Here is a 72,089-nt window from a genome sequence, read left to right on the forward strand (position 1 = left end):
TCTAGGCCAAGTCTTTACTGCCTCAATCTTTTGTGTATCCACCCGGATGCCTTCACCCGAAATAACATGCCCAAGGAAAGCTATAGAGTTCAACCAGAATTCACATTTAGAAAATTTTGCATATAACTTCCCTTCTTGTAGAACTTTGAGCATAGTACGCAGATGATCTGCATGCTCAGCCTCTGAATGAGAATACACCAATATATCGTCGATAAATACAACTATGAACAGATCTAAAAAAGTCCTGAACACATAGTTCATCAAATCCATGAATACTGCTGGGTCATTGGTCAGACCGAACGACATAACCCGAAACTCAAAGTGCCCATATCTAGTCCTAAATGCGGTCTTCGAACTATCTTCATCCTTAACCCTTACTTGATGGTACCCGGACCTCAAGTTTATCTTTGAAAAGCATTTGGCACCTTCCAACTGATCAAATAAATCATCAATTCTCGGGAGCGGGTACTTATTCTTGATTGTCACCTTATTCAGCTGCTTATAATCAATACACATTCGTAAGGAACCATCTTTCTTTCTCATAAACAACACAGGTGCTCCCTATGTTGACGTACTAGGTCTGATAACGCCTTTTTCAAGTAAGTCCTTTAATTGTTTTTTCAACTCTTTTAGCTCTGCGGGGGCCATTCAATAGGGAGGAATAGATATTATGTGAGTATCCGGTAGTAGGTTAATAGCAAACTCAATTTCTTGCTCTGGCGGGAGACCTGGAAGCTCATCGGGAAAAACATCGGGAAACTCATTCACCATAGGGATGAACTGAATGGTTGGTGACTCTACTTTCATATCCTGAACCCAAACTAAGTGATAAATACAACCCTTATTGATCATATTCCTTGCCTTGAGATAGGAAATGAATCTTCCTCTCGGAGATGCCGTATTACCTTTCCACTCCAAAATAGGTCCCCTTGGAAATTGAAATCGGACTATCTTTGATCTATAATCAGCGTTGGCATGACAGGAAGCCAACGAATCTATACCCATTATAACATCAAATTCTACAATATCCAACTCGATTAGGTCCGCTACGGTAGATCGACTATGAACTGCTACTATGCAACCCCTATATACTCGATTAGCTATCACTATGTCCCCAACATGTGTAGACACCTCAAAAGGTTTAACCGATTCAGGTTTTATTCCAAACTTACTAGCAACTAACAGAGTAACGTATGATAAGGTGGAACCTTGGTCAATCAGCACATATACATCATATGAGGAGACTGATAATATACCTGTAACAACATCAGGCAATGACTCCTGGTCCTGTCGTCTTGCCAACACATAAATGCGGTTCTGAGGATTGCTCGAGTTGGATGTTCCGCCTCTGCCTCTACCATGACTCATTGCTGCTTGTGGACCTTGCCCAGGGGGGCATACTAATGATAATGAACCCGCTACAAATCCTGATGGCTGAGGTATGCTTGCATCACCTCTCATCGGACAATCCCTCATAACGGTGACCGGATAACCACAAGTATAACAAACATCTAACCCCATACAACACTGCACGATATGTTGCTTACCATATTGAGCACATCGTGGCAAGGGTGGCCTCGTCTGATTTGACTCACCCCTATAGTGAGAATCTGAGGCCCTGAAGTTCTGACCAGACCCTGAATATAAGGAATGATCAAATCTCTTACCTCCAAACTGAGAGGGTTTGCTAGCCGATAGTTGGGTTGGATACCTCGGGTACTGCTGCCTCTGACCACCTCAAAACTCACCATAAGGCCCCGAAGACCTCGCTCTCTTATTTTGGGCCCTATCATGCTCACGATCGGCCCTCTGTTTCTGTTTACGCTCCTTTACACCCTGAGAGTATACATGAATACGAGAAATATCCATGTCTGGTTGAAGTGAGACCGACATACCATTGTTAAGCAAGTGAGGCTCTAATCCCATCACGAACTGGTGAACCTGATTGTCAATCTTAGATACAATAGTGGGAGCATACCTAGCCAATGAATCAAACTGAAGACTGTACTCCCGAACACTCATGTTACCCTGCCGAAGGGTCAAGATTCTATCAACCCTAGCCCGTCTAAGCTCTGGTGGCAGATAATGACAAAGAAAGGCCTCTGTAAACTCCCACCATATCGGTGGAGGGGCATCCTCACCTCTGGACAATTCCTAAGACTCGTACCAATTAACTGCAACATCTCGGAGTCTATAGGAAGCTAGATCAACTGACTCAGTCGTAGTGGCCTTCATTACCCGTAACATCCTCTGCACTCTATTAATAAATACATGAGGGTCCTTATTCAGATCTGCCCCAGTGAATACCGAAGGGTCTAAATTAATGAAGTCGTGAACCCTCGCACTGACGGACCTATCTGCATGACCAATACCTATTTCCTGACGCCGAGCCTATGCGGGGTAATAATCGAGTTAATAGCTGAATAGCATCTCTCATCTCCTGACCCGGTGCATCCGGCGGAGGTGCTGAATATACAAGGGCAGGCGCTGGAGCTAGTGCCCCTTGGAGCTCTTCTGGAAAGGGCGAGTATATGACGTCTGAGATGGAACCTCACCATGAGACTCTCCCCAAGCCCTGGTAACTCGTGGTGCTCGACTACTAGTCTCACCAGCCATAGACTTTCCCTTCTAGGCGGTCGTACTCTTTGGAGGAATTGCTGAAAATATAGCATATTGTTAGGAACATAAATTCTGGTATCTCACGATCTAAAATAAAAAGAGAGGATAACATCCTATATGTCTTGTAGCCTCCTATTTATAAGTGTGGTGCATGACATACCCATAAACAAGACTCTACTAGATACGATCTGTATACAACCCTAGGACAGAACTGCTTTGATACCACTTTTGTCACGACCCAAACCGATGTGACGCGACGGGTGCCTGAATCCTACCTGTCAAACACCCCTAAGCATGCGTCTAAGATATGAACCTGAATAACATTTTCTAAATTACAAAAATAACCTACATGAAAGAAATCTTCCAAAAAGGCGTATGTACATATACATGCAAAATACAGTGGGCAAGCTGGTAAGGTTGCTGTAGACAACTATACATCCAAAACTGAAAGCCGACAAGGCCACATACAACCCAACTAGACATACTGTCTACAAACCTCTAATAGAAATATAACTGTATAAAGACGGGACTGAGCCATATCATATCGTACCAAAATCAAAAGCAGCTATAGATCAAGTGGAGCACGCCAACTCTCGCTGATCAAGGATCCTAAGAAGGGGGACCGTCAGCTTGCCTACCTGCACCTGCGGGCATGAAACGCAGACCCCGTAAAATGGGGCGTCAGTACAAAAAATGTACTGAGTATGTAAGGCTTGAAAATTTGTACGTAAAAGACATAGATGAAACATGGAATAAAAAAACACATCTTTAAATCTGAATAACTTTGTAAATTCTGAAACATTTATAATGTCATACACATGCGTATAAATGTCGTGCCATGCATAGGTATGGGTGTACATAATATCGTCAAGCCATTGAGGGCATCCCATTATATCGTCTCGGCCACTGTGGGCAACATCATCAATATATACCAGCTGATTAGGTGGTGTGCGCATATAATGCTGTAACCTTTTCCCATATTCCATATACATATATTTACATATATATACGTATATAATGCCATTTGGTAATGGGTCACTGCAGATGTATAAATGGGTAAAATGCATGAGAAATACATAAAAATCTCAATATTCCTACCGGATAAACTTTTTTAACTGCGTATTATTCTGAGACCCATGAACAAAAGATAATAATAATTCTCATGGGGAATAAAGAATATAGACACCCCTAGTATCTCTATGAATAGAGTAATTTATGGAAACTGTACGTTTGCTTATTTCTTCAGTATAATTTGGACTATGCCAAAAGAAAGAAGGGATGACCTTAACATACATGGAGTATGGAAAACTCTGTATATTTTTCCGTTGGAGAACCTTCGTTAATGGAACTTAGAACTCAAAAAAATTGGATTTCTGCTTTCTGAATCCTTGAACGAAATTGTTCTTGCTTCTTTGAAATTTTCAAACGAAATTTGGCTATGGATTTCTTGAAATGTTGGACGAAATGGTTTCTGCTTCTAACATTTTTTCATTTAAATCAAAGACAGAATGTTGTTTGCTCTTTTACAAGGAATTGATTACCCAGTTTCATGGATAATGCTTACAAGTCTTATTTTGATAAGACTTAAATTTAAGTCATGTTTTGGTTATATTCCATAAGTAGCCATCTAGCAAAAGCGATCAAGAGTCATTTTTTAGCTATTGTAGCTTTATGCCGGAGGGGGGGAGGGGGTATAATTTATAATTTTTATTCACTTATTAGTTAACTGGGTAATGTCCTGTTACCGAGTAATTAATCAATTACCCGTATAATTTAAAAATTATCTCAAATTACTTTAATTCTACTTATTTTTAATATACTTTATACATCGTACTGCCGTGGTCATATGGTACCTTGCATGGTACTAGTTTATAATTATCGAGTATTATCGCTTGACCCGTATTTTATCCCAAATTGGCCACTTTCAACGAAACTTGTTCTCTTTAATTCGCGTAACCCTTTATCCTCCATAACACTTATTTATCGCTTTTTATAACTAGCGTAAATACGTTAACGTCAAGATGATTTGATCCCCGAGTCTACGTCAATTAACTGAAGACGAAACTTTCAACATATAAAAATGTGAGGTGTAACAACATTCTCCTTATATAGTCTTAATTAAGTCGTTGAACATCAGAAAACTATCACTTGTAGTCATTTGATTTATTTACTTTTCACCCGTAGACATTTGATTTGAAAAGGAAAAGCAAAGGTAAAATAATAACAACAGACTTAGTGTAATTTTACGATTAAGATTTTAACGAGGGTAGTGTGTACTTAGCCTTACCTCCTACTTTCTGAAGGTATAAGAGTTGTTTCCAATAAACCATCGGCTCAGGAAAAGCAAAGTCACATCGTAGTCAAAAAGAAATACAATAACAAATAAACAAAAAAAAAGAAAACAGAAGCACGAAACAGTATCAACAACAACAACATAATAAGAAAATGCAAGCAACAAAACAACATGTAATAATACAAATCTAAGTATAAGGAAGCACGAGAGTGTTATACATACTACAGGGAAGACAATGATGTCACGACCCAAAAACTGTTACGCCCCGCAGTATTATGTCGATGTTATGCTCCGCAGTAATATATTACGATGATGTTAACCCCAACAGTGTTACATTACGCAGATGTCACGCTTCGCAGTATTAAGTTACGACGATGTTGCACCCTGAAATATTGTATGTTAAATTTGTCATAAGGTAATTGACATCAGTCCAAGTAAAAAAGTATTTGGAGATTAAAAGAATTATGCTATTCACAAGCGATTGGTAAATTCATGAAGATGAAAGGGGGAGCAAGTCAAAGAAAATGAATTTTGTCCAAGTTTGACATTTTGGGGTAAAATACGGCCCGAACTAAAATGTCTGGTATTTATGGACTAGTGTCATACGAGGTACCACATGACTATAATAGTAAGGTGTATAAGGTATGTGAAAAGTGAGTAATATTTTAAGTAAGTGAGAATAATTCTCAATTTTGCGGATAATTGATTAATTATCGGATAACGAGACATTACCTAATTAATTGGGGATATATTTGGATAAGATTAAACTCCACCCTACCCCATGTGGCAGGAGATGAGGGAGCACTTAAGTGACTTGTCTTTAGTCAAGCCAGCTAGTGGGCACATGGACAACAAATCTTAAGGAATTTTACGCGTGAGAAGCGATTATCTTAGCCATCTTTATCTTGTCTTTCAAGACTATCCCATTCATTTTATAACAAAGTGTCAAGATTTAAATCTTATCCTAGATCTTATTCTTTAGTTGTAGTCAGTTATTCCATGTCAAATTTTGAATCTTAATTTCATAAACAGTGATTCCAAGAGCAGTATTCTAGATATTGAGGCAACTACTGTATGAGGTTCTTTACTAAACTATTCATCCATTATCTTATCTGACAAGGGCAAAATTAACTATTTTTGTTCCTTATAGCAACCCTTTTCCATTTTCAACACATAGAGCACCACCCCCACCATCGAGCTGCGGGCTTAATCCCACTAAATAATGAAGTATAGGTAGGTTTACTGTGGATTATGACCAACCAATATTATGCAGCTTAGCTTGCTTCTTAATACTAATCCTGCATTAATCAATGAGTGTTAAAGGAATTTTCAAGAGAATCGATTCAGGTATGTTAAGGCTATCCCTTCTTTCTTTTGGCATGATCCATACGATACGAACGAAACGTGCAAATGCACAAATTCCATAAATGACTCTATTCATAGAAGTATTAGAGATATCTATGTTCTTGAATTTTCATGTGTTATAATATTTCATCATCTGTTCATGGGTCTCAGAAAAATAGGAAAGTTGAAACGAGCTTACCTTATGATATTACTCAAAGACAAAATGGTCTTATGACATTTCGAAAGATTTTATTAACGTACTTTTCATACATTGCATTCATGTACATTGACCCATGACCAGATGGTGTTATATACGTCTTTGTATATATATATATATATATATATATATATATATATATGAGAAAGGTTATGACGTTATATATGCACCACCTGATCAGCAGGTATACATTGATGATTTTGCCCACAGTGGCCAAGATGATATGATGGGATACCCTCAGAGGCTGATGATGTTATGAAACATGTACCTATGCACGACATGACATTCATACGCATATGCATGATACTATAATTATTTCATGATTTACAAAGTTATTAAGACTTACAGGTTGAGTCACGTACTCCATATTTCTTCCATGACTGTTATGTACTTATTTATGTGCCTTACATACTCGGTACATTTTTTATATTGACGTCCCTTTTGCCTGGGGATGCTGAGTTTCATGCCCGCAGGTCCCAATAGACAGGCCGAGAGCCCTCCAAGTAAGCTATCAGCTCAGTGGAAGATGTTGGTGCACTCCATTTGCTTCAGAATTGCTTGTTTGGTTAGTATGATTTAGACGTATATTGTTTGGTATGGCGGGACTCTATCCTAACCTTTATGATATTTATGTACTCTAGAAGGCTTGTAGACATATGTCGTGTACGTGAAAGATTGTACGGCCTTGTCGGCCTATGTTTTGAGTTTATAAATGATTATGTTGGCCTACTAGACCCGTATGTCACATGTATATAATGATGTAATAAGAAAGATACGTTACGTTGATACTTAGTTAAGTAAGGTGCCGGGTGCCCAATGCGGCCCATCGGTTTGGGTCGTGACAAAAGGGGTATCATAGCAGTTCTGTCCTAGGGAGTCTATGAGTCGTGTCTAGTGGAGTCTTGTTTATGCGTGTGTTGTGCACCACACTTATAAGCAGGAGTCTACATGACATTTAGGATTGTCACTCTTTCTTCTTACTCTAGACGTGTGGTAGAGCTCACTTATTAGAATTCAAATTCCGAATTTCTATTTTATTCATAATAAGACAATACCTACGTTCAAAATGATGATTGATAAGAGATATAGTTGCAGAAGTGTTGAATTAGAGGAACTCGATTTTTCATCATTTCTATGATGGATAAATGTGAAGTCTTCAGCTGAACATGTGTGTACCTTACGTGTAAGCTTCTTGATAAGGAGCCTTAAGGCAAGAATATCTATCCACCTTTATGGTGAAAGGCAATAAGAGATTCAGAAGATAGATACAAGCTTCAACAAGTAAAAGGAGTAAGGTGAGAAGGGTACGAGGTACCCGGTTAATGAAGATTATCTGTATTTTTAGTTTCGGCAGAAAAATATAAGCATTAAGAGTTACCTTCAACAGTAACAAAGGTATGTACAATTGGCCGTACCCATCTCAGTTATGTCCTATGGGGGCTAACAGGTGTAGTTTAAGAAAAAAATAGAACATCAAGACCTGGCTGGGATTAGAGTAAACCAGAATGGTGAGTGGATTGTTTGTGTTAGTTGACATTTCCAAAGAATATTGCAAGTGTGCTAGTAGATCTCCTCGTGAGACACCTAAATAGTGCACCCTAAAATATTAAAGCTAGATATGAGCACTGGAAGCCTTGAAGGAATAAATATTTTCTTAGTGTGGCTCCCGCCCCCAGTAAAGAAAGAATGTTAGGCAATTGAAAGAGCCAAGGGATGGAGCAAGGGGAGCCAAAAGCAAGAGAATATTTTGTTCGAGTTTTCAGAGTAAAGCAGTAGACATAGATAATTAGCAAGAGATAAGAAGAGAGTTAATGAAGCATTATGAGTAAGATGTGATACATAGATGATAACGGTAGGTAAAAAAATGATGATAGTATTACAGAGTTTACGGTCAAGTGAAGGAAAAAACAAAAGTTGTCAGGCCTTGAGACAATAAAAGAATATAGGCCGTAAAGTCATATCCTCATTTCGAGAAATAAGTTCGCAACTCTAGCGCAATTACCAAGAGGAGAAGTTAAACCCCAGAGTAATAGAAATTAATATGGACTGGTGAACAAGATAAACTAAATATGAATTAGGGACCGAGTGATTTGATAATAGTCAGCATCATTAGAATTTTAGATCACGCTCCGGCAATAATAGGATGGACAACAGAAGAATATTCATGAGAAATTCAGAGAATGGTCCTTCAAGAAGACGCTTCCCTAAAGCAAGCAATGTTAGCAAAGTTAAGCTTAAGGGACTGTATGTACCAGTTACATTAAGTGTCACCCTCGCGAGTAAGGGAATTTGTCATCCTTGATACAAAAGGATTGCTGCAAGGCGAGTAAGGATCATTGATGTTGAGAAACGATTCCAAAGATGAAGAGGTAAAACATCTATAGGTAGATCCTCGTGGCATCAACTCTTAGTACACCCTAAAAGGGGGAATATGGATTGATGTGACATTAAGTCAGGATTAAGCGGTTCTAGTGACTATGAAATGGTAAAGGAAGAATGCTATAAATGAAAGAGGAATGAGATGGCACTTATCCAAATCTTACAGAAACAATACGATTCAAGAATATTGTGCAAGCACGACATCAAGGAGAGGAAGTAAAGGTTCCTGCCCCTGTTATTAATAAATAAGGAGCCAGTGCGAGACATAAGTTAAGACAAAGGAAATAACCCAAGAAATATTATGAGGAATATTGATATGAGAATGGTCCAACGAGTAGTTAGTAATTGGTCAGGGAGATCCCAATTATGGCTAAACAGGAGGTTACAGATGAGTCATCAGATCGTGTGAGATAAATATAGTAGAACCCAACATAGAGAATTCAGCCTCGAAGAATATCATTATAATACTTGAGGTATATTCAAACAAAAGTTAGGGTAGTTAAAGGTACCGTATGAGAGTTACGGGAATAAAAGAAAGTGCCACTAGGAAGGCAATCAAAATATCAGTTCAGGAGCAACCATACAAGCACAAGAGCATGGAAGTAAGCAACTACAGATGATTATAGGCAAGTAAATGACATCAAAAAGGTCCATAATAAGCTCACAACTTCGAGGGTCAAGGGTTCTCCCTAAGTATTACAATGAAAAACTAGTTGAGGAGATAAGAAAGAAGGCTTTAACCTAAGCACAACGACCTAAAGAGGAAATGGTCGTGTAACAACAATCTCGCAACGACATTGTAAGCATTCCAAAAGAAAATGGTACCTACCGTGGCTAATGAACGGGAAGTAAGAATTAAAAGTAATATTCGAGATCATATGAGTTGTATGAAAACTCTGGCAAGTGTGGGCACTAAGATAAGCTAAGTATGAACGCAACAAGGGGGCAGAAAGACCAGGAAAAGTAATAGCTTACGTTGGAAGAAAGCTAAGATGGAACGAAAGAATTATTCGATCAATGATCCAGAATTAGTACGTTACGGATACATTTAAGATTTTGGAGCATTATCCAGGCAGCATATCTGTTGACAATCATACAGCCATAGAAGACTCCAGCATAAGTTAAAAGAAAGAATTGAGCCCAGGGTATAGACAAAGGATTGAATTGTTAGGAGATTGTATCATGGATATTTCATAACGCCCATGAAAGACTAAGGTAATAACTAATACTATGAGCCACATATCGGAAAATAGCTTAAGCCTATATAAAGGCTTATCAGAAGGAAGAGGAACTAAAGAATTACATCACCCAAGTAAATCAGGAGTTTGATTATTGGACCTAGAAAAATTATAAGTGCTTGAGAACATGACAGAATCACTCTTAATATCAGATGTTCCAGAGAAATAACACAACAACCATAATCTATAATGGCTCTATAAGGAATCCAGTTAGAAGAAGTACCAGCATCATAAGAAGTCAGTACGAAGCTCCCACTGGATTATGTATGTACCAGGGGTGCAAGTATTATAATAGAGCTTCAAGTTATGGACGTGAATTACACCTAGGTAGAAGAGAGGTCATAAAAGAGATAGAAAATACGATGCAAGATTTTAAGGTAAGTAAGGTAAAGGTGAACAACGTATGAGATACTCAAAGACAGAAGATCGTGAATAGTCCATACTTCAGATAGAAGGCTATAAGCACGGGGATCAAATAACCCAGAATGATAGCGGCATCGTCGGCGACATGTCTTCTAGCCTATGGTTTCTAAGTACCGAGATATCTAGTTAAGAGAATAGAGAAAAGTTGGAGATGATGTGATATCTCGCTTGACGTTCCAGAATAACATAAGGAAATTTATGGTGCAAGCAAGTTGAAGGAAAGCTTATAAATGGATATGTATAGGTCGCAAGCTAAAGTATGGTAGAACGACAAAGTTTTAAGAAAACATGAGTAACGATGAGGAAAGGCAAGTGACAAGGTGACGAGAATGGATAAATCTTTAGGATTAAGACCATGAAAACAAGAAGACCAGACCTCAGCAACAATGAATTAAAGTAAGAGTTATGGCAGTAAATTCATACGGATGGCTAAACGGACCTATGCGATGAGATATAACAATATTCGTGAATTCAACAAAGTACCAAGCGAAGAACTTCAATATACTCATATATTACCAAAGGGACATCTTATAAAGCTCTACATATGAAGCCTAGAGATTGGACACACTTACAAGGTCAAAATTGTACAGGCTGCATGATGAAAGGTAGCAACAGTTACGAGATTAGAAGGATTCCGACTACAAGTTGTGGTGTGAGAAGGAGGCCTAAGGGGGGAATACCCTGGACTTTGGACTTATTCATAGAACAGTCACCTAGATAGCAAGGGAAGTTCTAAAATATTCGGAAGATATAAGTTATGAAAATGATAATTGAATCAGTCAACATTTGAGGACTAATGTTTTAAAGGGGAGGATAATGTTACGCTCCGCAATATTACGTCGATGTTATGCTTTGCAGTAATATATTACGATAATGTTACCCCCAGTAGTATTATATTACGGTGATGTCACGCTTCGCAATATTAAGTTACGATGATATTGCACCCTGAAGTATTGTACGTTAAATTTGTCATAAGGTAATTGACATCAGTCCAAGTAAAAGATTATTTGGAGATTATAAGAATTATGCTATTTCACAAGCGACTGGTAAATTCATGAAGTTGAAAGGGGGAGCAAGTCAAAGAAAATGAATTTTGTCCAAGTTTGGCATTTGGAGTAAAATATGGCCCGAGCTAAAATACCTGGTATTTATGGATTAGTGTTATACGAAGTACCACATGACCATAATAGTAAGGTGTATCAGATATGTGAAAGTTGAGTAATATTTTAAGTAAGTGAGAATAATTCTCAATTTTGCAGGTAATTAATTAATTACCGGGTAACAAGACATTACCTAATTAATTGGGGATATATTTGGATAAGATTAAACCCCACCCCACCCCACGTGGCAGCAGATGAAGGAGCACTTAAGTTACTTGTCTTTAGACAAGCTAGATAGTGGGCACATGGACAACAAATCTTAAGGAATTTTACAAGTAAGAAGTGATTATCTTAGCCATCTTTATCTTGTCTTTCAAGACTATCCCATTCATTTTATAACAAAGTGTCAAGATTTAGATCGTATCTTAGATCTTATTCTTTAGTTGTAGTCGGTTATACCATGTCAAATTTTGAATCTTAATCACATACGCAGTGATTCCAAGAGTAGTATTCTAGATATTGAGGCAACTACTGTATCAGGTTCTCTACTAAACTATTCATCCATTATCTTATCTGACAAGGGCAAAATTAACTATTATTTGGCCTTATAGTAACCCTTTTCCATTTTCAACACATAGAGCACCACCCCCACCATCAAGCCTCGGGCTTAATCCTACTAAATAATAAAGTATAGGTAGGTTTACTGTGGATTATGACCAACCAATATTATGCAGCTTAGTTTGCTTCTTAATACTAATCCTACATTAATCAATGAGTGTTAAAGGAATTATCAAGAGAATCGATTCAGGTATGTTAAGGCTATCCCTTCTTTCTTTTGGCATGATCCATACAATACGAACGAAATGTATAAATGCACAAATTCCATAAATGACTCTATTCATAGAAGTATTAGAGATATCTATGTTCTTGAATTTCCATGTGTTATAATATTTCATCATCTAATCATGGGTCTCAGAAAAATACGAAAGTTGAAACGAGCTTACCTTATGATATTACTCAAAGGCAAAATGGTCTTATGACATTTCGAAAGGTTTTTATTAACGTACTTTTCATGCATTTCATTCATGTACATTGACCCGTGACCAAATAGCGTTATATACACATATATATGTATGCATAAATATGTATATGTGATATGGAAAAGGTTATGGTATTATATACGCACCATCATCTGATCTACTGGTATACATTGATGATTTTGCCCACATTAGCCAAGATGATATGATGGCATGCCCTCAGAGATTGATGATGTTATGAAATACGTACCTATACACGACATGACATTCATACGCATATACATGATGCTATAATTATTTCATGATTTACAAAGTTATTCAGACTTACAAGTTGAGTCATGTACTCCATGTTTCTTTCATGTCTATTATGTACTTATTTATGTGCCTTACATACTCTGTAAATTTTTCGTACTGCCGTCCCTTTTTCCTGGGGACATTGCGTTTCATGCCTGTAGGTCCCGATAAATAGGCTGAGAGCCCTCCAAGTAGGCTATCAGCTTAGCGAAAGATGTTGGTGCGCTCCATTTGCTTCGGAGTTTCTTGTTTGGTTAGTATGATTCAGACGTGTATTGTTTGGTATGGTGGGACTCTGTCCCGACCTTTATGACATTTATAAACTCTTAGAGGCTTGTAGACATATGTCGTGTACGTGAAAGATTGTACGGCCTTGTCGGCCTATGTTTTGAGTTTATAAATGATTATGTTGGCCTATTAGGCCCGTATGTCACGTGTATATGATGATGTAATAAGAAAGATACGGTACGTTGGTACTCGGTTGAGTAAGGTATCGGGTGCCCATCGCGGCCCATCGGTTTGGGTCGTGACAAAAACCATAAATCGTGATGGCACCTAACTCAACCCGCTAAGTAAGCTAGCAAACAGAAAAACACAATTCAATTGATATTATAAGAGAAAAGAGAATAGATAACTGAACATTTTCAAGTTTACCCAAGATCTGGTAGTACGAATCACGAGCTTCTAAGATTTGTAATTTCAAAACTAATACAAATAAATACATGTTCTGTTTGAAGGTTACACAAATAGATTAGCAACAATCTAACCTACCAAGGACAAGTGGCAGCTATATCCAAACGCACGAACATCTTTCGAATCAGCGCCCGACGTCACCAGCAGCTCCGCTCCAAAATCTGCACACAATGTGTAGAAGTGTGGTATCACTACAACCGACCCTATGTACTGGTAAGTATTTTGTCTAACCTCGTTGAAGTAGTAACGAGTCTTTTAGTTAAATGATGCTTATTTTTATAACCTGTACAATAGATTAGCAGTAAAACATTTCAAAGTATAACAGATAAAGGTATCATATACAACTCAGCGAGATAGTCAACAATTTCTAAAAGGAATCACAGTAGTAGATTTACAATCTTTCCTAGTATAACAAATATATCTAAGATATCACGTCAAACGACACGGTAACACCCTTCGTGCTTCTATCTCTGCCTCACCATATATATATATATATATATATATATATATATATATATTAGCACGGCGACACCCTTCGTGCGTTCAACTCATCCTCCCAAATGTACGAGTAACAGAACCAACCAGATAGAAATATCGATAACTGGAATTACAAAGTAGGAAATACGCAAGTGCAACAATGGACAAGGATACACATGTGGGCAACAGTAAGAGACTAAGTGAAAAGCACGTGAGTAATAACAACAATTGAAAAATAACGAATATCAACTTCAATTAACTAGCATATTGGAGGCCTAAGTACAAATATAATAAATAAGACTGGAATACATGATTTTTACTAGTTGATAGGTAAGGGCATGGATGGCTAACATGGTGGAAGGCTTATACCAAAGTGCAACAGAATAGACACAACATGAGTATAATTATAAAAATAGGAAATATGCATGGTGTTTGCAAGTTAAGCAAGTAGAAGGTATGAGCAACACAACAACAATTGAAATAGATATCAATGAAAGAACAATAGCAACAAGTCACATTAGATCTATAATTATGACAATAACAGTTCAAGGTAAAGACAGGAACGTACACACGAAAGACTGATATCAAACATAATGCATGTCCCTCATCCTCTCCTGCACGCAAACACCCATCGTGCCATGACCTCACGATAACACACAATCATAATAATATAAATAAAATGACACCGCATCACCCTTCGTGCTTTTACTCTCAATAACATGGCACGACATCACCCTTCGTGCTTTTACTTTAAATAACATGGCATTGCATCAACTTTTGTGCTTTTACTCTCAATAACATGATACGACATCACCCTTCGTGCTTTATACTCTTCCTCACATGATAATGAATATAAAATGGCAAGACAGGAAGTATAAATAACATCTAGGGGAGTGTTCAATGAATATTCCAAACAAATTCTCAATCACTGCTTTACAAGTCAACAATGATTCAATGAACCCTAAAGGGCCATATAATTCAAGTACTTCCACAAATCACATCATTTATCAACAATACAAGTATGGAATGTAGCATCTCAAACTATCGGCCGTAGCAATGTAGAAATGATTTTGCATAGGGATGACCGAACTAGACACATCCATGTATTCTCAGAATTCTATCAAATTTGATCAAGTTATATTAGTCTAAGTCTTGATTACTAACATATTATACTACGTTCTTAGTATCGATAAATTTAGTGAGGCATGAAGAAAGGAAGTTATGTAATTCTACAAGGCACAATTATATCACAACCTATCCCCGAGCATGATTAACCCGGGCACATACATATACGCTCGTCATCTCATATACGTATCACTGCCGCATGCAGCAAACAATGACAAATAAGAGGAAAAATTCTCCCAACAAAGTTAGGCAAAATACTTACCTTGATTCGACAAACTCAACACTCAACTTAGCCTTTTCCTATACAAATTCGCCTCCGCTCGACTCAACCTAGTCAATGATGACTTGAATACATCACACAATGCAAGAGAAAACAACTTCAATTAATAAAGCTGTGATCTTTATTCAATTTCTAAAAAGTCAACAAAAGTCAAACCCCGGGCCTGCCCGGTCAAAACCCGGGTCCAAAGGTAGGTCTTGACTACCCATAGCTTCACGAGTCCAAATATATGTTTTATTTTTAAATACGAGTCCTATTCGACTCTCAAATCCTAAATTTTGATTATTCAAAACTTTGACAAAATCCCCAAATTTTTCCATAGATTTCTCATGAATTTGATGTTAAATCTTATATAAAATCATGAAATATAGTTGAAAATTGATTAAAGATACTTACCCAATGTTTTGGTATGAAAATCCCGTCTCAAAATCACCTCACCTCAAAGCTAGGGTTCAAAAATATGAAAATGAAGCAAAAACGGAATTCTCAGCACTTAACAGGCTACAGATGTCGCATTTGCGAACAAAACTTCGCATTTAAGAATGAACAGTGTTTTTACAATTGCCATAAATGGTTGGAAATTGCGGATGAACAGTGTTTTCGCAATTGTCATAAAAGGTTCGCAATTGCGAATGAACAGTGTCGCACCAGAAACCAGCAAAATCCAAACTTCTCCGAAATGATCCGAAACCACCCCAAAACTCATCTGGAACCTCCCGGGTACAAACCATGTATGAATTTCAATCATAAAACACGCTAAAAACCTGCTCGTGCATTCAAAACACTGAAAAGAGGTCGTCTTAACCCGATATTGACCATGGTCAAGCTCCCTCGGGACTCCAAACCAAATGTGCACACCAGTCTAAAAACATTATACGAACTGGCTCGCGTGATTAAATTGCTAAAATAACACCTAAAACTACGAATTGGACACCAAATCAAATGAAACTTTCAAGAAAGCTTTGAAATCTCTATTTTTACCACGGACGTCCGAATTACGTCAAACCGACTCCGTTTCCCACCAAATTTCACAGATAAGTCAAAAATATTATATTGGACCTATACTAGGCTCTGGAACCAAAATACGGACCCCAGATCAACAATGCCAAACATTCAATCAATTCTTAAAGACATTAGATTTTTTAGACTTTTAATTTTCAATAAAAATTTATAACTCAAGCTAGGGACCTCGAAATTCGATTCTGGGTATACGCTCAGATACCATATTTCAATCCGGACCCACCGGGGCTGTCAAAATATGGGTCCGGGTCTATTTACTCAATGTTGACCGAAGTCAACTAAAAGTAACTTTTTAGGCAAAAATTCTTGTTTTTATCATTTTTTAGCATATAAGCCTCCCGGGTCAATACCCGAATTGTACACACAAATCAAGAAAGTCTAGAATGAGGCTCTAAAGGCATTGAGATACATAGTTTGGTTTTAGATTACTGAGCGAAATGCATATACTCAAAATGACTAGTCAGGTCGGTACATCCTCCACCACTTAAACACACGTTTGTACTCAAATGTGCTAGGAGTCGTTCTAAAGCTATTAAATCATGGTGTAACCTTACTATGCATAACCGGGGGTAATCCCACGTCACCCTGTTCCACATAAGCCCGCCAACACAACAAAATTAGAGATCCTTATAACCTTGGTCCTGAAATCTTAGAACTCAATCTCTATCATCCAGAATTTATTGCAAGACCCGAATCCCACATCTACACATTCTATAAGTCTGAACAAGCTGTATCAAGACACAACCATAGCCCAAGATTTAATCACATGATATACCCCATCACTTCGACACTCACAGTAGGAACTGTTGACAACCATTACAGCCCAAAACAAATCCAAAACAAATTCGGTGCCGGTACAAACCTCATATCGATTAGAACCTCGTTCAAAACCTTTATACCCTACTGATGATGAAAGAAACACGCATAACCGCTTAACCACTCATCTCTCTCAACTCTCCTCTTCAGAGAACAAACGGAAAACCCTAGAGCTGCCCCCATTTTCCCACCGCATCTGCTCAGCGGCGCCACCCCCAAACCAACCCAAATTAACACCACGCAACCCCCATAACCCCCTCATACCTAATCCATCACTATTTTTCCTCGAATCTGTCTAGAACTCCTCGAATCTTAAATCCGAGTTCGAGCCCTAAAAATCTAAAATCATTTTTTCATCGAACCCAGTGGCATGCATGATCATAGGGTGTTGTTCTTTCTAGTTTTAAAGTTTGACTTCAACAAAAACTGATGTCGTTCAGTTGTTCTTGACAAAGAACAAATGATCGACATTAGTTTTTTGAAGTCATTTGTCTCCAATAGGTTTCAAGTTTTGATTTGGTAAGTCCCCTTCATCCTTTTGTCTTTTCTTTCTTTTACTATCTTATTCTTCTTCTCCTCCCCTTTTCTTTAGTTAGTTTTTTTCCTTTCTACTAATCTGGCTGAAACTCGACCAATCCTCTGAGTTCAAATTGTCTTCTGTTCATTGCTTTTTTTTCTTTTGTGAAAGTCTGTTCTCTGATTTCCTTAGTCCGTTAAGTTTTGTTATTTAAAGTTCTGATTTCATCTTTTGTTTGGTCACCTAGTTAATTTAATTAGGTTTATTTTGATAACTTAGTTAATTTCCTGCTTACTTGTGTTTAATAATCGTTCAATTAGTGTAGGTTTGGTTTCGAAATCATTTAAGCATTTTTCCTCTGTTTGTGTACTGATTTGATTTAGTTTCATTTTGCTGTTTGGGCTTTGAAACCATTTTAGACCTTCCCCAAGGGGTTGATTTAGGTCACTGGGTCAAAATTGAACCCATATTTGGTTTAACTATTTGGTCAATTTGACCCATGACCCATGACCCATGAGATTTTCGGAGTAATTAACAAGGCTTAAAAGGGTAATTTAGGAACTCTAGGTGAGGGGAATCTCAGTAACTGAATTAGGAAGCTGCTACGAAGGTGTCATTAGGACCCAAAATGAAAACTGATTTTTTAAGCTAAGGGTATTAGAGCAAGAATGAAAATATCAAAAGGGTAGACGTGCAAATCTGAATCCCTTTTATGCTACCCTAAAAACTTGCCTATAAAGGCACTTTTTCTTCAAGCTCAAGAGAGACCTTTTAGAGACCAAAACAATAATGAAAATTGAAACGGCTGGAATCTATAGAAAACTCTGAAAAACACTGAAAATCCTGGTAGTTCTTCGTTGAAAAAATTGATAAAATTCTGCTTTGTTTTTGGATTTCTAATTCTCCTATTAGTTAGAACTCTTGAAGAATTCTATAATCATATTGTTGGGGTTGAGAAATGGTTTGAATCTAGTTTGAAGTTGGGTTTTGGTTTGCTGGGAATCACTCTTCCATTGCTTGCTTTGAGCTGGTTTTGCTTGTTTTGTTTCCTGTTGCTGGGTTACTGCTGTTTGCTGCTCCCTCATTCTCTTGACTTTTCTTTCGGTATTTTCCAGGTATTTTTGGAACCATGGACTTCACTTAGTTGTAATATGAAGTTTGGACTTGGAAATATGAAGGGCTGATGTTATTCGTTGTTTAATCTTACTTCTTCTCTTTTCAATCTCATGTATAGCTGTAATATTTAGCTCTAGAAATGTTCTGATTAGTACATGGATCATGAAAAGATGTCATAGCATGAGATTGAAGCTTTAAGCGTTTAGATTCTCATGTTTAAGTTATCGGTTCTATTTGAAAGTGGCTATAAGTGAAAGAATTGTTTTGGGTTATATTTGCAGTAACATTTAGGCCAGGTTTGAATTATTTGTTATTGTATGAATGTTATGTGGTTAGGCCTGATGTGTTAAAATCATGGTTGCTTAATATCAATCTTCCCGGGTTTCTGTTAATTCAAGATTTAGGTAAGGTTTAAATTTCCTTGTCTTTATTTCAAATTAGTTTAGGGCTTTGAAAGTTAAAGTTGCATACTATTAGTTTTCTCGAAGAATTGGACTCTCAAGGGTTTCAATATCAGTTTCGTTGTTTGTTCATGCAACCGTCCCATGAGTAGTTAAAGGTTTGATTTTAAAAAACTGATTGCATAAATACATTGGTGAATCGCTGCAAAGCCATTTTGGGTCCCTATTAGCATCTTTGACCTTCTGATGTTTTCGGATGCTTGGAGACTCGAACTCGAGCCTCACCTTCCTCAACCCCTTAGTTCTTAAATAACTTGGGCTTTTTCTTTGGGCCTTGGACCTTGAGGCTGCGCAGACATAATTGTATAGCCTCATCATGGCTAGGCTCGCCTTTTGGACTTCCCTCTTAATACTGTTGTTGGCCCAAACCAAGGTTTAAATAATCAAGTCCTGCCCCCCTTTAAAACAATTTCCCTTAAATTAGTCTGAGAATTTTTTTTTAAAAGAGAATTTGAAACCCCTTAGTAGTTAATTAATTAGATATTGTTAATCAATTGAGGTGTGCCATACTAGCCAAATGTACAATTTATGGCCCTCACTTGATTAATCTTAATCCTTTAGAAATCGAGGTGTGATATTTAGAGAATTTTTCATGGCCCTCGCAAATTTAAAAAGTGCGTAGTTGCTTTAGGCGCGCTATTTTTAAACTACTTTCCTAAACTCGGGTGTGCATTTCATGTGACTCAAATTCAAATCTCAACAACATTAAATAAAATATGTCGCAGACTGCGAGTGCATTTCATGTGGTGTGGTCCAAAGACTTGTTTTAGATGACGTTGAAATTTTCCTTAAAAATAATTAAAAGCGGTTAATAAGTTAAAATATACCGTAGGCTAAAACATGTATTAAAATCAGATAAATGGGCTAATTATAACAGTTGAGCGACCGTGCTAAAACCACGGAATTCGGGAATACCTAACACTTTCTTTCGGGTTAACATAATTCCTTACCCAGATTTCTATGTTCGCGGATTGCAAAACAGAGTCAATCTTTCCTCGATTCGGGATTTGAAACCGGTGACTTGGGACACCATAAATCATCCCAAGTGGCGACTCTGAATTTTAAATGAAAATAAATCTCATTTTGATTGTCACTTTAAGTTGGAAAAAACTCCCTTATGCCCCTTCCGGGGGTGGTAAAAAGGAGGTGTGACAAATATAACTATGGGAAAAATCATTAGGAACAAACAATACTGAGAAGGACAAGCACAACTATGGTGCAATAAGTAAATCAACATCACAAAGGCCACCTCGCCCATAGTGCCATGAAGTCTAAACTGAATCACAATATACGTGCGAAGAATCATGTAACCCTCACAACCCGCCATAGTATAAGGGAGAAATATATAATATAAACTAAGGCGTGAATGACATCCATTCCACCTGATGATATACACATGGCAACAACTGCACAAAACAAACAGGTCCGACCCGATACACAATACACATTCTCATTAGGCTCAAAATAATCCCAAAACCAAATTCTGATCTTTCTCAAACATGTAATAACCTTCCCAAATTCTATAGCAACCTTTCCATAGCACCTACCGTCAATCATCCAATCCTCTACATTTTTTATCAACTTGCAATACAAGAATAGTCTGTCAACAAGAACATTCAGTCTCTGAGCCTCATGAATACCAGAATTTTCATACCCAATCTCAACACTACTACTCAATGGCTAACACGTAACTCATACTTCGTCATCTCACGGAAAAACACCCATAAGTCAAAAGACATGGTGCCTTCCAACAGACGAACTCTACTCCGATGGGAACACATAGTGCCAGCAAACCTTAAACACCCGAAATCGTCCGTGCCATCAAGAACTCATATCCTTCCCTCCAAAACTATATGCAACCTTATACCTTCAAATTTCAACCCCACACGGGGCATCGCCTCTAACATGCTACTCACAACATTACGAAAATCTCATAGCCAACTCTGAACCAGAAGAAAATTGAACACCTCATCAACCGAGAATCTTTCATTTAACCCAATCCAGGAAAACAACACCACACATAATATAACCTCTATACCTGTAGAAAACATCAACTCTGGTAGTGGTCATAACCATGATAAATTTTTTGGAACACATTAACACATAATCGAGGAATAAGAACCAATCGCCTCTAACTCAACTGAGTTACACAGACTGCCAACCCAAAAGTAACTCAATCTGATATGCCCGCCCTAGGAGAACCTCCTAGGAACCCGAAGCCATTTCTCGCATCACCCCAACATTGACTTGTAGGACTTTCTTGACACATAAAATACCGCAGATTCGATTACCATTCCCTACCGATTTCAAGCTTGCGTGTAGACAAATTCAATAAGTCCTTAAAGGCTACATAAGACCTGGAACTCTCCAAAACCTTCTCGATAACCACTCATCTTACTATGATCTTCAATACACAACTAATACACTTCGGGCAACCCAATCTTCAATGGCACGACATCACCCTTCATGTTTTTACTCTCAATAACATGGCACGACACCACCCTTCGTGCTTTTATTGTCGGTAACATGGCATCGCATCACCCTTCGTGCTTTTACTCTCAATAACATGGCACGACATCACCCTTCATGCTTTTACTCTCAATAACATGGCCCAACATCATCCTTCGTGCTTTACACTCTTCCTCACATGATAATGAATATAAAATGGCAAGGCAGGAAGTATAAATAACATCGAGGAGAGTGTTCAACGAATATTCCAAACAAATTCTCAATCACTGCTTTACAAGTCAACAATGATTCAATGAACCCTCAAGGGACATATAATTCAAGTACTTCCACAAATAACACCATTTATCAACAACACAAGTATGGAATCTAGCATCTCAATCTATCGGTCGTAGCAATGTAGAAATGATTTTGCATAGGGATGACCGAACTAGACACGTCCATGTATTCTCACAATTCTATCAAATTTGATCAAGTTATATTAGGCTAAGTCTTGATTACTAAAATATTATACTACGTTCTTAGTATCGGTAAATTTACTGAGGCATGAAGCAAGGAAGTTATGTAAATCTAGAAGACACAATTATATCACAACCTACCCCCGACCATTATTAACCCCGGCACATACATATACTCTCGTCACCTCATATATGTATCAGCCCCACATGTAGAAAACAATAACAAATAGGAGAAAATATTCCCTCAACAAAGTTAGGCAAAACACTTACCTCAATTCGGCTAACTCAACACTCAACTTAGCCTTTTCCTCTACAAATTTGCCTCCGCTCGACTCAATCTAGCCAATAACGACTTGAATACATCACACAATGCAAGTGAAAATAACTTCAATTAATAAAGCTTTAATCTTTGCTCAATTTCTAAAAAGTCAACAAAAGTCAAACCCCGGGCCCACACGGGCAAAACCCGGGTCCAAGGATAGGTCTTGGCTACCCATAGCCTCATGAGTCCAAATATGTGTTTTGTTTTCAAATCCAAGTCCTATTCGACTCTCAAATCCTAAATTTTTATTTTTCAAAACATTGACAAATTCCCAAATTTTCCATAGATTCTCATGAATTTGATGTTAAATCTAGTATAAAATCATGAAATATAGTTGGAAATTGATTAAAGATACTTACACAATGTTTTGGTATGAAAATCTCTTCTCAAAATCACCTCACCTCGAAGCTAGGGTTCAAAAATATGAAAATGAAGCAATGTCATGACCCAAATTCTCCCTCCGTGAACTGTCGTGATGGCACCTAGTCTCTATGACTAGGTAAGCCTAACAAATTACGGAAAGAGGAAACAAAATACGAAACTGGCAAGTTACGGGTAAAAACATAATAAAAGAATCTAAAAATGCCGCTCGGCATATACAATACATACTCTCAATTCTGAATCAAACTCCCAAAACCCAGAATCTCATGAAATCACAAGCTATAGAAAACTACATAGTGTTCTAACTCCAGAATGTCTAATCAAAAGTAAGTACAGGAAGTCTAAAGCTAAATGGGAGAATAGAGAAGGACTTCTAGGTCTGCAGACGCGGCAGATGTACCTTGAAGTCTCTGATATTGCCCGCCTCACTGATAGAACGACTGAGCTAAAGAAACTGGATCTGCACTTGAAAAACATGTGCAGGAAAGGGCATGAGTACACCACATCGGTACCCAGTAAGTGCCAAGCCTAACCTCGGTCGAGTACTGACGAGGAAGGTTAGGGCCCTACTGGTTATATATATATAACAAGGTAAACCAGTATGAAGTGCAACAATATAATTTAAAATACTAACAGTCAATAAAGAGTAAAATCACAGACAGAATATACTCAGTACACAAAGATAGCAACAGGGGATCTCCCAGGATATCGTTCCGTAGTCCCAAACATAAATGTGCAGAGGATCTCCCGGGATGTCGTCCCGTAGTCCGAATCATAAATATGCAGGGGAATCTCCCGAAACACCAATCCGTAGTCTTAAAGTAAATATCCAGTACAGGAGAATCTCCCGAGTGTTGTCCCGTAATTCCAAATGTAAACGTGTAGGGGGATCTCCCAGAATACCGATCCATAGTCCTAAAGTAAACATGCAGGGGGATCTCCCGGGATATCCTCCCATAGTTACAAAGTAAAAACACAACAGTCTCAAGAAAGAATCTACAGTTCTATACGAGAATAAACAAGAATTCTACTCTAAACATGCTGCACAGAATACAAGTAAGCAGTTAAAGCAGGTAAGACAATTAGATCACATAAGCGTACTTTTCCTAAACTAAACAAGAGGCATCAAGTACAAGTATTGCTCAATTATAGGAAAACATAGATATTTACTTAATGAAAACGAGATTTTTCAATAATTAGCACATGTACGTATTCGTCACCTCACGTACATGGCACTCATATTAAAACAGTGCCAAAATCCTAAGGGAATTTCCCCCCACAAGGTTAGGCAAGCCACTTACCTCGAACCAGCTCAAAATCAACCCGAAACCACGCTCTTACCACGAGTATCCAACTCCAAGTGGCCCAAAGCTAATCAAATAAATTTCATAATGTAAATATAACTACAAACAAAGAATTTAGCTAAAGGAATCGAAGCTAAAGTAAGAAAATCGAAAAATGCCCAAAAATCCTCCCTGGGCCCACATCTTGGAATAGGGTAACAATTATGGATTATGAACACCCATTCACTCACGAGTCTAACCATACCAAAATCTCGATCAAAATTCCAAAATTAGGCCTAAGAACTTTTCTCAAAATTTTCCCAATTTTTCACCCCAAATCCGAAATTAGATGATGAAATCAAGCATAGATTAGTGGGATATAATCATAGAGGAGTTAGGAATCATTACCCAATGACTTCCTTTGAAAATATCTTAATATTTCGCCCTCTACCGAGCTCCCAATTCAATTTTGTGATATGAACTCAAAACCCTCGTTTTTGAAATTTAAAATCTGCCCAGGTACGCCCTTCTTCGCGAACGCAGTCAAAGCCTCGCGTTCGCGAAGCACAAAAATCCACTGGTCAAATTTCCTCTTTCGCGAACGCGTAGCTTCACCTGCCAAATCCTTCGCGAACACATTGTCCTCTACGCGAACGCGTAGAAGAAATCCTTGGGGTCCAGCTATTCCATCTTTCCTCTTCGCGAACGCGTTCAACTCCTCGCATTCGCGATCCTTCCACTGGCCACACCTTTGTGAACGTGAGGTCCCCTTCGTGAACGCGAAGAACAAATCTCTGCAACAAAAATACCAGAAAATCTGCTATCTTTCCAAAGTTCAAAATGATCTGTTAACCACCTGAAACTCACCCGAGGCCCCCAGGACCTCAACCAAACAAGACAACCAATCCTAAAACATCATACGAACTTAGTCCAACCCTCGGATAACATCAAACAATGATAAAATCACGATTCACCCTCTAATCCAAGCCTAATGAACTAGAAATCTCAAGAATTCTACAACCAATGCTGAAACCAACCAAACCATGTCCGATTGACCCCAAATTTTTCAAACAAGTCACATTCAACACTATGGAGCTATTCCAACTTTTGGAATCGGTTTCCGGGATCAATATCAAAATCTCACTATCAATCCAGAAACTTCAAAAATTTAACTTTCGGCATTTCAAGCCTAAATAAGCTATTGACCTCCAAAATACAATCTGAACACGCCCCGAAGCCCAAAATCACTCAACGGAGCTAATGGAATTGATGGAATTCTGTTCCGATGCCGTCTTCATATTGCTCCAACTACGGTCCAAATTCTAAACCTTAAGCTCTCATTTAGGGACTAAATGTCCCAAAACACTCCAAAATTCAAAACGAATCTTCCCGACAACTCACAATAGCAGAAACAAATACATGGAAAGTAGTTAATGGGGGATCATGACATTAATTCTAAAAATAACCGGCCGGGTCGTTACATCCTCCCCCTTTTAAAACATTCGTTTGTCATCGAATGAGTATAGATGTCATGCCCCGAACCTGGGGGGCGAGACCGGCACTTGGTGCCTTATCTATACTTGCGTACCAACTTGCGACTAAGGGACTCTAAACATATAATATCATACTTAGGCCATGGGATACATTGCAAGACGACTTGCAAACACTGACTAAACATCAATATAGAGCTGGGCCGACAAGTATGTCATAACTACTACAACTGGCAAACCAATTAAAATGTACATACAAGGACTACAAGTCCAATATACTACACTAACTAACAGGATATGTCTACAAGCCTCTACTGATGGATACTGTGATCGGAGTAGGGCCCCGACCTACTCATAACATATATACATATATACACAAGATGTACATAAAGCTCTAGACCCAGCAACTCCGAAGGGCATAAAACTTACCGATTAAGCTAAACTCGGGCAACACCTAATGAGGAGGTCTACCCGTCTATCTGTCTGAACCTGCATGCATGAAATGTAGCACCCCCAGAAAAGGGACGAATATAGCAATATTCGTAAGTTCGAAAAAAATTACCGAGAAAAAAAACTTCAAGTATACCTATAGATGCCTAGAAGGACATCTTGTCAAGCTCTATATATGTTTACAAAGTTAGGCCTAGAGATTGGCTAAAAGCTGGAGGGAAAAGGAGAGAAGAGTGGCATAGGAGCACTTACAAACTCAGAGTTATATAGGCTGCATGACAGGAGGTAGCAACAGTTATGAGATTGGAAAGATTTCGACCACAAGTCGTGGTATGATAAAGAGGATTAAAGGGGGGAATACCCTAGACTTTGGATTTATTCAAAGAATAGTTGCATAAACAGAAAAGGAGAATATTAAAGTATTCGCAAGAGCTATGGGTTATGAGAATGATAAGTGCATCAGCCAACATTCGAGGACGAATGTTCCAAATGGGGAATGATGTTACGCCCACAATATTACGTCGATATTATGTCCCGCAATATTATATTACGATGATGTTACGTCCTGCAGTATTATATTACAATGATGTTAAGCCTTGCAGTATTACATTACGATGATGATTATGCTTCGCAACATTAAATTACGACGATGTTGCACCCTGTAGTATTGTACGTTGAATTTATCGTAGGGTAATTGACATCAGTCCAAGGAAAAGATTATTTGGCTTATATGAGTTATGTTATTTCAAACAAGTGATGAGTAAATTTGTGAAGGTGAGCGGGGAAACAAGTCAAAGAAAATGATTTTTTGTCGAAGTTTGACATTTTGAGATAAAATTCGGCCCGAGCTAAAATACTTGGTATTTATGGACTAGTGTCATACAAGGTACCACATGACGATGATAGTAAGGTGTATAAGGTGTGTATAAAGTGAGTAGTATTTTAAGTAATTTGAGATAATTCTTAATTATGTAATTAATTAATTAATTATTGGTTAGTGGGCGATTAACAAGTTAATTAAGGAATTAAGTGGATAAATTTTGGATAAGAATTAAACCTTAAAGTGGCAGCCCAAGGTTGTCTTGATCAAGACAAGAAATGGATCTTAAGTCATGTAAAAAGGTGGCACATTTTAAGAAGAATTTGGTGACTAAGTCATCCAAGTGGGGCCCACTCTATTTGATAAAGACTCCAACATAATCATTAAAATGCATGTATTACATTTGCAATTCTAAGAGAATTGCAATTCTATATGGATTGAAGGAAACAATACAGATTTGCAATTCTAAGAGGTTTGCAACGAAGTTATACTGTGTAATCGCGATGGGATTTTGCGATTCTAAGAGAGCACGGTACAATCTTTCTCAAGAATATCACACGAATTTTCCCCTACTTCGATTCGTCGTTACGTGTTTCATCGAGATTGGCGTGTGTTAGGAGGATTGTCAAGAGAATCGGCTCAAGTATGTTAAGGCTAAGCCCTTCCTTCATTTTTGCATGATTTCGTCATTACACAAGTTTGATAACAAGGCATAAAGAAAAATTCATATCCCGTAATTTACGTATATTTTTCTAGTTTTGTAAGTTACAATATTCTCCTTATCGGTACTTCATATTCAATTGAGTATTTCCCTCTTTTAGTCAAGAGAGAAGAGAGATTATATATACAGTATTAACAGTATTTTCATTACTATCGAGCTAAAATCGATGGGCAGGCTTGGGCAACTTCTGATCAGATGGTAAGTTAAATATCGAGCCTACTGTGGCCGAGCGCCTATGAGCGAGCCTACTACAGCAGAGCAGTTATATATATAGGGTCGGACAATAATTTTACTTACTATATTGAGGGAGTTGAGTCAGTATCAGTAGGAAGCATATATTCAAATTATCTTTGACTTCTAGATACTTGCAGTTATTATATTATCAGTTCAGTTTCAGCTTTCAGTATATTGCCTTACATACTCGGTACATTATTTCGTACTAACGTCCCTTTTCTGGGGCACTACATTTCATGCGTGCAGGTTCAGACAGACAGACGGGTAGACCTCCTCATTAGGTATTGCTTGAGTTCAGCTTGATCGGTAAGCTCCATGCCTTTCGGAGTTGCTGGGTCTAGAGCTTTATGTACATCTTGTGTACATATGTATATATGTTATGAGTAGGTCGGTCCTGCTCCGATCACAGTATCCATCAGTAGAGGCTACTAGACATATCCTGTCAGTTAGTGCAGTATGTTGGGCTTGTAGGCCTTGTATGTATATTTTGATTGGTTTGCCAGCTGTAGTAGTTATGACGGTCTTGTCGGTCCAGCTCTATATTGATGTTTAGTCAGCGTTTGCAAGTCGTCTTGCAATGTGGCCCATGGCCTAAGTGTGACATTATATGTTTAGAGTCCCTTAGTCGCAAGTTGGTACGCAAGAATAAGTGAGGTACCAGGTGTCGGTCTCTCCCCCCAGGCTCTGGGCATGACAATAGAGACATACCTGAAGTGGTGAAAAGATGAGGGTAACGGCCGGACATATCCTGCTCGGTCTCCCAAGTCGCCTTCTCGACTGGCCGATCCCGCCACTGAACCTTCACTGGTGCAATGTTCTTTGACCTCAACTTTCGAACCTGCCTGTCTAATATTGCCACTGGTTCCTCAACATAAGATAGATCCTTGTCCAACTGGACTGAACTGATATCCAACACGTGTGACAGATCACCATGGTACTTCTGGAGCATCGAAACATGAAATACCGGATGAACTCCTGCCAAGCTGGGAGGTAAGGCAAGCTCATAAGCAACCTCCCCAATGCGTCGCAATACCTCAAATGGACCAATAAACCTTAGACTCAATTTCCCCTTCTTCCCAAATCTCATAACTCCCTTCATAGGCAAAACCCGAAGCAAAACCCGCTCTCCAACCATATAGGAAACATCACAAACCTTCTCGGTCCGCATAACTCTTCTGTCTGGACTGGGCTATGCGAAGTTTATCCTGAATCACCTTAACCTTCTCCAAAGCGTCTTGAACCAAGTCTGTTCCCAATAATTTAGCCTCGCCTGGCTCGAACCAACCCATCGGGGATCTACACCGCCTACCATATAAAGCCTCATACACTACCATCTAAATGTTGGACTGATAACTGTTGTTGTAGGCAAACTCCGCCAGTGGCAAAAACTAATCCCAAGAACCTCCAAACTCCATTACACACGCAAATCGCATATCCTCAAGAATCTGAATAGTGCACTCGGACTGTCCATCCCTTTAGGGGTCAATTGTTATGCTCAACTCCACCCGAGTACCCAACTCATGCTGTACGACCCTCTAGAACCGTGATGTGAACTGAGTACCTCTATCTAAAATAATAGAAACTGGATTACTATGCAAACGAACAATCTCCCGGATATAAATCTCCGCCAACCGCTCCGAAGAATAGGTAGTACACATAGGAATGAAGGCGCGGACTTGGTCAGTCGATCCACAATCACCCAAATGGCATTGAACTTCCTCAAAGTCCATGGGAATCCAACTACAAAGTCCATGGTGATTCACTACCACTTCCACTCCGGAATCTTTATCTGCTGAAGCAAATCACGCAGTCTCTGGTGCTCATGCTGCACCTGCTGACAATTGAGGCACCGATCTACAAACCCAACTATATCTTTCTTCATTCGGCTCCACCAATAGTGCTGTCTCAAATCTTGGTACATCTTTGCGGCACCCGGATGGATGGAATACCGCGAACTGTGGGCCTCTTCTAGAATCAACTCCCGAAGACCATTAACATTGGGTACACATATCCAACCCTGCATCCTCAGTACCCCGTCATCACCAATGGTCACATATCTGAATCACCATGCAGAACCTTGTCCTTGAGGACAAACAAATGAGGGTCATCAAATTGACGCTCTCTGATACGATCCAAAAAGGAAGACCGAGAAATCACACAAGCTAGAACCCGACTGGGCTCCGAAAGATCCAATCTCACAAACTGGCTGGCTAAGGCCTGAACATCCATCACCATGGGCCTCTCCGCTGCTGGTAGGTAAGCCAAACTCCCCAAACTCTTCGTCCAGTGACTCAAAGTAGCGGTTACCATATTGGCCTTGCACGGGTGATACAAGATAGTGATATCATAGTCCTTCAGTAGCTCTAACCACCTCCTCTGGCGCAAATTAAGGTCCTTCTACTTGAACAAATGCTGCAAACTCCGGTGATTAGTATAGATCTCACAAGTCACACCATACAAATAATGACGCCAGATCTTCAAGGTGTGGTCAATAGCAGCTAACTCGAGATCATGGACAGGATAATTATTCTTATGTACCTTCAAATGTCTGGACGCGTAGGCAATTACCCTACCATCCTGCATCAATACCGCTCCAAGGCCAATCATCGAGGCATCATAATAGACAGTATAAGACCCTGAACTTGTAGGAAATATCAATAATAGGGCTATAGTCAAAGCTGTCTTGAGCTTCTGGAAGCTCTCCTCACACTCATCCGTCCACTGGAACGAAGCACCCTTCTGGGTCAGCCTGGTCATAGGTGCTGCAATAGATGAAAATTCCTCAACAAATCAATGGTAATAACCCGCCATGCAAAGAAAACTACAGATCTTTGTAGCTGAGGATGGTCTGGGCCAACTCTGCACTGCTTACACCTTTTTCGAATCCACCTTGATCCCTTCACTCGATACCACGTGACCCAAGAATGCCACGAAATCCAACCAAAACTCACATTTCGAGAACTTTGCATATAATTTCTTTTCTCTCAAGGTCTGAAGCATTGTCCTCAGGTGTTGCTCATGATCTTCCCGACGCCAAGAGTATACCAGAATATCATCAATAAAGACAATGACGAACGATTCAAGATATGGCCGGAACATGTTGTGCATCAAATGCATAAATGTTGTTGGGGTATTGGTCAGCCCAAATGACATAATAAGGAACTCGTAATGACCATACCGAGTCCTGAAAGCAGTCTTCGGGATATCTAGCTCCTGAATCTCCAACTGATGATAACCTGAATGCAAGTCAATCTTAGAAAACACTCGTGCACCTTGTAACTGGTCAAACAGATCATCAATACGAGGCAAAGGATACTGGTTCTTCATTGTAACTTTGTTCAACTGGTGATAATCAATGCACATACGCATATAACCATCATTTTTCTTCACAAACAAGACAGGAGCACCCCAAGGTGATACACTGGTCTGAATAAAACCCTTGTCAAGCAATTCCTGCAAATGCTCCTTCAACTCCTTCAACTCAAGATGAGCCATACGATAAGGAGGAATAGAAATGGGCTGAGTGTCCGGCAACAAGTCAATGCCGAAATCAATATCTCTGTCGGGTGGCATACCTGGAAGATCATCTGGAAACACATCAGGAAAAGCCCTCACTACTAGGACTGAATCAACTGTAGGGGTATCAATACTGATATCTCTCACATAAGCTAGATATGCGTCACAGACCTTCTCAACCATTGCTAAGCTTTAAGAAAGGAAATAACTTTACTACGAGTGTGATCTAAAGTACCCATCCACTTTACTCACGATACACCTGGCATAGCCAGCATCACAGTTTTGGTGTGACAATCAAGAATAGCATAATAGGGCGACAACTAGTCCATGCCCGAGATAATATCGAAATCTACCATGCTGAGCAATAATAAATAGGCTCTGGTCTCAAAACCACTAAGAGCAATCAAACATGACCAATAAATACGGTTAAGAGAATCTCCCAGAGGAGTGGAAATATAAATAGGGAACTCAAAGAATCCCGAGATACGCCAAATGCGGGGCAAAATAAGAGGACACATAAGAATAAGTGGAGCCTGGAGCGAATAAAACCGATGCATCTCTATGACAAACCAGGACACTACATGTGATGACAGAATTAGAGGCGACAGCCTCAGTACGGGCAGGAAGGGAATAATATCTGGCCTGGCCTCCCCCTCTAGGGTGACCTCTACCTCCCCGACCTATACCTCTAGCTGGCTGGGCAGGTGGGGTGGTAACCGGTCCTGTAATCATAGCCTGAGGGACTGGTGGAGCACGCTGTGGCTGAAAAGTCTGTGGAGGTACACTCCTTCTAAGTTTAGGGCAATCCATCACCATATGGCGTGCGTTGCCACACTCAAAACAAGCTCTGGGAGGATATGGCGGCTGTGACTGGGACGAGCCAAGTCTGCTAGACTGACCACTGGAAGCACCCCCTATAGGAGGCGCACTAGATACTGGAGGTGCATAATACGACTCTTGAGGTCTAGGAGGAGCAAGAATACCACTGGCTGCTGGAAGAGCTGAATGAACGGGGCGACTCATATAACTCCTACCATGACGAACTGCAGCTGGGGCATAGGCACTAGAATAATGGCCCGACTCTTGAAACCTCTGCCTCCCTATCCTCTCTATCCCAAACATGCATACCCTATACTTTCCTAGAAATGCTTACCACCTATTGATAAGAAATATCTATCTCCAACTCCTGAGCCATGCTAGACCTGATGCTGGGAATGAGCCCCTAAAAAAACAGCGGACTCTCTCACGAACTATAGAAACCAAGGTCGGTGCCTACCTAGCCAAGTCGGTGAAACGGACAGCATACTCTGACACAGTCATAGTACCTTGGCGCAAATGTTCAAACTCTGCGCGCCATGCGTCCCTAAGGCTCTAAGGAACATACTCCCTCAAAAACATATCTGAATTCTGGGTCCATGTAAGGGAAGCTACCTCAGCTGGACTGTTAAACTCAAAAGTATGCCACCACTGATAGGCTGCTCCATGAAGTTGGAAGGCAGTGAAAGAAACCCCACTCGATCCTGATATACCCATAGTGCAGAGGATACGGTAGCACTCCACCATAAATCCCAGAGCATCATCTGATGATAGACCACTGATATAGGAGGCTTGTACTTCTTGAACCTTTCAAGCCTCCGCTGCTCATCCTCTGAAGCTGCTACCCTTTCCTCGGACTGAACTGGGGCTACAGGCGGTATCGGTATAACCTCTAGGATTTGATCAACCTGAACCCGCTGCTCTAGGGTGCAGGCGGCAGGAGTCTTCGCTCCTCCCCCAGCCTGGGATGTGGCTGCAGCAAGGGAAATCAACCCTACCTAAGCTATAGTAGTGTACATGCTCACGAACTTTGCAAGGGTCTCCTAAAGAGCTGGAATAGTAGCAACAGAAGGCGTATCAGGTCCCTGGGCTCCGGCTGGAGCTGCTATTGGCTCCTATGTGGTAGCTCGCATGGGTGCTCTGGCTGAACCACGTGCGCGTCGTTGGCCTCTACCCCAGTCCCGACTTCTAGCGGCTCTATTAGGGGGCGCGGGTACGTGGTCATTTCCGGTAGCACGTGTCTTCACCATCTGTGATGGAATAAAAGTCAGAGACTTAGAGTTTTGATATCAAAAATGTCGCACGACAAGGAAATCAAATGAAGTGGAATTTTCCTAATAGTAATATAGCCTCTCGTAGATAAGTACAGACGTCTCCGTACCGATCTGTGAAACTCTAATAAATCGGCTTGTGATTCATGTCTCCTATGAACCTAGTACTCTGATACCAACTTGTCACGACCCAAGTTCTCCCTCCGTGAACTATCGTGATGGCACCTAGTCTCTACGACTAGGTAAGCCTAACAAATTGCGAAAAGAGGAAATGAAATACGAAACTGGCAAGTTACGGGTATAAACATAATAAAAGAGTCTAAAATTTCGCTCAGCATATACAATACATACTCTCAATACAGAATCAAACTCTCAAAACCCAAAATCTCATGAAATCACAAGCTATAGAAAACTACATAGTGTTCTAACTCCAAAATATCTAATCAAAAGTAAGTACAGGAAGTCTAAAGCTAAAGGGGAGAATAGAGAGGGACTTCTAGGTCTGCGAACGCGGTAGATGTACCTTGAAGTCTCTGATATAGCCTGTCTCACTGACAGAATGGTTGAGCAGCAGAACCTGGATCTGCACACAAAAAACATGTGTAGGAAAGGGCATGAGTACACCATAGTGGTACCCAGTAAATGCCAAGCCTAACCTCGATCGAGTAGTGATGAGGAAGGTCAGGGTCGTACTAGTTATATATTGTTTACCGTGAAAATGGTAACAACAATTAAATTTGTAAATTGGATTCTAAAAATACGTGATATATTTTTATGCTAGTTGTTAGAGCAGATAGTGCTAAGAATATGAAGTTTAATGACAAATTACAAGCTAAAATGAGGCAATAATCAAACCGAGGGGCTTGTTGTCATGGTTTCGGATTGGTTGATGTATGGCCTCGAGGTCGGTATCCTGGATCGATCTCGAGCTATAGCGGGTAGTAAGGAGTGGGATAATCAGTAGAATATGATCAAGCAAGGCTCTTTATGGTCAATACCAAACAATAAATGAAGAACAAGTATGAAAACTATAGACGTTAAGAGTGGTCTCGAGCCAATAAGAACGAGGAAGTTAGAGAGAAAAGAGAGAGAGATATTATTGATCTTGTGGAGAAATAGTTGGAGCAACATCAGATAGGGGATTACAAAGTGATGGGGATCCCCTTTATATAGGAGGGAAATCAAGTATAGTACAAAACGTGTTAACCGTGAGGGTGTGGAGATAGGATGGCTGGACGTGACATCTTGAAATAGGCCCTGGGTAGGTCAGCTTTGTCAAATTAAGCCGTATGCCTTGGGAACTCCCCTCTTGCCTGTTGTAGCCCGCTATAGTTGTCGGAATGTGATGTCCTCTGGACTGACCTGATGACCCCCGAGGGTGAGTCTCAACCTTGGCTCCGAGCTTAGAGGGTCATGACCACGAGATGACCCTATAACGGGGAAATCGGGCCCCTGGATTCGCCGTATATAGATAGTCTCCGCATATCTTAGAGTGGAGGTGATAAGAAGCGATAAGAAATGGTCCTAAACTCCTTCTTCCTTTGGTGTTTTTGCGAACGACTACGAGATGTCAAGGTGCACTACGTGCACCGTCCCTGCAGGTTTCAGCATTGACTGCGGCGGTTGGCTTCCTTCAATGTAGCCATGGTGCTTTTATAAATACTTACCTCTTCTTTTCTAGATTCTATTTCATGCCAAAAAAACCCCTAGTAAGGTCTGTTTTTACCTTGTTCTTTCTCTTTTTCAGGAATGTAACCCCCCTTCTCTTCTTCCCTCAAATTTTCTCAAGGATGGCAAAAATTTCCACTTCTGCTTCCCAGGAAGTTGCGGGCTCATCTTCTTCATTTTTCTCTTAAGGCGAAGTGACCACTTCCCCCCCGTGTCGAGGAGTGCATCCCAAGATCCTTTGTGATGACCTCCGATTTTAGGGTCGAGAGACCTTCCTCGAAATCAGGACACCGCAAGCTTGTAACTCGGTATATCAGCTCTATATCGGACGTTGAAAGAGTGAGGGCCAACTATTTCTGGGGGAATACCGTGCTTGTGGAGATTTCCACTCGGGAGGAAGATATTACGGCTCATAGAGCCTGCTTTCTGAGTGTGTATACCTACCCATTCACCTTGGGGCCGGTGGGGCCATCCTCTCCCCCTATTGACCCTGTGATTCTCGACTTCTGCCGGAGTTATCAGGTAATTCTGGGTCAAGTTCATCCTTCATTCTGGCGTGTGGTTCATATGATCAGGCATTACTCGAGCATGATAGAGGGAATGCCCATTACCCTGAACCATCTAATTCGGATGTATAGTACCCATCTTCTTCGAAGGGGGGGGGGGGCTTAATCAAGCTTCGTTGTCGAGCCCCGAAATCCCTTTTTGCCTGCACAGTTCGAAGACGATGGGAGGTTAAGCTAATTCATCCGAGTGAGGACGTCTGACCTGATCTCGGTGGAGAAGATGTCATTCCCTGAGAAGTGGAACGCTGGGCGTAAGTAAACATGGTGTCTTTGCCCCTTCTTGGCGATTTCTCCTTATGTGTCTGACTCTACCTTTTTTGTCTTTTCAGCTATAGCGATCTACCCTGGTGCAGTGTCGGATCTCCAGGGCTGGGATGATCGTTTGTAATCAGTCTGCCCATATATCGATTGAGCGTGACAAGATTTATTCCCGAGCTCGGTGGGAAGCCAAAGACCATGGTGAGACTCGAGCCTTGATGCACCCGTGCATTTTGACGTAGTTTAGTAGCTTTCTTGTTTAGTAGCTTTCTCCATTCTATGCATTTAACCTCTGCATCTATGTAGGTCTGGGAAGAATCCTACTAATGAGGGAGGCACCATCCGTTAGAGGGGACATTCTGGTACTTGGCGAGGAGAAGAAAAGGCAGGAGAGTCTATCTGTTGGACCACCGAAGCCCAAGAGGGTCAAGGTGGAATATTCCAAGGTTGACCCAGCGGTTCCATCCTCCAGGGTGATGGGAATTCCCCGTGCTGAAAGACGGGGAGAGAGCAGCTTCTTGGCAGCCTCCGAAGAGTGTTTGGTCTCGATTGATCCTCGGCACGTGGGGGTGGATGCTTCCAGGCAGGAGTCTAATACTGGCACGACCCAGCTTTACGGCGGTGAGGCAATGGATGGGGTATCGAGCACTGCCCACGAATTGGCAGGTGGCCGCAGTTCTTCTCGAGTTGGGATGCCCTTGGCTGGCAGTTCAGAGAGGCCTCAATTTGGGACCCAGGGTGAACAAGGGACGGAGATTTTGGCTGACCCCGTTAGCCCGTTGATTGTTGCTGATTCTCCTCAGGGGGAGATCCTTCGATATCATGGAGTGCTAGACGGGCCTCGCAAGGAGACTTTTGCGGCAGGAGCATTGATCGAAGGCGGAGATGCACTTGGGAGGCCGACGATCATTCTTGAGGGTATTTCCGAGGTCGATGCTTCGATCATGTTTGGCGAGATGGGCAGACTTTGTGAGCGGGTAACTTCTGCTAGCCTTGTTCGCCACTTTGGGCTGCTTCGACCTTCATTATCCTAACTTTTTATATGGTTTCAGGCCAAAGTGCTTTATAACAGGCTATCGCCCAGTACCAGGATGAGGTGAGCCGTCGCAAACGCGAGAAGGCCTATTTTACCGAGCAGGTTATTCATCCCCTGTTTTTACTTATCATTTGAGCCCTTGTGAGATTTCATTGTTTTTAACTTTTCAAGCCTCAATTTGTGTAGTTTGAGAAGAAGAACGCCCTGCTGAAAGGGGATCTTCGAGCCAGAGATGCTGAAATCTCCGAGCTTAGTCGGCATGTGAGCGAGGTGGCTTCCGTGATGGACAGCCTTAGGTTGAGAGTTACCTTGATTGAGCGTCAGCTTTAGGATGCGAAAGAGGATAGTGGCAAGTATAAGAGCCTCCATTCAGAGCTGGTGGCTGCATTGGTTCAGATCAAAGCTGAGGCCGAGGCGCTTGTATCTTTGCATGGGGAAGGAGTAGTCGTCGCAGATTCTTACGTTATGAGGACGTTTGAGGGAGCTGGCCCGACTTTACTTCGAGCCACGGATCGTGCCTGGCCAAGTTCTCGAAGGCAAACCATTGAGGGCGCGTTGGAAGGCAGCTCAAGTGGTGTTAAAATGGGGGTGGATCCCTGGAGAGAGAGGACGCCATTGATAAGGGTTCGTCGGGGGACTCGTAATCGCTTGGGTGCAGCCTTTGGGGAGCTGTTGAGGCTGCCAACTCGGCAATAGATTAGGATCTCTGTTGTTTCTTCTTGTCGATCTCCCTGCTTGTACATAGTACTTTTATTTTGGCATATGTATAAAGAGAATTATGCGGCTTTGTTTCCCTTATTCCCCTTTCTGCTCTGAATTCAACAAGGATTGGCAAAAGAACCTTAGACCCGCAATATAGCTCTGTGGCATATTTAAACCTACTCGGGAGTTATCATGCGGCTGGTTGATGCAGCCGTCAGTATGGACTACCGTGAGAGTCCTTGCACTTTTGGCCAACCATTTTGTGTTGGGTCTCCGGGCTGAGTTTTGTCTCGAGCCTACTCGACCTTCAATCTCCTGTGCCTGCATGTTTAGGTGATGATGGTTCTTATCCCTTGCCTTTGGGCATCCGTATTTTGCTTGTTTTCGGGTTCAGTCTCCGAGTTGAGTTGCGACTCGAGCTTCAATTGACCCTTAAGCTTTCTTATGCCTGCATAGGCGGATGAGGATAGCTCTTGTGCCTTAGGTCAAAGCGACCTTTTGAGTGTGTGGCCCGAAGGCTTGTTTGGCCGGCGTCAATGGATCTTACGCTTTTGCCCGTGGGCATTTGAAGTTAACTATTTTAGATCCGATCTCCGAATCGGGTTACGACTTGAGCTCATTTTAATCCTCAAGTTTCAATTTTCAAGATGGCAACAGTGGCTCTTACGTTGTTTGGTCGTAGAGAACTTTTTGTGTGCGGCCCGTAGGCTCGTTTGGCTAGCGACAATGGCTCTTACGCTTTTTCCCCTGGGCATTTTGTAGGCTTTATTTTCCTCTCGTTAAGGTTCGATTTCAAGTCGTTAGCGGCGATGTTCGAGCACCTCGGAAGGTTCTTAGCTCGTAGGCTGAGTAGCTCGAGGCCTAGTATTTTGGAGCTAACATGGTCGACGCTCGTTTTCCAGTTGAGGGAAGCCTATTTTAACCAGTTCTTTTCGAGGTATATTCAAAGTAATGGCCTGCAATTTTGTTTAGCGACAGTCGGGCATCCCTGAGTTGCGTTAATTTGGCTGGAGCAGTCGTTTTGACCGTAGTCATATGTATTTGGCCGGAGTCATTTTTGATCCCGAGTGATAGTTTAGGCATCTACACTGAGGGTATGCCCTTTCGGGATTATTACAAATGCGACGTATAGCCTAAACTTCAGGATTGAGTTTTACGCCTGTAGTAAGGTCTTACAAAATTTTCATGCCTGTTGAGTTTTTACAGTTTGTCATGCCTGTTGAGGTCTTACAATTTTTGTTCTATGTAAAATAGACCTGGTTATACCGAGTTTGTCCGCTTGGGGTCTTACGGCCTCGGGTTTTCCAGGGTGCGGCGATTGGCGACAGTCTCCGAGTCATCGAGTTCTCTTAGGCTCGAAGACCGTTATTCGTGAGCTCGGAGTTACCTTGTTGGGGCTTTATGAGCCCGGAGTTCCGACTCTAGGGTCGCGTGGGCGCCAAGCAGTTGACGCTAAGTCTCCGAGTACTTCGGGATGCATTTGGTAGAGGGATCCCCATCGAGAGTATATTGAAGTTCCCCTTCTTGGAGTGTGAGATGCTAAAAGATATTCTTTTATTGCTTGGCGTAAATACATATCTTTTCGTTGTTGTAAGCTCGGCCCGCGCGGGTGCGGCTCCTTGGACCGTTTGGCCCGATACATGATTCCCTATTGAAGCTCGTTTGTCATTTCTCGAGAAATGCGTGGACGTTGCCTCATTAAAAACCTTTCCGAAAAAACCCGTTTCGGGATGAAACACTCGGTCGAAGGAATAGAGTGCGACGTTTGTTTGAGGATATTTGTGGGACTTTGCAATCAGACGCCCTAGCAGTAGTACCGTTTGAGCATCCATACATTCCAGTTGCTCAGAAGTTGTTCGCCCTCCATGGTGCCAAGCTTATAGGATGCGTTGCCAACTATCCTGAGGATACGGTATGGCCCCTCCCAATTCTGGCCCAGCTTCCCTTTATTAGGGTTCCAGGTGTTGAGAGTACCCTTCCTTAGGACCAAGTCCCCGATACCAAAATATCGGATATTTGTCCTTCTGTTGTAGTATCTTTCGATTTTCTGCTTCTGGGCAGCCATCCAAACCAGCGAAGCTTCCTGTCTTTCATCGAGCATCTCGAGGGCCATTTTCATGGCCTCATTGTGCGAGCCCTCATTAGTGTGATGGAATCTAGCGCTTGGTTCCCCGACTTCCACTAGTATCAGTGCTTCAGCGCCATATACTAGAGATAAAGGTGTTTCCCCGGTGCTCAATTTTGAAGTTGTCCGGTATGCCCACAGCACCTCGGGCAGCATTTCTCTCCATTTTCTCTTGGTGCTCTCCAATTTCTTTTACAAGTTCTGAATGATGGTTTTATTTGTAGATTTGACCTGGCCGTTTGCACACGGGTGGTACGGTGTTGACAGGATTCTCTTGATTTTGTTGTCTTTAAGGAACTGTGTTACCTTGCTCCCGATGAACTGCCTCCCGTTACGCATATTATTTCGGACGGAATTCTGACCTGGCATATGATGTGATCCCATATAAAATTGATGACTTCCTTCTCTCTTATTTTTTCGAAGGCCTGTGCTTCCACCCATTTTGAAAAGTAGTCAGTTATAAACAGAATGAATCTAGCCTTACCTGGCGCCATCGACAAAGGGGCAACGATGTCCATTCCCCATTTCATGAATGGCCATGGTGATAAGATGGAATATAGCTATTCGTCGGGCTGGTGGATCATGGGAGCAAACCTCTTACACTTGTCTCATTTTCGGACAAATTCCATGGGCGTCTTTTTCCATGCTGTCCCAATAGTAGCCCGCTCTGATCACCTTTCGGACTAAAGAATCAGTCCCAGAATGATTTTTGTAGATGCCCTCGTGGATCTCTCGGAGCACATAATCTGTGTCGCCCGGTCCCAAGTATACCTCCCGGGGGCCATCGAAAGTTCTCCTATACTGAACCTCATTTTCGTCGAGTGAGAACCGGGATGCTTTGGTTTGGATCTGCGGGAAACTTCCCGTCCTTCAGATAAATGATGTATTTATTTCTCCAATCCCATGTCAGGCTGGTGGATTTAATCTCCGCGTGACCTTCCTCGACTACAGATTTGAGCAATTGGACGACAACTCTGGGGAGTAGGTCTTCTTCTTCGACAGAGGATCCTAAGTTCGCGAGGGAATCAGCCTCACTGTTCTACTCCTGGGGTACATGGACTAAGGTCCATTCTTTGAAGTGATGTAATGTGATTTGGATTTTGTCCAAATACCTTTGCATCCTGTCCTCTCGAGCTTCGTAGCTTCCGTTCACTTGGCTTACTACAAGGCGCGAATCGCATTTTGCCTCGATGGTCTCAGCTCCCAAACGTTTGGCCAATTCTAAGCCTACAATCATAGCCTCATACTTGGCTTCATTGTTAGTTAGTTTTGCGGTTTTTATGGATTGCCTGATTGTGCCGCCGACGGGCGGCTTTAGGACTATACCGAGCCCGGATCCTCGTATTTTTGAGGCACTGTCTATGAACAGGGTCCATACCCTGGTGGACGTGCCTGATTTTAATTAAAGTTCTTTCTCTACCTCGGACACGAGGGATGGTGAGAAAGCGGCCAAGAAATCCGCCAGGATTTGGGACTTGATGGTCGTCCGAGGTTTATAATCGATATCATACCCTCCGAGTTCAATGGACCATTTAGCCAATCGACCCGATAACTCAGGTTTGTGCAGTACGCTCCAGAGGGGATAAGTTGACAAAACACAGATATGGTGACACTGAAAGTAAGGATTCAGCTTGCGCGAGGCACATATCAGTGCGAGAGCCAATTATTCCAAATAGGGATACCGTGTTTCAGCGTCCCCTAAGGTTCGGCTTACATAATAAATAGGAAATTATGTACCTTGCTCTTCTCGACCCAGTACATCGCTTACCGCTATTTCGGACATGACCAGGTATAGGTATAGCATTTTATCTTCCTTGGGTATGTGCAGCAAAGGCGGGCTAGTCAGGTACCGCTTCAGTTCTTCTAGGGCGTGCTGGCATTCCGGAGTCCATTCGAAGATGCTCTTTCTTTTGAGTAGGGATAAGAAATGGTGGATTTTGTCCGATGATCTTGATATGAATCTGCCTAGGGCCGCTATCCGCCCTGTCAGCCATTGGACGGATTTTACATTGTTCACTACCGTGATCTCTTCGATGGCTTTTATTTTGTCGGGGTTGATCTCGATCCCCCTATTTGAGACCATGAAGCCCAGGAATTTGCCCGAACCTACTCCGAAGGCATACTTCTCGGGGTTGAGCTTCATGTTGTAGCTTCTGAGGATGTTGAAAGTTTCCTACAAATGGGTCAAATGGTCCTCTGTGCGTAGGGATTTGACTAGCATATCATCAATATACACTTCCACTGATTTGCCTACTTGATGCTTGAACATTTTATTAACTAGGCACTGGTATGTTGCTCCCGCATTTTTTAACCCAAAGGGCATTATGTTATAGCAATATGTACCATACTTCATGATGAACGAGGCCTTTTCCCTATCCTCGGGGTTCATCTAGATTTGATTATACCCCGAGTAGGCATCGAAAAAGTGAGGGTCTCATGGCCGGCCGTAGCATTGATCAAACAATCGATATTAGGCAACGGGAAGGAATCTTTGGGGCACGCTTTATTCAAATCTTTATAATCTACGCACATTCTTAGCTTGTTCCCCTTTTTTGGCACTACTACTACGTTAGCTAACCATTCGGGATATTTTACCTCCCTAATCGATCCGATTTTAAGAAGTTTCGCTACATCCTCTTTGATGAAGGCATGTTTTACCTCGAACTGCGGTCTTCTCTTATGCTTTATGGGTTTGAATTTGGGATCGACACTTAGCCTGTGGGAGGTTATTTACGGCAGGATTCCTGTCATATCTTGATGGGACGAGGCAAAACAGTCAATATTGTTACTAAGAAATTGAATAAACCCTGTCCTGAGTTCGGGAGTCAGCCTCGTCCCTAGGTATACCTTGTGAGAGGTGCTCGATCAAAATGGTCTGCTCTAGTTCTTCGACAGTTGATTTGGTCGCATCCGATTCCTCGGGGGCGATGAAGGTTCGGGGGGCGAGGAAGTCTTCCTCGTCGTCTTCGGGGGTCTGTACGCTTCCCTCCTAATCCGAGACCGGGCGTGTGGGGGTTGGTGCCTCATGGTGGACTATGAAAATTTCTTGCGCTGCCCGCTGTTCTCCATGTATGGTCATGATGCCATCCCTCGTGGGAAACCTTATCACCTGGTGCAAGGTTGAGGGCACTGCCCTTATGTTGTGTATCCAAGGCCTGCTGAGTAAGGCGTTGTATCTCATGTCACCGTCGATGAACTGGAACTCGGTGTTCTAGATTGTGCCAGATGTATTAACCGGGAGGGTGATCTCTCCTTTTGTTACTTCGTCGATCATGTTGAAGTCGTGGAGGATTCGAGGGGCGGGAACGACTTGATTGAGCAACCCCAGCTGTTCTACTACTTTCAACCTGATTATGTTGGCCGAGCTGCTTGGATCCACGAGCACGCGCTATATTCTGGTGTTGTTTAAGAGAAATGAGATCACTAGTACGTCGTTGTGCGGTCTCGCCATAGCCTCGAGGTCCTCCTCGCTGAATATGAGGGTATCTTCGGGTAAGCATTTTCGGGTCGGTCCTTCTTCTGTAGCGGACGTTCTCGTTCGTTTGAACATAGATCCTTGGGGAGCTGTGGTTCCCCCAATGATCATGTGGATGTTATGTTGGGGGACCTTCCCTTTAGTCCGGGTTGAATCCGGTAGTGTATCGGCCTCTAGGATGGTCGTGTCCTTTTCTCTATTGTTTTCGAGGTTGTCATTCTTGACCCTGTTTACCGGGCCAGCATTTCGACTTGAAATCAAGAGTTCTTGGACAAGAAAAAGTGTGAAAGATAACTTGTGTTTTTGCAATGGAATCAGCAAGAAATAATAACTATTATTTTTTGCCCCACGGTGGGCGCCAAACTGTTTAGGGGAAAAATGGTAACGATAATTAAATTTGTAAATGGGATTGTAAAAATATGTGATCCATTTTTATGCTAGTTGTTAGAGCAGATAGTGCTAAGAATATGAAATTTAACGACAAATTACAAGCTAAAACGGGGCAGTAATCAAATCGAGGGGATTGTTGTCCTGGTTTCGGATTTGTCGATGGATGGCCTCGAGGTCGGTATCCTGGCTCGATCTCGAGCTATCGGGGGTAGTCGGGAGTGGGATAATCAATAGAATATTATCAAGCAAGGCTCTTTATGGCCAATACCAAACAATAAATAAAGAACAAGTATGAAAACTATAGACGCTAAGAGTGGTTTCGAGCCAATAAAAACGAGGAAGTTAGAGAGAAAAGAGAGAGAGATATTATTGATCTTGTGGAGAAATAGTTGGAGCAACATCAGACGGAGGATTACAAAGTGATGGGGATCCCCTTTATATAGGAGGGAAATCTGGTATAGTACAAAATGTGTTAACCATGAAGGCCTGGAGATATGATGGCTGGACGTGACATCTTGAAATAGGCCCCGGGTAGGTCAGCTTTGTCAGATTAAGCTGTGTGCCTTGGGAACTCCACTCTTGCCTGTTGTAGCCCGCTATAGCTATCAAAATGCGATGTCCTCCGGACCGATACCTGACGACCCCCGAGGGTGAGTCTCGACCTTGGCTCCGAGCTTCGAGGGTTATGACCTCGATACGACCCTATGGCGAGGAAATCAGGCCCCCGGATTCACCGTATACATACATATATATATATATATATATATATATATATAACAAAGTAAAATAGTATGAAGTGCGACAGTATAATTAAAAATACTAACAGTCAATAAAGAGTAAAATCACAGACAAAATATACTCAGTACACAGAGATAGCAACAGGGGATCTCCCAGGATATCGTTCCGTAGTCCCAAACGTAAATGTGCAGAGGATCTCCCGGGATGTCGTCCCGTAGTACGAATCATAAAAATTCTAGGGAATCTCCCAAAATACCAATCCATAGTCCCAAAGTAAATATCCAATACAAGGGAATCTCCCGGGTGTCGTCCCGTAGTCCCAAATGTAAACATGTAGGGGGATCTCCCGGAATACCAATCCGTAGTCCCAAAGTAAACTGGAGGGGGATCTCCTAGGATATCGCCTCGTAGTCCCAAAGTAAACACATAACAGTCTCAAAAAAGAATCTACAGTTCTATACAACAATAAACAGGAATTCTACTCTAAACATGTTGCACAGAATACAAGTAAGCAGTTAAAGCAGGTAAGACAATTAGATCACATTAGCATGATTTTCCTAAACTAAGCAAGAGGCTTCAAGTACAGGTATTGCTCAATTACAGAAAAACATAGATATTTACTTAACGAAAACGGGGGTTTTCAATAATTAGCACGTGTACGCACTCGTCACCTCACGTACACAGCACTCATATAACAATAGTGCCAAAATTCTAAGGGGAGTTCCCCCACACAAGGTTAGACAAGCCACTTACCTCGAACCAGCTCAAAATCAACCTGAAACCACGCTCTTGCAACGAGTATCCAACTCCGAGTGACCCAAATCTAATCAAATAAATTTTATAATGTAAATATAACTACAAACAAAGAATATAGTTAAAGGAATCAAAGCTAAGGTAAGAAAATGGAAAGCCGCCCAAAAATCCTCCCCGGGCCCACGTCTCAGAATCGGGTAAAAATTATGGATTATGAATACCCATTCATTCACGAGTCTAATCTATGGATTATGAAATCAAGCATAGATTAGTGGGATATAATCATATAGGAGTTAGGAATCATTACCCAATGACTTCCTCTGAAAATCTCTTAAAATTTCGCCCTCTACCGAGCTCCCAATTCAATTTTGTGATATGAACTGAAAACCTTCATTTTTGAAATTTAAAATCTGCTCAGGTACGCCTTTCTTCGCGAACGCGGTCAATGCCTCGCGTTTGCGATGAACATAAATCCACTGCCCAATTTTGCTCATTCTTGAACGTGAGTACCCTCTCGCGAACGTGTAGCTTCACCTGCCAGATCCTTTGCGAAAGCGTTGTCCTCTACGCGAACGCGTAGAAGAAATCATTGGGGTCTAGCTGTTCCATCTTTCCTCTTCATGAACGTGTTCAACTCCTCGCGTTCACGATCCTTTCACTGGCCACACCTTCGCGAACGCGAGCTCCCCTTCGCGAACGCAAAGAACAAATCTCTGCAACAAAAATACCAGAAAATTTGCTATCTTTCCAAAGTCCAAAATGATCTGTTGACCACCTGAAACTCACCTGAGGCCCCAGGACCTCAACCAAATATGCCAACCAATCCTAAAACATCATACGAACTTAGTCCAACCCTCGGATCACATTAAACAACGCTAAAACCATTATTCACCCTCCAATACAAGCCTAATGAACTAGAAATCTCAAGAATTCTACAACTGATTCTGAAACCAACCAAACCATGTCCGATTGATCCCAAATTCTGCACACAAGTCACATTCAATACTACGGAGTTATTCCATCTTTCGAAATCGGATTCCGACCCCGATATCAAAATCTCACTATCGATCCAAAAACTTCAAAAATTCAATTTTCGGCATTTCAAGCCTAAATAAGCTATGGACCTCCAAAATACAATGCGAACATGCCCCTAAGCCAGAAATCACTCAAAAGAGCTAAATGAATCGACAGAATTCCATTCCGAAGTCATCTTCTCACTACTCCTACTACGGTCCAAATTCTAAAGCTTAAGCTCTCATTTAGGGACTAAGTATCCCAAAATAATCTGAAACTCAAAATGAATCTTCCCGTCAACTCACAATAGCAGAAATAAATACGGGAAAAGCAGCTAATAGAGGATCAGGGTGTTAACTCTAAAAACGACCGGCCGGGTCATTACAAGAAAAAACTCGGAATTCTCAGCACTTAAAAGGATACATATATCGCATTTGCGAACAAAACTTCACATTTGTGAATGAACAGTATTTTTGCATTTGCCATAAATGGTTGGCAATTGAAGATGAACAATGTTTTTGCAATTGCCATAAAAGGTTCGCAATTGCTAATGAACAGTGTTTTTGCTTTCCATAAAAGGTTCGCAATTGCGAATGAACAGTGTCGCACCAGAAACCAACAAAGCCCAAACTTCTCCGAAATGATCCGAAACCTCCCAGACACAAACCATATATGAATTTCAATCATAAAATACTCTACGGACCTGCTCGAGTACTCAAAACACTGAATAAAGGTTGTCTTAATCCTATATTAACCATGGTCAAGCTCCCAAATTTCTTAACACTACTAGTCTCTCAACCAATGATACAAAAATACACCCAAGCCCTTCGGGACTCCAAACCAAAAGTGCACACCAGTCTAAAAATATTATACAAACTAGCTCGCACGATCAAATCACTAAAATAACACCTACAACTACGAATTGGACACCAAATCAAATAAAATTTTCAAGAAAGCTTTGAAATCTTATTTTTACCACCGGACATCCGAATTAAGTCAAACCGACTCCGTTTCCCACCAAATTTCACAGATAAGTCAAAAATATTATATTGGACCTGTACCGGGCTCTGAAACTAAAATACGAACTCGGTATAAATAATGCCAAACATTCAATCAATTCTTAAAGACATTAGATTTTTCAGACTTTTAATTTTCAATAAAAATTCATAACTCAAGCTAGGGACCTCGAAATTCGATTCTGGGCATACGCCCAGATCCCATATTTCAATACAAACCCACCGGGACCGTCAAAATATGAGTTCGGGTCCATTTACTCAAAACGTTGACCGAAGTCAACTAAAAGTAACTTTTTAGGCAAAAGTTCTTTTTTTATCATTTTTTCTAGCATATAAGCCTCCCGGGTCAATACCTCGACCGTGCATGCAAATCAAGAAAGGCTAGAATAAGGATATTAAGGCATCAAAACACAGAGTTTGGTTCTAAATCACCGAACGAAGTGCCGATACTCAAAACGACCAGTCGGGTCCTTACAAATGATAAACCTACGACTAGCTACTAGCCTTCGACCCTAGTTCTCGACCTCCACACCTTTTTAGTCAGTTTCATGTCCTTGGTAAGCTGCAGATGTGCCATCTTGACGAGGCCAATGTGTATAAGATTTAACTACTCGTACTTTGTCAAATTCTACTATAGTTTATGATATAGTCCCACAAAGATTGGAGAATCTAGCTACAAACTTATAATATTCTTACTACTATTTGAGAGAATCGAATTGATAAAGTTTTGTTTGTTGAAAATTTAAATTGCTTAAGTTGAAACAAAATAACTTTCGGAAGATTTATATTTAAAAAGAGTTGGGAATCATTAGATTCACTCGATGGCGTGATAATAATAAAATATTAGCTTCTACAGGTATTTCTCTTAGGAATAACTGTTTAATGCTAATACAATTATATTTTGTTTACTGAGAAATAATCAATTAATAACACACCACGGGGAATCAAATGATATATGACTTGTGACAATTAAACTGAAATAATTTTCTTGCCTGAGTTGTGCTAAAAGATAGCAAAAACCTCTTGCGATTGCTTTTTACTAAATATCATTAATCTTGCCAACTACAACTCCTCCGTGAGAATTAGAATGAAAGTAAGCAAGATTACAGACTTGGAATGATAGCTTAAATATAATTACTCTCACTCTATTATTTTACCCAATAGTTATCGTATATTAATTTTGCTTCGTAAGAATTACAAAATTGACATACAACTAACTTTGGATAATAAATAGATAGAAGTGATAATAATTAATTAAAACTAATATTCCATCATAATATAGAAATATAAGTAGAAAGTTTCAGGTCAAGCATGTAGTAAAATTGAGATTTAATATTATAACGATATTGAGCTTCAACAACTATCCCAACAAAAGATATTATTCCATTATGAAGTATTTAAATCTCACAAAGAAAAGAATTATTAAAATACTATCAACACTCTTAGAAAATTCAAAAACTACAAGAGGAGAATGAAAGAGATAAAGAAAGAAGCAAAGACCAAAGCTAGAGAAAAAGTTGCTAATTAGGCATGTATGATCTCTTCTTCTTTCGATACAAATATGACCGACTATTTATAGAAATCAAATCTCATAAGGTGTCATGTTGCCTCGTGGTTCTTTTGCCATATTGCCTCATGGTTCTATTGCCATGATGCCTCGTGCTTCTTTTTATTCCTTTATTTTGTGTTATCATGATATTTTTTATATCCTGCAAAATACTATTAGAAAATACAGAGAATTGATATATATATATATATATATATATATATATATATTATTTAAAATAATTTATTTTTAAGTATATAATATATGAATATTTTATACTCATCAAACTCCCCGCACTTGAATCCCTGCTCGTCCTCGAGGCAATAATTTTATTAATAATTGTTGTTTCTTGTAGAGTAGAAAAGTAAGAAAAATAAAATTTCACATAAAATTCAAAACCTATAAGTCTTTCAAGTCGCCAAATCTATACCTTGTTTCTGCTTCTACTTTTATTTGCCAAGACTTTCAACTCCTTTTTTGATGAACCTTTTGAGATTGATAATATTATGATTACAATTTCGAGTTTCTCAAATTTTTGTCCATAAGCTTGCCCTTCATGTCAGTCTCCACTAATGTAGAATCAACACTAATTTCTAAAATTAGTTTAGTACTTTTTCAGGCTTGTAATGATAAGCTTAATGTATGTAAGGTAAAGTGATATATTTGTAGTGACTTTGTTCCACCCAACTTTATTATGAGAGCCTATTATTTTATCAAAGTAACTATGTACAACTCAACGCAAAGAAAATAACTCTAGAGATTGGGCTAAAGGTCCGGGTCTCCAATTCCATAATTAATATCACTTAAGTCATTATTTCTCTCAATAGATTCCTTAAATTCAAGTTTCTTGAACCAAGAATTTATTCTACAGATATATACACCTTGTTTTTCTCTTCTTCTTTTTTAAGAGTGAAATAGAACATTCACTCCACAAGTATTCCTTCATCACTTGCTTTAATAATCATTTTTGCTCAACTATAGCTGGAAGGAGTAGTATCGATCTTTTTGTAGGATAAACCAATATGGTGTATCAATAAAATTTAGTTTATCCCTCTATTTTTTTGGCTCAAAGTTGGGTGCTAAAAATGAAAATATAAATATTTATGCGTAAAAATAGATAGGCTAAAGTGTGTTAAAAAAACCTAATTTCATTCTAAAAATAGTGTTGTCTAGAATTTCGCCTTGATAGATATTTGCGGCAAGTTCTAGCATAATTTTATTGATTCTACTTGTTGAGATCATAATTCCTCTCAATTTCAACACTTTCTTAAATTTGGAGATACTCGTTCTTACTTTCACAAAAATAAAATCACAAACTTGGAAGTTATATGGCATAAATGAAAAATATTATGTTTGAAAAATATGCAAACATTTACTTTAAAACTTTAATATTGTACAAGAACAACAATTAAGAACAAAATAAAAGATGGGTATATATATATATATATATATATATATATATATATATATATATATATATATATATATATATATATAGAGAGAGAGAGAGAGAGAGAGAAGAACAAACTTGAAAGAGTGTGTGACAACACATGTTTTTATATGTAATAGACTGACTAATTTAAGACCTTATCAGTCATTTGGTCCTGATTTAAATATAAACCAACAAATTTACCTGTGCCAACATTTTGAATTGATTCATTAAATGCTTAATCAACCAGTTACTTAGGCATACCGATCACCATGGAGTTACTCCTGTACAGATGACTCTGTTTTTGTAGTGGCCTTCATGAGTTGTTCTAGTTGTACAATGACCTGGATATTGACCAGATCAATTGATTACGCATTTAATTACCAAAATCTATGTCGGGCATATGAGGCTCCATTGCTTCTTCCTCAATGGCTACGGGCTTTATATCTTAGTTCTGATTTTAATGTCGTCAGCTCGACTTATTAATTGCAGAATTCATCAGTCTATCAAAGTAACCGATGGATGTTGTTCAAAGTGTCCTCCAAAGTAAAATTTTAGCAAGTGGCCATTTACCCTAAACTTGTCTCCTCCATTTTTTTTGAATTTTAATTGTCCTGTATGGAATAACACTTATAACATTGTAAGGACCCGTCCACCTGGATTTTAATTTTTCTGGGAATAACCTGAGTCGGCTATTGTAAAGAAGTACCAATATCCCATTTTGAAACTCTTTGATCGAATCAACTTGTCATGCCATATTTTTATTTTTTTCTTTGAAAATTTTAGCATTTTCATAGGCTCCCAATCTCAATTCTTCTAATTCATTAATCTCAATAAATCGCTTTTAGCCAGCGGAGGTTAAATCAAAGTTTAGTACTTTCAATGCCCAAAAAGCTTTGTGCTCTAATTCTATGAGCAAATAACAAGCTTTTCCAAAGACTAATCTATATGGAAATGTTACAATTTGCGTTTTGAAATCCATTCGGTACGCCCATAATGCATCATCTAATTTTAAAGCGCAGTCTTTTCTTGAGATTCCAATCGTTTTTTCAAGAATTCTTTTTAACTCGCAGTTGGAAACATCAACTTGTCCTTGAGTTTGAGCAAGATATGTTGTTCATGTTTTGTGAGTCACATTATATTTTGATAGTAAAGCAGAAAATTGTCTATTGATGAAAAGAGTTCTTTGGTCACTAATGATGAATCGCGGTGTACCAAATCTGGTAAACATATCTTTTCTAAGAAAATTGCACATTGTACGAGCATCATTCTTTTTTTGTGGGGAAGGCTTCAACCCATTTTGACACGTAATCCACAGCCATAAGGATATATTCAAAAGAGTGAGAAGAAGAAATAGGACCCATAAAATCTATTCCCCAAACATCAAATATTTCACATACCTGTACTGATTGCAATGGCATCTCATCTCTCTTGGTGATATTACCTTTTCTCTGATACCTGTCATATTGCGCTACATATGCTCAAGTATCTTTAAAGAGTGTGGGCTAGAAGAAACCAATTTCTAAAACATTAAAAGCCATTCGATTTGCTGCATAATGTCATCCAATTGCTCCATCATGACAGTGATATAGAATTTTATTCATCTCTTCTTCAGATACACGCCTTCTAATACCTTCTAATGATATTATCTACACAAAAAATTTAAATAAGTAAGGTTCATCCCACAGATAATACTTTGCATCAGATATAAAGTTTTTTCTTTACTGGTAAGAGAAATCTTGCGGTATCCACTTTCCAACCAAGTAGTTCACGATATGTGCAAACCAAGGTGGTTGAGTCACAATTGTGTCAACAGAAAAAATATGTTCATCAAGAAATTCTTATTTTATCTCATTAAACTCAGGGGGAGAATTTTCTAATCTAGACAAATGGTCAGCTACTTGGTTCTCTGTCCCTTTTTTGTCCTTTATCTTAAGGTCAAATTCTTGCAAAAGTAAAATTCATCTTAATAATCTAGGTCAGGTATCTTTCTTAGCTAAGAGGTATTTTAAAGCTGCATGATCAGTAAAAACAGTAACCTTGGTTCCTATCAAATAGGAGCGAAAGTTATCAAAAGCAAACACTACTGCTAGTAACTCTTTTTCGGTCGTGGCATAATTCACCCGAGTCTCACTCAATGTCCTACTAGCATAGTAAATGGGACGCAAAACCTTATCCTTTCTTTGGCCTAAAACAGCTCCAACCGTTGTATCACTAGCATCATACATGACCTCTAAAAGTTGGTTCCAATCAGGAGACACAACTACAGGTGCAGTTGATAACTTTTCCTTAAGCGTTTCAAACGCTTTTACACAGTTATCTAAAAATCAAACTTAATGTCTTTCATCAAGAGGTTAGTCAGCGATTTTGAAATCTTTAAGAAATCTTTTATAAATCATCTATAAAATCTCGCATGACCTAGAAAGCTTCTAATGCCTTTCACAGTTGTGGAAGGGGATAATCCTTCTATAAGATTAATTTTAGCTTTATCAACTTCTATCCCTTTAGAAGTGATTTTATGTCCTAAAACAACTCCTTCTTTAACTATAAAATGATATTTTTCCCAATTAAGAATTAAGTTTGTTTCTTCACATCTTTTAAAAACTAAGGTCAAGTGGTTAAGACAATCCCTATATGTTTTTCCAAAGAGTGTAAAATTATCCATAAAAATTTCAAGAAATTTGTCTATCATGTCAGCAAAAATTGCCGACATGCCACGCTGAAATGTAGCAGGGGGTGTTGCACAGACCAAATGGTATTTTCCTGTAGGCATATGTTCCATGAGGGCATGTGAAGGTTCTCTTATCTTGATCCTATGGTGCAATTGGTATCTGATTATATCCTGAGTAGCCGTCAAGAAAACAGTAAAAACCATATCCTTTAATTCTTTTCAACATTTGATCAATAAATGGCAAAGGAAAATGATTTTTTCTAGTGACATCATTGAGACGTCTGTAATCAACACAGACTCTCCATCCTGTAATAGTCCTGGTAGGTATGATCTTATTATTTTTATTTTTTATAACTGTCATATCTCCTTTCTTTGGCACTACCTAAATGGGACTTACCCATGGGCTGTCAGAAATGGGGTATATAATACCTGCTGCCAACAGCTTTACGATCTTGTTTTTCACTACTTCATGCATTGTTGGATTCAATCTTCTTTGCGGCTAGACTATTGGCTTGTATCTATCCTCCATGAGGATTCTGTGTGCACAAATAGCCGGACTAATCCCTTTAATATCTTTTACAGTCCACCCTAAGGCTCCTTTGTGTGCTTTTAATACTTTAATCAAACTATTTTCTTGTTCTACAGTAAGAGAAGATGAAATAATTACTGAAAATAATTCTTGCTCAAGATAAACATATTTCAAATGATAAGGGAGAGTTTTGAGTTCAATTTTTGATTGAACTTCTTCGGATTTCATATTTTCTTCCTCTGAATCTTTGTCCGATTTTAGTTTCTCTTCTGATGGTGGGATCATCGTCCTGTGTGGTGCCTGATTTGATCAAGCATCTCTCCATTGAATCTGGAATTAATTGATCATCCTTGAATTCATCTGTAAGATAACTAATTATGTCAATTGAAAAACATGAAGATGATGTTTCATCTCCTGAATATCTTAGTATCTTTTGCATATCAAAAATGACTCTTTCTTCATCAACTCTTAAAATTAATTGTCCTTGATGAACATCTATAATTGCTCTTCCTGTAGAAAGAAATGGTCTACCTAAAATTATGGGTTCATCAAGACATTCTTTCATTTCAAGCACAATAAAATCTACAGGGAAAATAAACTTATCTACTCTTACGAGTACATTTTCAATTATTCCCTTAAGTTTCTTAGTACTTTGATCTGCTAACTTAAGAGAAACACATGTGTCTTTCACTTCACCTAGATCTAGCTTTTTAATGATAGAAAATGGAAACAAATTTATTGAACCTCCAGAATCACAAAGTGCTTTTTCAAAATATACTCCTCCCTAAGTGCATAGAATTGTAAAACTGCCTAGATCACCAAGTTTTTGTGGTAGCTTATTTTGATGTCACGACCCTAAAATGGATCCGGCCATGATGGCGCCTATCGTAAAACTAGGCCAGCTGACACAAACCCCCAAACCAACTAAACAGTTATAGTAAATCAATTAAAGTCATTAATAAGCTAAAAGTCCCAAATTATAGAGTAGAATAGAACAGTGCGAAAACAAACACAACCCGACATCGGGGTGTCACCAGCCATGAGCATATACAATTCGTCTAAGAGTGTGAAAAGACAATATAGTATGATACAAAGCTAGTACAAAGTGAAATAAAGATAGGAAGGAGAAGCACTGGGTTGCAAACACCGAGAAGCTACTTAGTCAACTCCGAACAAGCCTGCTAGAAAGCAAATCAGCACTCGCTAGCGTGACCCGAGACTCCTGGATCTGCACACAAGTGCAGGGAGTAATGTGAGTATGCCAACTCAGTAAGTAATAAAAGCAAAGTCAGTTGAGCGATAAGAAAATACATAAAACACAGCATAATGCTACAACAAAACAGTATAAATCCAAAATAATGCAGTAGTACAGTAAAAGCTCGTAAAAATCTCCTTAAAATATCTTTCAATAGTTCAAACGAGTGATGAAAACAGGGGAAAAAAAGAATAGAAACATGAATCAGCCCCTCAGGTAAAATACCAATAGAACCAGCCCCTCGGGCTACCTCACAATCACTCATATCATCCTCTCGGGCAATAACATGAAACAACAACAGTCCCTCGGGCAACATCACATCTCACACTGGGTACCCGCGCTCACTGGGGTGTGCAGACTCCGGAGGGGCTCCTACAGCTAAAGATCTATCACAAGCCATCTCGTGCCATAATCAATCTGGCCCTCGGCTTCATAATAAGCCACCTTGTGGAGTAACAAATCAGGCCATCGGCCTCATAATCATAAATCAGAACAACACTGATGTGGTGTGCATCCCATAATATCCTCACAACACAGACCCTCGGCTTCACTCAGTCAAAAATCTCTCAAGCCACTAGGGCAACAGTAAAACATGATGCTCAGCCCAAAATATCATTTAAAATGTCAAAACGGAGTAAATATGGTTGAGTTATGAAAATAGTAGAATACAACATGACTGAGTGCAAATATGGAGTCAAAACACTGAGGAATAGTAGTAAAAATCTCCAAAGGGTCCAAAACAATTGGCACGAGGCCCAAATATGGCATTCAGCCGAAAACATGATAATACTTTCCAAAACACAATGATAACAAACAATTTTTAATCAATTACGCGGTTTAACAGTCATACGGGACGGACTAAGTCACAATCCCCAATGGTGCACGACTTCACGCTAGTCATCTAGCGTGTGCGCCACCTCAAAGTAGCATAACAATTTGAAATCTGGGGTTTCATACCCTTAGGACAGCATTTACAATCATTACTTACCTCTATCCGGTCTAAACTCTAGCCTGCGATGCCTTTGCCTCTCAAATTGGCCTTCGAATGCTCCAAATATATCCAAAAATAGATTTATACCATCAAAATATGCTAAGGGAACAAAGCCCACTCGAAAATAACCAATTTACATCAAAAATACCGAAATTAGCCAAACCCGACCCCCGGACTCACATCTTAGATTCCGATAAAAATCACAAAACTAGAATCCTTAAACTCTCAAGAGTTCATACCTATCAAATACATCAAAATCCGACCACAAATAACCCCTCAAATCCTCAAATCAAAGTCTCATATTCCAAGCCTTATCTCTCCAATTTTAGGCTTTAGATTCCACAAATTCCATGTTAAATTAGGTAGAAATCCCAATAGGATCGAGTATTAAGTCCATAAATCTTGCTTCAAAGTATTTTCCTTTGATTCCCTCTTCAATCCTTCTTAAAAAGCTCCAAAATCGCTCAACAATGGTGAAAATTAGACCCAAAATCACGGTAGTGGTCTTTTAAACATTTTGCCCAGCACTTGAAATCCTTTCTTCGCGAACGCCTGCGTTTGCAAAGCACAAAATCCCGTTGACTACTTAATCCTTCATTGCAAACTCGACACCCAGTACGCGAATGCGAAGCTTCAGCTCCTCAACCCATCGCGAACGCGAAGAACAATTGGACCTGGACCCAGCTGCTCACCTTTACTCTACGCGAATGCGGCAAAACCATCGCGAACACGATGAACACTAACCCCAGCCATTCGTGAATGCGGGACCCCCATCGCAAATGTGAAGGCCAAACTTCTTGCCTCACATGCGAACGCGAGAGCCCCCTCGCGAACGCGAAGACCAAATGTCTGCAACACCAACAATAGATTTTCTGCAACTTTTCCTACTTGAATTTGATCCGTTCAACCACCTGAAACTCACCCGAGAACCTCGAGACCTCAACCAAATATGCCAACATATCACATAACCTCATTCAAACTTGTTCCAACCTTCGGAATACTCAAAACAACATCAAAACACCAAATTGACATCGGATTCAAGCCTAATAATTCCAAAAACTTCCAAATTCCGCTTTCGATCAAAAAGTCTATCAAACCTCGTCTGAATGACCTGAAATTTTGCGCACACATCAAAAATGACACAGCTGACCTACTCCAACTTCCAGAATTCTATTCCGACCACTATATCAAAATCTCACCTACCAACCGGAAAATGCCAAAATTCCAATTTCGCCAATTCAAGCCTAAATCTACTCCGGACCTCCAAAACCCATTCTGATCTCGCTCATAAGTCCAAATCACCTCCCGAAGCTATTCGAACCATTCAAATTCACATCCGAGCCTTTATTCCCACAAGTCAATATCTGGTTGACTTTTCTAACTTAAGTTTACTCAAAAGAGACTAAATGTCTCATTCCTTTCCAAAACCTCTTCGAACCCGAACCAACAAACCCGATAACACATAATACAGATGAACAAGACAATAAGAAGCAAAAATAAAGGAAACAGAGTGGTAACTCATGAAACGACCAGCCGGGTCGTTACATTTGAAGTATAGCACTATATTTTTCTATTAGCATTACCTACAGAAACTTCTTCTAATTTTCTTTTATTTGACAAAATTTCCTTTAAAAATTTGGCATATGAAGGCATTTGTAACAAAGCATCATTAAAAAGAATATTGATGTGAATTTGTTTTAAAATCTCCAAAAAATTTGCAAATTAGCTGTCAAGTTTTTCTCTTTTCATTTTTTGTGGAAAGGGAATAATCACAGGGAGAGGAGTCAAATTTTCAATATTTTTTTCTTGACTTCTTTTTTTCTGATGGTTAAGAGGGTGTTTAAACATTCTTACCCTTGTCTATTTGTTGTCCTGATCGGTCTCCATGGGGTTTATCTAGCTCCTTACCTGACCGTAAGATGATGGCCTTAAGGTGCTCTTTTGGATTTTTCTCTGTATTACTTGGTAAGGGACCTTGAATCTTTTCTGACACAAGAGTTGCCCGTTGGCTCAACTGAATTTCTAAATTTTTAAGGGCAGAATTCTGATTCTCTATCTTTACATCAGTAATGTACTAGTACATAAGGTCATCAAGACTTGGATGAGCTTGTTGAGGCCTTTGTTGATATGGTGCTGCTTGCTGATAAGGTTTAAAATTCAATTACCCTCTGTTTTGATTCTGATATCCGGGTGACCCTGTACAGGTTACTTCTGAATGTTTTGAGAGTTCTCGGCACCATTTGGATTGCTCCATTAAAATTCTGGATATTTATATGCCATTGGACTTCCAAAAGGGTAAGATTTGTAGCCAATAACATTGACTTGTTCATCATTTTGATGGATTGCTCGGCATTCATGGTTTAGATTATTTCCTCCACACATGTCACAAACTTCAGACTAGTTTGGTTGTTGTGTATTCACCTAAAAAGATTCAAACGTTTGTGCCAAAGAAACAATCTATTGTATTAGTGTATTTAAAGCATCTGCCTAATTTACTGTAGCAGCCTTCTTGATAATTACACGCTCATATGGCCATTAGATGGCATTCTCAGAAATTTCATTCAACGATTGCAATGCTTCTTCTGTGGTTTTTCCCATTACTGAACCTCCCGCAGCTGCATCTATCACGTTTCTGGAAGAGGGTTTTATCCCATAATAAAAAATATACAACTACATATGTTCAGGAATATTGTTGTGTAGACATTTTCTTAACATTACTTTTAACCTTTCCCAAGCTTGATAAACTGACTCTATATCAGTCTGCAGGAAATTAGATATGTCCTGTCTTAACTTTGTGGTTTTATCAGGGGAAAAGTATTTATTTAAAATTTTTGAGTCATCTGGTCCCATGTGGTAATTGATCCTTGAGGCAAACTTCGCAACCTAAGTCTTAGAATCTCCTTTCAAACGAAAAAGGAAATATCCTTAACTTGATTGCTTCAGGGGATACTCCATTATACTTAGCAGTTTCAAATAGTTCTAGAAAATCAATTAAAGGACTATGTGTATCTTCACTTGAATCTCCAGTAAAGATACAAGACTGTTGGATCGTTTGAATCAGGCCGATCCTGATTTAAAAATTGTTGGATTCCACTGGGGGCTTCCTAACACTAGATTCACAGTTGAAGTGGTCTGGTCTAGCATAATCCCTTAGGATTCTGTTGTTGGCCTTGGCTCCACTTCATCAAACTGATCCTCTATTTGGACTGGTGATGGTACTTCGTGTGGGTGGACATTTTCTACTTCCTGATTCTACATTCCTTCACAAGCTATTGTTTGAGAAGACGTTTGTCCTTCCTGTGCGATCGAAGAGATCTTTCAATTTCAGGATCGTAACCTACTAACTCTTTTGTAGAAGAGCAGGTCATAAACTATTTGAAATTCATAAAGCAAAGAAAATTATTCCTAGAGTAATAATAGCAATAAACTAAAATAATGATAATAATAACAATATAAAAAAATTACAAAGCTGATAAACAAAATAGGTGCTAAAGCAAAAAGTATTAGTACAATAATTTTATTATTTATAGATAATAGTAATATTATACCACACTTGAAATAAAATAGATATATAAAAATGACCCAACAAGTAAACTGTGACAAGAAAATATAATATTATTTAAATTAATAGTGTTAATACTCGTGATAGTATCTAAAATTGAGTCGATAATATATATAAAGGTAGTTAATAGTATGTGAGACTGTGAAATTGATTATAGTATTTTTTTTGCTAATAAAGTACTGATAATAGTCCAATTACATTAGATATACTAATGGATTTGATAAAAAAAAAGTTGGTAGTAGTTATAATGAGAAATAAAAATATTATAATAATAAGTTCTCAAATTAGTAATAAAATATTTAATCTGAAGTAAATGTATGCCAATCCCCGGCAATGGCGCCAAAAATTTGACGAGGCCAATGCGTATAATATTTAACTACACGTACTTTGTCAAATTATAGTATAGTTTATGATATCGTCCCACAGAGATTGGAGAATCTAACTACAAACTTATAATATTCTTACTACTATTTGAGAGAATCTGTCACGACCATAAAACCGACCCGGTCGTGATGGCGCCTCTCCTGAAACTAGGCCAGCGGACATAATTCCCAAATCAAGTCGTTATTCTATAAAACTCATTTTTAAGCTATTAATTAACAAGAAATCTCATAATATAAGTCTAAATAATCAATGCAGAATAAATACACAAGTCCGACATCGGGATGTCACAAGTCACGAGCAACAAATCTGTCTAAGTACAATAAAGTCTAACAAAGTCTTGAAGACAATACTAATAAAATCTAGGGAAGATATGAGGGAGAAGAACAAGGCTGCGAACGCCATGCAGCTAACTTGTCGACTCCAAATCCTGCTGAATGGACAATCAATGCTCAGTGTTGCGACCCGCAACTCCTGGATCTGCACACAAGGTGCAGGGAGTACTGTGAGTATGCCAACTCAGTAAGTAATAAAAGTAAATGAAAGCTGAGCAGTAAGAAAATAGTTAATTCCACGTCATAGCACTACAGCAAATATAGTACATTTCCAAAATAGTACAGAACTCAATTATCTCGTAAAACAAACTCAATTTCAGTAAAACCTTTTCTTTTAAAACATCTTTCAATAGTTTCAAACAAGTGAAGAAATAGGGAGTCAAAAATGATAGAAACGTAAACAGCCCCTCGGGAAAAACCTGTACCATAAACTGCCCCTCGGGCAAAATATCAAATACGCGACTTAATAGTCGTACGGGACGGACCAAGTCACAATCCCCAACGGTGCACGACCCCACGCTCGTCATCTAGCGTGTGTGTCACCTCAAAGTAGTGAAACAATGTGAAATCTTGGGTTTCATACCCTCAGGACAATATTTACAATCATTACTTACCTCAAACCGGACAAAACTCTATCCCAAGATGCCCTTGACTCTCGAATCGGCCTCTAAATGCTCCAAATCTAACCAAAATTAGTATGTTATTGTTTACCGTAAAAATGGTAAAAATAATTAAATTTATTGATGGTACTCTAAAAATAAATGATCTATTTTTATGCTAGTTTGTTAAGCAGTTGATGCTATGTGTGAAGTTTAGAAACGAGATAAAAAGCAAGGAGCGAAGTGATAACCAAACCGATGGGCAAATTATTGGGGCCTCGAGGTCGATTCTGGAGCTTGGCAGGGAGCTACCGAGGGGGTCAGAATATGGCTAACAGTTAAAGATAAATCAATGGAGGCTCTTTATGGCCAATGATAAGCAATAAATGATGAACAGATATGAAGACAATAAATGATAGCAATAATATCAAAAGAATAAGTTAGAGAGCAAAATGGAATATTTCTTGTATATTTCGTGTGGAGTAATTGGAGCAACAGCCCCTTATAAAGTGGCAAGGATCCCCTTTATATAGGAGGGGAATCCCAACATAGTACAAAAATATATTAATTACAAAGGTGAGAGGATGGGACAGCTATATGACACCTTGATTCAGGGCTAAGGTAGTCCACTAAACTTCTGTCAGTCCTAGATGTGCGCCTAGGGGGCTTCCCATTTTTACCATTACTGAAGTCGTCGCCATCCCAAGTTCGAATGATGACGACCCTTGAGCGAGGGCAGTCGGTCCGCTGTATCGAGCCTTCGAGGTAATCTTCTGAGATGACTTAAAACGAGAAATTGGCCCCTCCGATTTTGCTGTATATAGATAGTCCCTGTGATTCTTAGAGAGGAGCGACAAGAAATAATTTTGACATCCGACTTTTCGGACTTCCTGCGATGACGTCATACTAATGACGCAAGCCTCCATGATTTCCGAGATGTTTCGTCATTTCGCTCCGCCAGGATCATTCAAAGCATTGATGTTTCTCATTCTTCAAAGCCATAATGTCGCTGCCGATTCAGCTCCCAGGGATGCATTAAATGTGCCTGCCGCTACATCTTTCGAGGGCGATAATGGCGCCGTCGGTTACGCTGCCTTCCTTTCCATAAATGGGTGCCTCCTGGGATTAGCCTTTCATCCAAGTGTCTTCCCGTATCTATCCATTGTTCCCTTCTCGATATCTTTATTCTTTGTCGTTCACCATGTTTGAGGACAATGGCCTCAAGATTGTTTGGAAGTACTTCTATCAGTCATGCTACGGCCTATCTCCTGGACATTCTTTGGCCATGCGAGATTACGTTATTTTGTTGTTGTTGTTGTTGTTGCTGCTGTCGTCGTTGGCTTGGGATGATGAAGCAGAGGGTCGATTTCTTCTGACCCGAGGAAATATTTGGACTATACACCGTTGCTCAAGAGGGAGCTCGGACTATACACCGTTGCTCACCTCCCCCAATTACCCGGTGCGGCGCCTCACTCCCTTTGCTCTCCATGGAGTGAGGTGGTACTATCTACTAACTGTTGCATCCCGCACTGGGGCAACGTCTCAAGAAACGGCTTTACAATAATAGCCTGTCGAAATCCGTACTAGCCAGATCTATCACCCAGCCTCTTCTTCGTTCCTTCCTACCTATTCCACGTCACTTTTCTCTTCTCCGTCGCTTTCCTCTTCATCGTCTCCCCTTTTGAAGATGCCATTCTGGAGGACCGAGATAAGACTCCCGAGGGGATTGTGCTTGGAGGATACTATCTTTGAGGATGCATGCCCGATGTGATGATGCCCGAAAATGTTGCTGCCGAGGATGCACCTTAGAGAATAGGCTAGGCTCTTCGGCTTTTACTATATGTACACCTTCTTGCTTCTTTGTTTTTGTGTAAGGACCCCCCATGGGCTTTTGTAATCATATGTAAGGACCCATCGCGGGCCGTTATAATCAAATGTTTATGAATATAAAGACGTTTCTTCAACCTTGGTCTTTGATGCTTGCTATATTCTTTTACATTTGTACTTGTGGAGACTCTGAATATGTGATTTTATCGGCTATTGCCAACATCGAACCCACATGCGAGTGTTTTTTCTGCCCTATAATTGATTAACACGGCTCCACGCGGAACCTTTTACGATCTCTTGGATTGAGCCTAGATCGGGACGATGAACTCGGGTCACAGGGACCTTTACTTCGAGTAGAATGAAAGTAACACTTTGGGCCTTGAAACCATGATTTATTACTTAAGCTCCATGGTAATCTTTGAGAAGAAATTTGCTAGGAGGCTCGTGGACAGGGACTGCCTTTGATCTCTCGAGGGCAGTCCCCGAGCGGAGGCTCGTTCAAATCTGGACCACCTAGAACTTGCTTTGAGCTTAGTGTAAATAGCCTTAGGGTGCTGAAGATAGACCTTGAAAGAGGGTTCGTCCGATCTCAGACGGTATCCCGAGGCCTAACCTTTTTTTATGGAGGTCCTCGAGGTTGGGTACCACATCGGGACTGACGAAGGCGTTATTGGCTTCCTGGAGCCTAATATATTTTTGATTGAGGTCCTCGAGGTCGGATACCACCTCGGGACTGGTGAAGGCATTATTGACTTCCTAGAGTCTAACCTTTTTCTGATGAAGGTCCTCGAGGTCGGGTACCACCTCGAGACTGACGATGTTGTTGGCTTCCTGGAGCCTAACTTTCCTTTAACAGAGGTCCTCGAGGTCAGGTACTGATCACTGCCAACTCAACGCTACACTAAGGTAGGAAGAGCGGGTCGCAATAGCTTTTACCCGATATGAAGGTCGGGATCGATTTCCTCAGAGAGCTAGTAGTGGAGTTGGATTGTCTGTCTAGCCTAGGGATGTTTTTGTACTCCTAATGTCACTTCAAACATTTTTGGGTTTTCGAATTATAACTATTTTTATAAAACTATTGATTAACACTAAATTATGCGACGAGAATATTGCTAAGTTGTATATAATGGGAAGAAGGGCACTAGGGTCGTGACACTACCTAGGTGGCTAATTGACGGGTAGATGTTACTAAGGTTCGATTGACATAATTGAGGCTTATGCTATAACCATTGCACAATTTTACTCACTCCCACATCTCTCGGTAGAGAAAGTAACTTTTCCCAATTGACTCTCTCGAGACCAAATGGGTAGGCAAATTAGACCAAGCAACTAGGGTTCAAGTAGGGTAATTACTCTCTCGAAGTTTAACCCGTTAATTGGGACTATCATTTCTCATGAGTCCATCCCAATTCCTTGTTGGGTCATTTTTGGGGTCATAGACTCTCTTTCTCAAGAAGAATTAAATCCACAAAGCTTGAATCAGTGTTTGCAACCACCAATTCTAGATTAAAACATAAAATCAACCCAAATAACAAACATTCATAGTCAATCTAACATTAGATGGCAACACCCATCAATTACCCACACTAGGGTTGAGCCACAACCCTAGCTAATGGGTTTAGCTATTCATGCTTGAAGAATAAAATACAGAAATAGATGAAGAACTAAGCATATCAATTAATTGCTAAAATTAAAATACAAGAATCTATTGTAAATATAAAGCAAAAGTGCCAAAATGGCTACAAAATTCGTTCTCACGAGCAGCCTTTGTCTGATCTCTCTCTCCTCTAAAAAATGGTAAAATGTTCTATTTATACTAGGCTGGAAAAATTGGACAAAAATACCCCTGCGAGGTCAGTGCGGGCCGCACTAAATGGACCGCGGCCGCACTGGGCTCTTTGACTTTTACTTGTGCTTCTCTGAACTTGGACTCCGCGGACCGCGTAGAATGGACCGCGGCCGCGGAGGAAGCTGGCGCGGTCCGCGCAATCACGATCGTGGACCGCATGGCACTGACTTTGCAAACTTTCATCTCTCTGAATCCCATGACCGCGGACCGCCCAAAAGAGTAGTGAGGCCGTGGAGCCTTCACCGCGGACCACGAGATGTGTACCGCGACCGTGCTTCTTCTAGCCGGATTCACCAACTCTCTGAACCACCTAGTGTGGCCGCATTCCACTTTGTGCAGTCCGCACTAGGCCTTCTTTTCTTAAATTTCTTGGTCTTTGATACTTGAGTAGGTTTCACTCTTTTTTGAGTCGATCTTTGACATTTCGTCACTTTGTCGATCAAACCTGCAATCAAGCACAACTTGTGAGCCTTTTAGGACTATTTTGTAACAATATATGATCAAAGCATAGGCAGGTAGGGGCATAAAACATGTTAAAATCTTAACTTATCAACTCCCCCAAACTTAAATCTTTGCTTGTCCTCAAGCAAAAAAAATAAGACTCACCCCTTAAAGGAAAATCCAAGTAATTCCAGATGTTCTAAAGTAACCTCAACAAGCATCAATTGAGACTAACAATTGACCTCAATACGAATGGATCATTAACAAAATTTATACTTTAAAAAACTATAGATCAAGAGTGACACAAAAGCGTCAAGAATTGACTCATTACATCAAAGAACTCTCTCAGTTACTTTGGTCGTTGTGGAACTCAAAATCACACATCCTCAACTCTCCCTAACCAAACCTTACCTTTTAGAGTAGAAGCATGCAAAACCAAGGTTAATGGGGATTCACTCGTCTCTCTCAAGGAAAGGTCACAAGTCCGACTCTAAGTACCATATGCTTGACCCTCATGTAAGTATCCACTAATGCGAGTGTCATCCTACTCAAGATCATATACGGCTTTCGTGGAGTCAATGTGAAGGCTTTTGGCTCAGAGTAGGAAAAATTGTTAGACTATAGGGTTCCATCTTCCCTTAAGCACTTCTTTTGATTCATTCTGGCACAATTCTCTTTGACTCTTTGAGTATTTCACTTCTTTTCAATGGGTTAGAGAGACACATTGTCACTCTTTCTTATGCAATTCAAAGCATTTCTTCTTTTTCTACTATTTCCACACCTTTTTCATTTTTGTTTTTCTTGAATCCCGTTTTATTCTTTGCACATTGGTTTTATTCTTTGCACATTGGGCTTTTTTTTGTCTTTTCCTTTTCTTTCTTTTTCATCGCCTTCCTTTCCTTTTGCTTTTGTACCTTTCATAACTTTGTTTCCTTTCTTGTGTCTACCCCCCCCCCCAAACTTAGACTTTTTCCATTACCTAAGGGATGATTTGGGTGCCAAGAGAGGGTATAATTTAGAATAGGCATAGGCTTGTAGCATTGGTTCTTAAAAGAAAAAGGTTTAAGGCTCAAAAGGGCTAGATAGGGATTATATCATTGGTAGGCTATGGAATTGTTTGACTATTGTTTGGATCAAGGAGAGCCTATAATCACTTCTCAAGTCGAATTTCACTCAAAATTTCGCCTCAACAAACATTCAGGGCAAGTTCTAGACCATTGGCTCGGGACTTGGACTCACAATTCGATTTCTTACCACACAAACTCAAGGATTGCTTAAGACATAGAGTCGGGGGCCCACAACAACCTTAGACACGATTGAGCACACAATAGTCCCGAAAGACCACATGATGTTTGTTTGGTCAAAACAAGAGTCTCAAGGTCACTACTTTCACCATCCTAAACACAACCACTTGTCTTTGACCATGGGATCAAAGGCAAATGTGTTAGGCCCAAGTGAAGCTTTGCTTGAGGTACCTTACTATAAACTACTAAAAACAAACGAAAAATCAAAAATGGACTCAAACCCTTAAGAAGGTTGTCATGTCATCCATCATCGGGAAGAGCCACCCGGTTCGCACAATAATCCACCCTTGGAAAGAACCGTGGCATTAAGAAAACCAAGGGCTTATTGAAAGCACCAAAACCGAAACAAAAAGGCTGCGAGCCTATCTACTAAGCTAAAAATGAAAACTTTGTATGAAAATAGAAAATAGAATAAATATTTACATTAGGGGATTAGAATATACAACGGGGGATGAATATATATACAAAAATATAACTTTATATACAGACCAAAGAGAAGATAAAAAGTGCGATAAAAGTAACTAAATGTAAAGTTATATACAGACCAAATAAAAAAAATCAACAGAAACATAAACTAAGTCAACAAATATATACAATCATCCGGATAAAAAAAATAGTAGGGCGCACCCCCATAAACAAAAGTTGGCATTGTCCCCAATGCCAACTAAACAAATAAGCATCAAAAAAATCAAGATGAAAGGATATAGGAGCTCCCTAAGCCTCGTCTGTAGAATGGGAACATGAGTGGTCCTCGGGTCCTCTATATGTACGGGAACCTCAGACTGGTTCCCGGTCTCCTGCTGCTCAGCTGCTGGGACAAGGGCCTGGACCTGTACGGGCTAAATATCAGGAACATCCTGTGGCTGACTAGAGGAAGCCTCCGGTGTGTCCGCCAACTAGATGATCGCCTCATCTGCACTAGGGAGCTTTCTCTTCTTCTTTGGAAGCTGTTGTGTCTGCTCCTGCTATGGCTTTGCTACTGGTGCTGCTGATGGGGCTGGATCCTCGAATAGCAAGTCTAAAGGTAGCTGGTATGCCTTCAGTTTGTAAACATCCTCCCTCAGCGCCTTCACAGACTCCTTGGAAGCCTATGTTTTGCGCAGCTTCTTGTGCTCCTTGGCAAGCTCCTTCTGGGCCTTGCCATGTGAATCCACCGCCTTAGCCAAGGCAGCCTGAGAATCGAGGATCTTTTGCTGGTTGGTAAGAATATCCTTAAGTGAATCCTCGATAGACTGGGGCACCTGCACTGGCTGTGGTGCCGACTGAGCCGCAATAGTAGAAGTCAAGGTGGACAACTTAGATGAAGCAGTCGTCATCCAGTTGTTCAAGCTATGAAGTATCTGGCTCAGCTGGTGGGCGGTGATAGGATTGGCCCGGGAAGATGGAATCCCTGGGCCAGCTGAAGTAGAAGGACCAGCAGTAGTGGAAGGTCCGGGAGGCATGTCAGCAACTGTGGAAGTGGGCTCTACCGCAACCGGCTCTTCAAACTGGCCGGTTGGGGCAAAAGCAAGAGGCTTGTTATTTTTATCCTTGGGGTTGTCTGACCCCTTCAAACTGTACCATGAAAACGGAGCCACAGGTTTGACCTTGACGTCAAAAGGTCTCTTCTCCACCTCCAGGTCCCGGAAATACATAGTGAGGGTGCTCGGAAAAGGGTAGTTCCGGTCATGCTCAACCCCCACTGCAGAAATGACGTGGGACATCACATTGCCCACGTTGATAGGATATCCCTCCATATTAGAAGCAATAAGAACAGCCCGAGCAAGTGGAATAGTCTGATCATGGGTAGTGGGGTCGAGCTGACTACACAAAAAAGTCAACCACCCTCTAGCCTCAAAGTTAAAGGTTCTCCGAAGTATTTTGCTCCCTGCTTGTAACCACTCTGGAACCATACCCAGGATTTCCAGGTATCAAGCTAACCACGGACGAAACTCCTCGCCCATTGCCAACTTTTCATTGTAAAGGGACTCATCTTCATCATTGAACCCCAGGTATTCATTTATTGCCTTCCCGGTAAATACCACATTTTTGTTTCTCACTTTGGTCACCTTAGTGCCCTTCAAGATGTGGGCCACATTGCTATAGAACTCCTTGACCATATGCTCATTTGCCTTCACACAATTATCTTTAAAGAACTCCCAACCCACTCGAGCCTGAAACTGTCTATGTACATTGGGGTGTAGGGGTAGAAGGTCTTTGTCAATGAAACTCCTTTCGAGAATCAACTTTCGTGTCGGCCATCATTCCCTAACCTTGTGGAATGCCACCTGGCTGACGAATCTATCCTCCCAACCAGCAGGATTCCAAGTCCAGTCAACACCCCCAACCTACGTCACACCACCCCCGGTAACTCCCCATCTCCCTCATCACCTCTAGCACCCTTTCCAGATATTAATGTTGTGGGATAGGTAGAGTATTCATCCCCACTACCTTCCGTTGAGCCTTCAGATGACCTAGAAGAAATGTTGATTAAGGCTCGAGCATCGGGGGAAGATGGGAGAGTACCTCTATGTATGGCGTACTCCGAATATGGGATGTATAGAGGGACTGAATCTAAAGAGATCTCCTGGGAGGGCTCGTACTCACTCCCCGATGTGTCAAGGGCTCTATCAGCCGCTTTGATTTTTTTCCTCATGTTCTTTATGTTTTGTCTAGCCTGGGGAGTGAGTTTTACTATCCGTTGCTTCCCTTTCCGGGAGGAATTACCTCGGCCGGGTTGTTTGGCACCTTTACCTCGTTGTTTGACCATTATCTGCAAGCATACACATCTAACATGATTAGTATCAGCACAGGCAGTGAAACAAGTCTTGAAATTGAATTGCAGACAGCAGGTTAAATGTTGCAGAAATAGTTGCAGAACATGGCACCGCGGCCTGCACAAACAGGAGTGCAGCCGCACTGGGGGCACCGCGGACCACGCAAAGGCGACCGTGGTCCATATTGGGACAAGGTCCTAGACAACATCTCTCTGATTTTCCCCACCGCGACCCGCACAAAAAGTAGTGCGGCCGCATTGGGGCATAGCGTACCGCATAAAAGTGATCGCAGTCCGCACTGATGTAAGTACTATAACACCACCTCTCTGAATCCAACCACCGCAGCCCGCACAAAGTAGCACCGCGGCCGCGGTGGGCCAGCACGGACCGCATAAAGTGTAATGCGGTCGTGCTGGGCATAGGTTGAATTTCAATCACTTGGGCACCACGGTCCGTGCAAAATGGTAATGCGGACCGCATCAAGGCACCGCGGGCCGCACAAAGACGATCACAGGTCACGGAGAGTATTTTGCACAGGCACTAAGTTAGGGTTTCATGTTTTTGCACAATTGTTCAAATTTGTTCACCTACTTTGTCCTTACTCATTTGCCCAACCATTGTGCATATCCAGCACACAAACTCAGCTTTTAAAACTACCCTAAGCTAACAACTAAATAAAGAAGATAAAACTAACGAGAAGAAAAAGAAGTTATGAGCTAAAAAATAAAACAAAATTAATCAAGTTATTATACAAGGACCGAGTAAACCATTACCAGATGAGAAGATGAAATGTAATTAGTGAATCTCAAGCAAGAATCACGGTCAAAAGAGGTTATGAACATTACTATTATGTCCCTGAGGGTAAAAACTTTGAAAAGGGTAAATAGTGACCTGTGGGATCTATTTATAGAAAAACCATGGGACCCAGCCTTCCCTACCAGTGCGACCGCACAAAATCGATCGCGGACTGCGTTGGGTTTGTTCAAATGAAGCTTGAGTAGGCAACCTCCGCGGACCGCACTAAATGGAATGCGGTCGTGGACCGTACTAAATGGAATGCGACCGCGGTGGCAGACTTTAGAGAGCACCACTTTTGACCATCACCAGTGCGGACCGCACAAAAGCAACCGCGGTTACACTGGTAATCTTCAGAGACTGTTCAACTCTTTTTTCAAACTATTTTGCACTGCATCAACTCAATCCCTGCAACATCTCACAATCAGTTAGCTCAAAAATCAAACCTACACTACCAAAAAAACACAGAAAACAACAAAAAGGAAAAAAGACACGGGTTTCCTCCTAAGCAGCGCCTGATTTAACGTTGCGGCACGACGTATGTTACCAGCACATCACTTTAGATGGAGACGTGACACCACGTGGCTATCATCAAATTTCCCAAGATAATGCTTGACCCGATGTCCATTGACTCTGAATACTTCACAATTCTTGTTCCTTAGATCAAGAGCACCAAATGAGGTCACGAACACAACTTCAAACGCCCCACTCCACTTTGACTTGAGCTTACCCGGAAACAGACGTAACCAGGAATTGAACAAAAGAACCATATCTCCAACCTTGAACTCCTTGCCCCGAGCATATTTGTCGTGAAGGTACTTCATTTTGTCCTTGTACAAGGACGAGCTGGAGTAGGCATGGAATCTAAACACATCAAGCTCATTAAGTTGTTCAACCCGCAGATTTGCCGCAACATCCCATTCTAAGTTCAACTTCCTCAAAGCCCACATGGCCTTGTGCTCTAATTCCACCGGAAGATGACAAGCTTTCCTAAACACCAACCGATACGGTGATATACCAATCGGAGTTTTGTAAGCCGTCCGATAAGCCCAAAGCGTGTCATCCAACTTTTTCGACCAATCGGTCCTATTAGCATTGACAGTTTTAGACAAGATACCCTTAATTTCTCTGTTGGAGACTTCCACTTGGACACTAGCTTGAGGATGATAGGGGTTCGAAACCTTATGATTGACACTGTACTTAGAAAGCAACGTGTCGAAAGCCTTGTTGCAAAAGTGAGACCCCCCCATCACTAATGATAGCACGAGGAGTGCCAAACCTTGTGAAGATGTTCTTTTTAAGAAACACAACAACACTCCGGGCTTCATTATTAGGCAAAGCCATGGCTTCAACCCACTTTAAGACATAATCAACCGCCACGAGAATGTAAGTATTCCCACAAGAGCTACCAAATGGACTCATGAAATCGATGCCCCAAACATCAAATATATCCACTTCAAGAATCGTTTTGAGGCGAATCTCATCCCTTTTTGAAATTCCGCCCGCTCTTTGGCACTTATCACATCTCTTCACCAAATCGCCCGCGTCTTTGAACAAGGTGGGCCAATAGAATCCACAATTAAGCACATTAGAAGCCGTTCTCGCCCCGCCATGATGGCCACCATAGGGTGAAGAATGACAAGCCTCTAGGATACTCAATTGTTCTTTCTCTGGGACACATCTACGAATCACACCATTCGTGCAAATCTTGAACAAGTATGGCTCATCCCAATAGAAATCCAAACTATCCTGTTTGAGCTTATTCCTTTGGTTAGAAGAGAGCTCACACGGGATTTTTCTGATCACAGGGTAATTGGTGACATCGGCAAACCATGTCATATCCTTCATTGACGTCGCAAGGAGTTATTCGTTGGGAAATGAATCATTGATCTCAAGGCCGTCACAAGGCCTCCCCTTCTCTTCCAAATGGGACAAGTGGTCTGCCACTTGATTCTCACTAACCTTCCGGTCAACAATTTCTAGATCAAACTCTTGAAGAAGTAGCACCCATCTCATCAATCTTGCCTTGGAGTCCTACTTGGTCATCAAATACCTAAGGGCGGCGTGATCGGTCTACACTATAACTTTGGCCCCCATAAGGTAAGGTCGAAACTTTTCCATAGCAAACACAATAGCCAACAATTCTTTCTCAGTGACTGTATAGTTTCTTTGAGCCTCATTCATGGTCTTGCTTGCGTAGTACACGAGATGAAACATCTTGTTGATTCTTTGGCCCAAAACAGCTCCAACCGCAACGTCACTAGCATCACACATGAGCTCAAAAGTCAAGCTCCAATTTGGTGCGGTAATGATGGGGGTACAAGTCAACTTGAGCTTAAGAAGCTCGAATGCTTGCATACAACTCTCATCGAACTAGAACTTTGCATCTTTCTCTAGCAAT

At 40.4% G+C, this 72,089-nt stretch overlaps 2 protein-coding genes across 2 annotated transcripts; both read right to left on the reverse strand.

The window, feature by feature from the left end:
• Nucleotides 1-648: 648 nt before the first annotated feature.
• On the reverse strand, nucleotides 649-2,022 carry LOC138869325 (uncharacterized). The gene is made up of 2 exons (XM_070146936.1): nucleotides 1,749-2,022; nucleotides 649-1,637 (listed from the first exon to the last, which is right to left on the reverse strand). The coding sequence occupies exons 1-2, from the start codon at nucleotides 2,020-2,022 to the stop codon at nucleotides 649-651; spliced, it is 1,263 nt and encodes a 420-aa protein (XP_070003037.1).
• Nucleotides 2,023-8,582: 6,560 nt separating this feature from the next.
• Nucleotides 8,583-29,173, reverse strand: LOC138869326 (uncharacterized). Its single transcript, XM_070146937.1, has 2 exons — nucleotides 28,783-29,173; nucleotides 8,583-8,677 (listed from the first exon to the last, which is right to left on the reverse strand). Exons 1-2 carry the CDS (start codon nucleotides 29,171-29,173, stop codon nucleotides 8,583-8,585), a joined length of 486 nt encoding a protein of 161 aa, XP_070003038.1.
• Between the last annotated feature and the right edge of the window lie 42,916 nt (nucleotides 29,174-72,089).

The sequence above is a fragment of the Nicotiana sylvestris genome, chromosome 5 (genome assembly GCF_000393655.2).
Source record: "Nicotiana sylvestris chromosome 5, ASM39365v2, whole genome shotgun sequence".
Classification (NCBI taxonomy): domain Eukaryota; kingdom Viridiplantae; phylum Streptophyta; class Magnoliopsida; order Solanales; family Solanaceae; genus Nicotiana; species Nicotiana sylvestris.

Excerpts from the sequence above, each read along its gene's own strand:
- LOC138869325 (XM_070146936.1), bottom strand. The coding sequence starts at position 2,022 with ATGAGTGTTCGGGAGTACAGTCTTCAGTTTGATTCATTGGCTAGGTAT. Across the intron at positions 1,638-1,748 it reads GAGGTCTTCGGGGCCTTATG|GGTCTGGTCAGAACTTCAGG; the intron begins GTGAGTTTTGAG and ends CCTTATATTCAG.
- LOC138869326 (XM_070146937.1), bottom strand. The coding sequence starts at position 29,173 with ATGAAGGGAGTTATGAGATTTGGGAAGAAGGGGAAATTGAGTCTAAGG. Across the intron at positions 8,678-28,782 it reads TCATCTTTTCACCACTTCAG|GGAAGCGTCTTCTTGAAGGA; the intron begins GTATGTCTCTAT and ends TGCTTGCTTTAG.